Consider the following 57,410-nt stretch of genomic DNA (forward strand, 5'->3'; position numbering starts at 1 on the left):
AGTCCATAGAGAGAATTTGTTTTGCAGAATAATAGTATCAATCGCTCTTGACACACACACACACTCACATAGCACAACTAGAGTTGCGCAACATGATTGATGGAAGGATACTGGAAAGGCAAGCGGACAAAAGATGCATCGTCCTCACCCACTCTTGCAAGCTTATCTTTTTGTGTTCTAGAGGGGCAACTGCTTTTTATGTTCTGTAGACCCGTCAATCTGGGTTCGTCCTTGAAGACATGGACCCAAAAGACACGGACTCAAGTCTAAGCTGCACGTATTCCTGCTCAAACTTGACAAACATAAAGAAGCATTTATGGCTCATGTATGAAGCAAAACGCTGTTGGAATATCTCCACACTCCAGTTGAAATGAGACCCATCCGCTGAATGGTCACGTGGTGTTTCTTGTCTATCAGCCTTTTGTCACAGTCTCACAGGGGAATCATTGTATTGACAGATAAAGGATGACGACACGCTGTGATGAAGAAGAGACACCGCCTCTTGAAGCCGCATGTGACTTATGGTACATGTACACCTCAGGGACGATCCACTACAAACATATTAGGTTCCCTCAGTTATCAAGACATCAGTCCTCTGTGGTCTTCTCATTGAACTATCTTGTACAACCTGATGCAACTCGCACAGGGATTCTGAAACTATGCTCATCTTCATCTGCTTAATGAAAATTTCATCAGCGGGAATTTTTTTTTTTTCAGGGGAAGATGGGACAAGCCGGAACAGTGCAAGGGAAACTCATTGTGTCAACCAATTTTTAAACTGTAAGCGATGAATCCCATGGCGAGTAAAGGTTTGTAAATGTTGTGGAAATGTTACACGAGAATGCCGAATTATCCGAGAAATTAATATGTCTTAGTGATTTACGATTTGTGCCAATGCAGACGTAATTTCCCGACATCCAAAAACTCTCTTTGATCTTCCTCTATGCCTCCTATCAGGCAGCATCCTTCTACCAATAAATTCAACATCTCTCCTCTGGACATGTCCCAACCATCTCAGTCTGGCCTAAAGGACTTTATCTCCAAGGCTGCAAACATGGAATGTCCTTCTGATGTACTCCTTCCTGATCCTATCCATCCTGGTCATTCTCAGTGAGAATTTCAGCATTGTTATCTCTGTTACCTCCAGTTCTTCCAGTGCTTCCTGTCTCTAGACCAAACAACATTGCTGGTCTCACCACAGTTTTGTATTCCTTTCCTTTCATTTTAGCTGAAACTCTTCTATCACACGTCACGCCTCCTTTATACCCACTTTATATGTTCTGTACACACCATTCTGGGGTCTTCATCCACCGTCCTTGTCGATATCGAGTTCAGCAAATAACCAAATACAAAATATTTCCCAAAGAAGGAAGTAATAGCCATGGCAGTTACAACGCCGTTACCATTACCAACATTATTACTCACTGATATTTACATCAATGATCTGTATGCCGCTTCCATCGGCATTGTTTACTACTACGACTACACGGCAAGACAATAGTTAGCTCCCTGGCGTTTTGTTTTTCCAGCAATAATGACATTCCCTGGTCATTTCAATTTAGTTTGACCTAAACCGATGATAAACAACCAACGATGATACCCACTGACTCTTATTCGCCATCATCAGGTCATCAAAATCTACTTTTTGTTTCAACCCCTAAAGCTTTCTTCGCATTTCAATGCCCCTTCTAACAACATACATTTGAAGCCATCCTAACATGATCTCAGCCGTCCTCCTTCTCTCTAACTGTGCTGTTGAAATATAAATGCACCCTTCACTTGCCCTCTATTTGGCTTTCTCCCCTGTTTCTTCTTGGCCATCCACCGTAGCTGCTGCAAGATTTAGAGACAGGAAGTCATCAGTGTTGTAGATTGGCTTGTTAGACACACGCTGACCCTTCACTCAAGCTGCTCCGAGCTATAACAGATATGTTCTTTTTCAAAGATTTTTATCTTATTAGACGTGTTTTGCCTGTAGGGTGACGGGTCTGTTAACTGACTTCAGGGTATAAAAAGGCAGAAATTGTTCAAAGACAATTGATGTTATTGTAAGTCGGAGTTCCATGATATTTATTGTTAGCGGTATGTATTGCATAGCATTGCTGTAGGTTTCGGTTTGTTTTCCATCCAGCTGGAGCCTTTCTGCATAATCTATTGTGCAATATGGTGTATAGGAAGACACTTTTATTGGAGGGGCTATTAAATGGTGCATCAGGATTAAGGCTTAAGGCTCTTTTACTGTCGTTTACACAGAAACATTCCTTGGCTTTCAACGCATAACAGTGACTGCAGTACATAAATACTCACCATTATTGACTGGAGCTGCGGGTGTCCTTATCGGTGACCAGGAAGTATTGAGGGATTTAGGTACCAAAGTGTTTTTATTACGCTGTTCATCCTGGTCATATGTTACATAAATTGAATAAGAATTGTCAAATATTTTGTTTAAAATTCTTATAATACAATTGGGGAAATAATTATTTGATCAACTGCTGATTTTGTTCACCAAACCAAAAAATAACATAATAAATATTGATATTTGTCCATTGAACAGTATTATAAATTCATTTGAATCCAATCATTTTAAACATTTAACATTGCAACAGTATTTTTAACATTTTTAATGTAACATTTTTAACACAAGAGCATATTTCCAGAAAGCTGATAAGGCTGCAGTGAGCTCTCTTCTCGTCTTAGTAAGTGCACTTGCTGAGCCTACATGAGTGCACTGAATAGCGGAATGTTTGCATAAACATTTATTATACACCATGATTTTCTCCGGTCTTTAATGTAAGTTTGATGTCATTATTCTAGTCAGACAATGAAATACAGATATACACTTTATACACTGAGACACAGCAGTACTCCATCGTGTCCGTGAGCCGGAAGGACCTTGTCGCTGAAGTCCTTCCATAGAAGAAAGGTCAGTGGGTTTTGCTGCTCCAGCAATAGCTGCTGGAGATGCTCTACAAATTTGATACACCACATGCAAAGAAGACACAAGGGGCAGCTCAGTGAGGGGGCATCACACCCCTGATCACAGTTTTTGTGCCCCCCCTCACAGGCACAGCGAGAGAGTGACAGTGTCAGGAAGCAGATTTAGTATTTCCATATTTTATAGACGGTCCTTAAAGCCTTTGGTGTCTTAGCCGAGTCCTTGGTGAGCCGTTGCTGCCCTCATAATTACAGCAGCATACGACACGCCGGAGCGTATTCATGCTCCGTAACCTGTGCTCCTGCCGCATGGGTCTTTAAAACCAGGGAGGGGCTATTTCTATTATGACCATTAGTATGACATCGAGTATTACAGTATTTTTTTTCTGTTGACACAAATGCCTGTCATGCATCAGATTCCAATTGAGTGCATCCCATAATCAGTTCCCAGTTCCACATGTCCAAAAGGAGTAGGAAGAAGCAAAGCTTATTAAATCCTACCCCTCCATCTGGTACTTTTACAATCAGTAACCGTTACATTTGTTCACTTCCTGCTTTCATAATATAGTTTAAGTTGTTTTTTGTTTTTTTTTTAATTTTTGCTTGTCCTATTACTTCTACGCTGATGTATTACTGCAATTCCCTGACTTTGTGGATTATTTCCAGTTTTATTTAGATTCATTTAAATCATGATTCAGCATTAATTAGGCATTATGCATGAATTAAATGACATTTTTTTTTAATTACACACACAAATCTAATGGCAAATGGGTTTGACTTTTGGATTGTATTGGGTATTTGGATTATAAAAAAGTGGCAGTTATCATTAAGAACCTGCTAGTGTGCAATCGTAATAAATACATTCATTCATTCATTTTCTACCACTTATCTTCACGAGCGTCATGGGGGTGCTGGAGCCTATCCCATTAAATGACAATTTTTTTTTATTACACACACAAATCCAGTTGCATATGGGTTTGACATTTGGATTATATTGGGTATTTGGATTTTCTTTCCATAATAAAAATTGGCAGTTATCATTAAGAACCTGCTGGTGTGCAAGCGTAATAAATACATTCATTCATTCATTTTCTCCCGCTTATCCTCACAAGGGTCGCGAGGGTGCTGGAGCCTATCCCACCCTGGACTGGTGGCCAGCCAATCACAGGGCACATATAGACAAACAACCATTCACACTCATATAATAAATACATGTATGTCTATTTTCATAGACATTTGTTCTCCTTTTTCAATTTTTGCTATTAATTTTTTTTTCTAATTTGATTCTATTTTTTGTTCATTGTATTTCTGTTGTTCACTGGTAGGCCCCTCGACTGCACTTTGGACACCCCTGTATTGGATATTACAACCATATCAATCTTGGAGATGTTACATGAGGAATTAATGCGACGTTGAAGTAGTTATGGGAGTGCAAGTGAGAAGAGCAACCTTGACCCGATCATCTGACGGCATATGGCTCCTCCTCGCCTCCCCTCCTCTCTCTCTCTCTCTTGTTCCACGCGTGTCTGTGCACCAGAGGCGGCGGTTCTCCTCTTGTGATGAAACAACACCTCCATTGCTCCTCCGCGTCTGCTTTTTAAATCAATCAGTGATGCGAGGAGGTGAGCGGGAGGAGTAACGGAACGTTTTATTTCATTGTGTGTTTGGCTGTGATTTTTTTTTTTTTTTTTACGCGGTGGACCTGCTGTGCGCAAAAGTCTTTTTTTTTTTCCACGTTTCGGCATCATTTTTATCCACCCCACGATGAGTGGATCCTGAAAGCGAGAAGAAGCCAAGAGGTGCGCTGACATCCTCAACGAGGTAACTACTTTCTCCTCCGCACATTTCCTCTGCTGTCTGTGGAATAAAGCCCACCCGTGGGTCTCTCTGAAATGTTCGTGTACGTTCAAATCCCAGGGTATATTCTGTTCGTTTTACAAGTTTTTTTTTAATGAATACAGCCAATCACCCCTCCACCCGCTTTACAATTTACATTTAAATTCAAATGATAATAAGTATTGATCAAACTAATTAAAAAGCCACATCCAGTAAATAAGCTCTATAGGTAGTAGGTAGTTTAGTATGGAGGTAGTTTAGTATGGAGGTAGTTTAGTATGGAGGTAGTTTAGTATGGAGGTAGTTTAGTATGGAGGTAGTTTAGTATGGAGGTAGTTTAGTATGGAGGTAGTTTAGTATGGAGGTAGTTTAGTATGGAGGTAGTTTAGTATGGAGGTAGTTCAGGTAGTTATGTAGTGTAGTGTTTCACATTGCAGGCAAAGCAAAGCGCCATTGACCCAATGTTGTACATCCCTCAGCATCCGTCTGATGTTAGTCCTAACTTTTGAAATTGCCACAGCCACTTGTTAGTGTCACGGGAGTCAAATTGTCGTAATTCAGCTTTAATTGTAATTTATAGGAGCAGGTGAGAAATTGTGCAGCTAACGGAGAAGTTGGACAATTTCTCAAAAGCATCAAAGAAGCTGTTTAACTGGCGCGGTTGTCTGGTGTCATTTCATGGAAGTATATATTTTTAAATTTGAGTTGATTTTAATGTCATGTGTAGTCCGAGGCAGCTTTAACGTTCCTGAAGGTGGAACGTGTTCCGGCAGTAATTTTGCAAGATGATCCGGCTTTCCCTTGAATAGCTGAAATGTCTGATTGAATGTCTAATGAAACATAACTCGCGGAACCTGTAAGGTGAAACCCAATATCTTCTAGGATACCGGTCAACCTCAGATTTAATCGGAAGAGAAATAGAATGTTCCAGAGTCAAACTATCAGCAAGCAGTTTTAATTAAAGGACTTTAATATTTAATGGAAAACAATGAAGATGTGATATGCGTCACATTGCAGCTGTACCTAACACATCTTTTTATATTTATATTGTCTATGAAATGTAAAACCAATGGTGGTTTTAGCTATATTGGCTACATGGGCAATTACCCAGGGGTACATTCTCATGGGGGTAAGAAAAAAAAATCATGTATATGGGCGCCCTCTACAGGCGGTAGCATGAATTAGTCAATGGGAACGAGGTGCTGCCTAGCATGGTTCCATCCAGGGCGTCAATCAAACCAGAGCCACCACTGTGTAAAACATGAAAACAACAACTGCAGTGTGTCCATGCTGTGTTTTTGTTGCGCTATCGCTAAACGACCTCCACTATAAGCAAAGGCTGGATACAGGCTTCCACAGTGGTGCACACAAACCAGGTTGAGGGTGTGAGCTGCGGCGGGAAGCCTCTTGTGAGGATTAGACAGTAAATGCATGACGAAAGAAACACGTCATTGCTTTCTCTTTCAAAGCGCGCTGCGTGGGAATTCGGAGCGAAGTCACCATGCATAAAAATGAAAAAAAAGGCTTTATAGCTAAATAGGCTACATGGGAAATTACCCAGGGGGACATTCTAATGGGGACGCTTTGAGGCGTAAGAAAAAAAATAATCATATATATGGTCAGCGCTTACTTCCAATGTGTGTCTGATGGGCGCCCTCTACAGACGGTAGTATGAATTAGTCCATGGGAACGAAGTGTTGCCTAGCATGGTTCCATCCAGGGCGTCAATCAAACCAGAGCCACCACTGTGTAAAACATGAAAACAACAATTGCAGTGTGTCCATGCTGTGTTTTTGTTGCGCTATCGCTAAACGACCTCCACTATAAGCAAAGGCTGGATACAGGCTTCCACAGTGGTGCACACAAACCAGGTTGAGGGTGTGAGCTGCGGCGCGAAGCCTCTTGTGACGATTACACAGTAGATGTAGTAAATGAAACAAACACGTCATTGCGTTCTCTTTCAAAGCATGCTGCGTAGGAATTCGGAGCGGCGTCACCATGCATACAAATGAAAAAAAAAAGGCTTTTTAGCGCATGAGTTGGATAGTACGTCACAGAGAGAACTAGTTAGCTACAAGTGCATCTTGTGTAGCTGAGACATCACTTCGTATGGTCTTATTTCTGCAAAGTGAACACGAATGAAAGCGTTGAAAAACGTACTCACACCTTAAATGCTTCACTGTACAGCCCTTACACACAAACACACTATAGATCGGTGATGCCTGGGCGCTGCAGTCAGTTAGTCTGTTTAGAAAACAGAAAACAGAACCACGGGTCCTGCGGTTTATTGTCCCATGCAGGGCGAATCGAACCGTGTAACGTAACATTACATCCCTTTATCTGCACGCTTGTCCTCACGACATAACCCAGCAAGAACCAAAAGTTGGAGCGAGCACACCGTAATCAGTTAATGAGTCATTAGCACAGTCATTCACAGCGAGAAAGGAATGAAGAAACAACAAAACGTGTCTTGTCTCCAACAAAGCCTGTCATAAACGCACACATACCGAGTAGGACGACCCGCAAAACACTGGATGACGTCTATCGCCGTCCTTTGTTTACCGTCTCACTGTCATGCTGGAATGATGTCCCCTTATTCATGTCACTGACATCGCAATCGCTTCCTTCGCCTACGCGTCCCACAGCAGCGAGTCAAGCCACTTCTTCCTAAAATCGTATCATGCAAACTGAACTCAACTGTATACTGTGTGACAGAAACCCGGATTAAGTATTTATGAGCTGTTTTTTAAAGACGGCAGCGGTCTGGTTAGATGCCTGGATTAAGATTGAAGACTTGGGTGGATGAAGGCTACATATACTCCACAACGTGAGACCTGAGTTGTATGCGTGGTAAGAATGGAGAGAAGTGATGTGATGGGAGAATCTGTCTCCCATGAGTGATTTCCTGTATTATTTGATGGACTTGATCCAGTTGGCTCCACTTCAGCAAAGATTGGGCCAAGAGGGAGAAAGAAAACAAAACAACATTTTCTCTTCTAATCAAGAGCAATTGAAAATAACAAGAGGGTGGAATTAATATTTGATGAAGCTTTGTTTGTTCAATCACAGAATGAACACTATTAGCTGAGGCATACATGCTTAATGCAAATTAATTCTTCAGGTTTTCCCACTTTGTGTTTTGTTGGTTATTCATGGAAAAGGAAAAGGATTTAGGATAAAAATCTTCTGTATGATTCAATTTCAAGCCTTTTACAATTCAGATTTTTTGCTCCTACGTGGCCTGTATTTGATTTTTTTTCAGTACAATGTTGATTTTGAAAATGTGACCAAGGCCTGGATATTCTGTAAATCTGATATTTTTGGGGATGCTGCTACAGATTGCATATATCCAACCTTCCACCAGATGTAGGCCAAAGTTGGGGGGGAATCGAACCTCGGCTGTGTAATGCGCGCTAACAACTCGGCCACACAAATGCATTATGGAGAAGAAATTAAAATGTTTTTTTTAAATTTTAAACTCATATTGGTACTTGTACTTATTTCTTGGGTGTTAAGTTGCTGCATGCTGATTTCAGTGTTCTTTGGAAGATAACACAGAAGTCAGATTGTTGTATTGAGTAATGACAGGCGCTGACAAGCTTGTCAGTTTTCTCATAGGTCCTGGTTGACTCTTGTCAAATAAAGAGCTGCCTGGTCCTCACCGACTTGTGTATGCCGCAATATGTCTATACGTAGGAGTCTATATGATGACTCATGAATTTTCCAAATGTTTTTTTTAATAGCTTCTAACTAGGGGTGGGTGATATTTTTTATGTACCAAAATATCGATATAGTTTCTTCCCATGTTGGCTTAAGGTTTGTAGCTTTTTCTATAAGACTCTAAATTGTAATTATATATTGTTTTATATCGTAATATTGTGATACATCCCAAAAATATAGTGATATATGCTAAGGTCCATATTGCCCAACCCTACTTCTAACATATATAATTTCCTCACAATATTTCGACGTTATTCTTGTAAAAAGTATTACAATATTTTAATTCTCTGAATATTACAACTTTATTCCTGTGATATGTTGACAGTGTTCTCCTAAAATTGCTGCTCTTTTCTTGTATTTTTGTTGTTCTGATTTGATTTTCTTTTTAGTTTAATTGTAGTTTTTATAATATGCTGAAGACCATTAAAAAAACAACTATAAGCCCAAATTGCGCCCGGGACACACTTTGGACACCCCTTACTTATTGTTTATATTTAATGTAATAAAGTTATAGATGGTTGAGTTTTAGTAGTATGATCCTTTGCCATCACCACAACTGGGTCAAAGAACAGAAAAGGGGGAAAAAAAACAACATAATAATGTGGGTCAAATGCACAAATGTGTGAGTGTGTGTGTGTGTGGGGGGGGGGTGGCACGAGCATTAAAATAGAATGGTAAATAAATTGTATGAACAAAGAGATGGGGGATGAATAATGTTTGTACAAAAATTTGTACCTAATCTTTTAGTTCTGAAGAAAGTCCGTGCTTTTTATTCATGAACGTTATTTTGAGTCCACATTATTTGAGTCCTGTTTTCTCATGTTTTTTTATTGCAACTTGTCTGCCAGTTTGTGATGTGCAAGGCAGTTCTAGGGCCCCGGGCTCATACAGCAATGTGCATATTTTTGTACAATAACCTGGTGAGATCATGTTGGTCTGAAAACCCAATCAGTTTATTGCACTTGTTCATATGTGACACATGTCAGATATGATGAACTGTACAAGTGTGATTATGCAATGTTCCTTCGTGTAGCTTGTGACCATGACCACACAGACTCAAGATTGATGCAGTTTGACTCAAGATTGATCCATTGTTAGTATTACTGACACCAACATAGTATCACTGTGATGTTCTTTTAGTAGGACCAAAAATGATTTATACTCAGGTATACCTTGAAAAAACACAACAAATGTCATTTATTGGACTTCCACAAATCATAGTTGCGATCTTACCAAGCATATTTTTGTCTGTTTTACAGTATATTCTTGTGTTAGAAGCAGATTTGTGATTTTGAGGCTTTATATTTTGGTGACCTGCCTCACAAGGACAAGGTACCCATACTCCCCTGGCTGCTTGTTAAACACAAGACGTTTGCTGTCATGCGCCGGATGATTGACTTTGATCAGAGCTAATTATAGCTCTGTTTGTCTCAAAGCTGCAGGATTTATTTCATTAGGCTTTCAGCCTACAGCTGGATGTGCATACGATTGAGACACTGAGCTGCAGCTGTAGATTAAGGATATTTCCAACTACATTCAAGTACAATCAGCCGTTTTCATGATACCGTGCTGCGGGAAGATTTTGGTGTGTTTCGTGTACGTTGTTTTCCCATCTTTCCCTCACCCAACTGATGGCTGATCTCATTGAATGTCAGCCTTGTGGGGGGAAATTAGAGGATTAGCAACAACTGCACACTTACTCCCTCTGTATCTTCCAGACTCCCAAATCCAGTGCAAGCCATTGTTATTTTAAGTAGCTTGGCAATTGGCTGTGGAGGCTGGCTTCGATTGTTCCTCAGAGTGGAAGAAAGCTTGCGTTTTGGAAGTACCGCTCCTCCTATTTATGCTTGATCATGATGTGAAACTGCAGCTGAGGAAAGCCAACTGCCAGGACCTGTCTCTCCAATACTTCATACATAATAAATAAGTCACTGTAAGTTACAGTACAGCAGTATAACTAGGCTAATGCCCAGATTTGCATATTTGTGCAGAATTCCATAATTCATGAGAGTGCAGCAGGCAGGAATCGGTGCTAAGACCTTGGTCCATATGCTGCGCATCAGTTCCATCTACTATGTGCACCGACAGGACCGCGTAAAGAACGGTATTGAGACTGTCAAAGAATCTTCCAAGTTCGACATTCACATTTCACATTCAGCTTTTTTCTGGCTTGGTTTATTACCTTTATGAAACTAGAAAAGCACTTTCCACTCCACTTCCACACCTGTCGATGCCACTCCGTCCATCTGCTGATCGAGGTTGGTCAGTACCCAACTTGGCCCCAATGAATGCGAACAGGAGCAACTAAATGTGAAAATAACTTTTTCTATCACCTGCTGTTATGATCCGTTATACAGAGTGAGGCGGCGTGTGTTTTTAATTGAGCTCCCGCAGAGCGAAATGGCAAAACATAAACACAAACTACAATATAACTCAGGAAGAAAGGTGCTATCGGTGAGGCTAACAAATAAACTCACCACGGGAGGTGGGAACAAGAAAGTGAACAACTGAAACCACAAAACAGGAGCAGATTAATTACATGCAACGGGGTGCCGTGACAAACAGGTAAAAAAAAACAAAGTAAACATGGGACACCGTGTTGTCGCCACACATGAGTTGCGCCAAAACACAGGAAGAAAAGAAAGTAAGATTTTTGAAGAAATACATCCATTTTTTTCAAAAACATATTAAGTAATAAGTTCTGTTGTTCTGTGGCTGAGTAGCACCTATGATTAGTCAGAAATATTACATTTAAGAAAACTTTAAGAAAACAAAATTAATCATTTTCAAGCATAACAAGCTAAATAGCTAAATGACCTAAAATACAAACATAAGCCATTCGGACAACTCATTCAAAGATGCTGAGGTGACATGTGGTACCCTATACTGTAGTACAAAACAGTAATAGTAGTAATACTTCATGAAAATACATTAGCACCAGACTTGATTGACTAAGGAAAGGCTTTCATCGCAGGTTGTTATGATCTCAAAACACAATAATCCCAAATAAAACATGAGCTACTGTTGCGGTCGTCACCCATGGCAAGCTGAAGCTCGACTAGGAACACCTAACGTCACTTCCTGTCCGCCACTTACTCAGAACGTTTCCTATATTGATAATGTGAGTGTAAAAATGGGCGTTATTTTGCGTAAATTCACAAGAACGTGATGATGCAAGGAGATGACCTTCTAATAAATATATTTCATGGACCAGTTTTCCATTAATATGGTTAAAAAATGATCGTTTATTCATTGATATCGTTACCCACCTCCCTGAAGCTGCTTTTTATTCGTCCCAGTCATGTCATATTTGGCAGATTAACGGTGGCCGTCTCTCGAGGGGGGGATCATGACCCCGTCACAAGGAGAGAGATTTGTTTTGATTCAGATGCTCCTGCTTGGTCAGGCTGTGTTCTAGTTCAGACTCTGTGGGCGTATACAGTTTTGTGGAGTCAAGGAAAGCACATGATATGATGTTTGCAGAGATATAAGTTGGTGAGATGATTTTTCTTGTGGTGCCATGAGGAGTGTTGAACTAAAGGATTTTGCTTGGACTCTGTACTGAAATGGTTTTAAGAATATTCTGGATTGATGGTCTAATTTTGTATACGGGTAGCTTTAGGATGGACGGCATATGGAGAGGCGTTCCTCATTGAATAAAGATCAATAGTTTGTCTGCCTCTTCAAGAATAACCCAGAGATTACAGAAACAGGTTCACCTGATAGAACCTGTGATGGAGTGAAGCTGCAAAATGTGAAGCGCAAAGTGGTGAGGGATTACTGCATATACGTATATACAGTATATACTTTGGCTACTTTGATTTCAACACAAGGTGAAAGTGTTGAGTGTGAACCTTGATAACCTATGATATTATCTCCAAAGGCAGAATATTGGCAATCTGTACCAGAATTTAGTAGTACATAGTAGAGCAAATAGCAAGTACTTCGAAAACTCTCATCAACTCTGAAATGTGTGAAGGAGATGTATGGAGGAGTCTCCAGCTTGAAGTAGCCAAGCTGTGTTCATGACGTAGCATTAGCAGTCTCCAGAGGAGACAATGCAAGGAGCTCTCCCTGGTGCTGAAAGTCATTCTTTGTATTGGTGGAGGTTTTGGCCTAGTAGTGCAACACCACCCACTTCAAATTTGCACTTTTCTACTACCAAAATCCAATAGAACACATGAATAGATAATAGAACACATGAATAGAATAATAGAACACATGAATAGAATAATAGAACACACAAATAGAATAATAGAACACATGAAGCATATGTCTGTGCTTAGTCTTATATCTGGTAACAATCTGATGCAGGGGTAATGTTCCACAAAAACACCGTTCTCTTCAATGTCTGAGTATTGCAAGAGACTACTCCGGAACAAATGGGGCAGCTACTATGAAAAAAATATTTTTTAACTACAACTATTCTGTAGGAAAGTATTAATAATTCAATGGATTTCATCAATAAATAAATATAAGAAGCCATTCTGATTAATACATGATGAAACATTGTTGCTTGTTTATCAGTTTATTTCTTTCAAGGCAATTTAAAAGCATATTAAAGTATGTTATAAAGCATATTGTGATATTGTATAGCCATTGATGGTCATTGGTCCGATTCCAATTAGACCATCTGTCACACAGGAAAAAGAACCAATGTTTTTGTGCATTATTATGGAAGTGTACGGTAATATAATTAGCACAGACAGTTGGTACATTGTTGGAGAAAAAAAAGGGGGAAGCTAATGTTTTATCCATTTCTCTTTTTAGATTAGACGTTTTATTCTCTCTCTATTCAAAACTAATTTGCATACATACGCTAGTCTCTTAATCATATTGTTTAGTGGTTCTACAAATCCACAGTGTGCATGAAGCGGCTGTTCAACATGTTTATGCTTATCTTTATCATGTCCTGTCAGTTGTGATTATTATGAGCTCTGGTAATTTTTCAGAGAGATTATTTTTTGTAACTGTTTTGTTTTAAGGCCTGTTCATAATATCTTATTAATTATGGATTATCCATCATTTTCTATGCCACTTATCCTCAGTAGGTTCATGGGCGTATGCTGGAGTCTATCCCAACTGACTTGGGCGAGAGGCAGATGACATTGCAGGGCACATATAGACATTTATTTTTCATGTATTTTTTGTGTGCATTCAATCCATAAAAGTACGAGCACAGCAAATGCACAGCAGCATTATTGGCACAATTGGCACAACCGTGTGCAGCTTTTAGGCACCTTTGGAACAAATATGCTGTTAAGTGCCTTGCTGAAAGGTGGGATGACACGAGAGACAGTTGGACGCCCACTTTTACTGACGACTGACTCGAAGGAACCCTTTTACAAGACACATTTGACTCCAAAGTACAGTATAAACGCATTGTGTGGAGTTTGCATGTTCTCCCCGTGCATGCATGGGTTTTCTCCGGGTACTCCGGTTTCCTCCCACATTCCAAAAACTATGCTAGCTTCATTGGCTAGTCCAAATTTTCCATAGGTATGAATGTGGGTGGGAATGGTTGTTTGTCTATATGTGCCCTGGGATTGGCTCCAGCACCCCCGCGACCCTCGTGAGGATATTCGGAAGAAAATAAATGAATGAATGAATGTTGCCATCTTTTCACAGCGATGTATTTACTGTCGAGGGCGGAGAGTGGCGACTGTGGCAAACATTATCTTTGACATGTGGCCACATATGCAATAAAAAGGCTATAAAAACCCTTTACGCTCATTAAGAAGCCGATTTAAAACAATAAAGGAAAAGCAACTCCGGAGTAATTTACACATAACATTCTGTGTCATGTCTTAAAGCTCAAGTCCATGAACTGCAATTTTTCTATTTCATCTCTAAATGTTTATTCATCCTGACACATCGCTCAAATCTTTGCGATAATCACTGTAAACATTCTCGTTTGTTTACCTGAGCGTTATTACCCCAATGATGTCACTTCCTGGGAGAGTTAGTTAGTCACGGCAGGTACTATGAAGTATGATTTTGTAGTTTTCCGTTCGCTTTCAAAAATCAAACAACCTAGTACATAATTACAAATGCACTATGAGGTTAGATTTGTAGCAACTGTCCAGTGTGGGATTTATATCTAAATATATACGTAAAAACAGGTCAAAAAGAGGCAGATCATTAATGCACATAATGGGACACACCTATTCTGCCTACAAAGCCTGCATTAAAAACACCCCCAATAATGTTTTATGGTTTTATGTCCATGCTGTAACCACGCTAATGTTACCTAGCATGACATTGATAATTTTTTTTTAAGTGTCTAGCAATGTTAACATGCTAATATTAACACGCTAATACCAAGTATGATAGTGGTTTATATATATATAATATAATATATGTGTGTGTGTCTACCCATGAGAATAGCTAAAAATGCTAGTATGCTAATGTTAGCATGCTGGCAATGTTAACATGCTAACATTAGCATGTAGCATCTAGTATGATAGCGAGATAAATGTCCTGAAAAAGTTTTGGATTTGGACTTTAGTAGTTAGAACTATTCAGAACAAAAGCATTTTGCATTACCCCGATGATGTCACTTCCTGGGAGAGTTAGTTCGTCACGGCAGGTGCTATGAAGTATGATTTTGTAGTTTCCCGTTCGCTTTCAAAAATAAAACAACCTAGTACATAATTACAAATGCACTATGAGGTTAGATTTGTAGCAACTGTCCAGTGTGGGATTTATATCTAAATATATAAAAACAGGTCAAAAAGAGGCAGATCATTAATGCACATAATGGGACACACCTATTCCGCCTACAAAGCCTGCATTAAAAACACCCCCAATAATGTTTTATGGTTTTATGTCCATGCTGTAACCACGCTAATGTTACCTAGCATGACATTGATAATTTTTTTTTTAAGTGTCTAGCAATGTTAACATGCTAATATTAACACGCTAATACCAAGTATGATAGTGGTTTATATATATATAATATAATATATGTGTGTGTGTCTACCCATGAGAATAGCTAAAAATGCTAGTATGCTAATGTTAGCATGCTGGCAATGTTAACATGCTGACATTAGCATGTAGCATCTAGTATGATAGTGGGATAAATGTCCTAAAAAAGTTTTGGATTTGGACTTTAGTAGTTAGAACTATTCAGAACAAAAGCATTTTGCATTACACCGATGATGTCACTTCCTGGGAGAGTTAGTTCGTCACGGCAGGTGCTATGAAGTATGATTTTGTGGATATACCGTTCGCTTTCAAAAATCAAACAATCTGGTACATAATTACAAACAATATGTAGCATGTTAACAATCAAAGAAGTAAAATAAGACAACTGACAGAACAGAAATGGCCACACCGTCACTGAATGTAAACATGGCAAAACAAGTGTGTTCTTTTAAAAATATGAAGAACAGCAAAAGATCTGAGATGCTACATTTTCTTTCCATATCCATTTTTCAACATTACACTTGGTGTCCGGCCAAAAATCCCAATCCCAGGATTAGGCCAATCTCGTCTCGTTTGTACATACTTACATATATACTATATATAAGAAGGTGACATCATGCCTCAAGATACAGTATGTTTATGTGAACTGTCAGATGGCACTTATACAGGTCTGTGATTTAATTCAGGACACACATTTTCTTCCCAGTTGGAGTTAAATTACTTATTAAATGTCTGATTGCTCCTTAATAAACCAATCCAAACAATGACAAGCACTAATTTCCACAAGTAATTTGAGCCATCACGCTGCCGCTGACATTTTTTGCAGGGACAGAACAGAAAATAAATAATCGGTTGAGAGTCATTATGAGATGATTTTTTCGCCTTTTTTTTTTTTTTTCCTTCATTATCCAGCCACGCGCCAGATGGAAAACACTGTCCCATTTGCTTTCTGAGCCGCAGTCTTCGCTGAGCTTCATAATGTGTTTCTCCTTTGTGTGGCAAAGACAAGCAAGCAATTTTCAATATACATGCAGGATTATAAAGGTTAATCATCAATTTAAAGCTCATCTTTATCAAATACTGATGGAGCCCTGATGGTTGCTGGAGAAGGATCAAATTAAGCACAGCCAAAAACAAGCCTCGCTATAAGGATTATCTTTTGGACTTCTTGGGAAGTGTTGTACAATTACGTACATTTAGTGTAGATTCTGCCAGTCTCTACTGAGATTAGGGTCGGACTAACATTCCGATTACACCATTTTGATGCTTAATCCACCGATCTGAACCGGGCATCCAGGCAATACTTCCAGGCTGCTGGAGGCTCAGTTTTCCACTGAACTTCCCCGCCTCCCTTGGAGCTTCTCTAGGCATGCACAAAGCGGAACATCTCATCATGATGTCTGGGCTCCACACACCATTTCCGGGCTGCATGAAGACCAATCTCACATTAGATGAGGCAGAACCAGGAAGAACATCTTGCTGCTCCAGCCGGGCTCCACGCACCATTCCTGGGCTCTTCCCACTTCCCACAAGGAGCCTCACTGGGCGTGCTCCAGGCGGAACACCTTGCCCTTCTTGCTGGGCTCCAGGCACCATTTCCAGGCTGCATGAAGCACAGTTCCTTGCTCGACATCCCCACCTCCCACGGAGCCTTGCTGGGCGTGCTCCAGATGGAACGCCTTGCTGCTCTGGCCAGCCGCCAGGCACCATTCCCAAGCTGCCGGAGGCTCCTTTTTTTCCCTCCCACCCTCCACCCGTCCCCACCATCCATGGAGCTTCTCTGGAGCCCAAATCTGTCTGTCTGTATATCTATATCTACCAGCCAAGCAATTCCCTGGTAGCAGTCCATTCTAGTTCCCTATTAGACCCCTGATGCTTGCTTCACAAACTTCACTAATTAAGAATTCTTTTCAGCAAATTCGCCTGTAAAACGCCTCGAGCTGCAAGAACGTTGGGGTGATAAAGGGAGTTATTGGACCCGCGACCTCCTGTGCCTCTTATATGTCATAAAGACTTTGCTTGGTTTTACAACCACAGAGACAGCAGAATGAGCAGCAAGACAAAGCGGAATCGTGGAGGACTGATGAACAGCGTTATTCCGAGAAGTCTTTATACTTTTAAGTTGGGTTGAAAGGAGCAATAGCTGGAATTGGCTCCAGGAAATGGATGGATGGATGTCATGGTGACACAAAATAAGCAACTAAACAGGATGGGTAAAAGGATACTGCACCCTTGTTATCCTTGTAGGGGATGTAATAATAGCTTATGGGTTTAGCACCAGGCCTGCACGTATGATTCTCTGTTATGAACCCTAGTGAAATGACACAATGTTTTATTCCCTCTGTCTCCTCAACCTGATTCTGTCACACAGCGAGGATGGCAGATGTTCAGATATTGTCATTACATTGGTTTTTTTTTCCCCACCAGACATTGGAAGTGGATGGTGGGATTACTTTGAGACCTGCCAGAGGTATGCTTGCCAGAAAAAACAAGATAAAGTAACACAGTGCCAATACAGGTGGGTTGTTTTCCTCAAAAGAGATTTACTGTTTAGTAAAACTCCTCCCCAGGCAGGGAGGGAAAGATTCGGGTGAGCTGTTATTTATCTCGGCCCAAAATGTTGGACTTTTCCTTGCACAACATCAGAAGCAAGAACGTGTGCACAGAATGTGGAGACACTGTTGGTGCATTTTACAACTGGGGAACAAAAGCCCTTTTCCATTGGCCGCACCCTGATGCTAGCCACCATCGACAAAATGTACTATGAGGTTAGATTTGTAGCAGCTGGCCAGTGTGGGATTTATATATAAAGATATAAAAACAGGTAAAAAAAAAACGAGGCAGATGATTAATGCACATAATTGGACACACCTATTCCGTCTACAAAGCCCGCATTAAAAACACCTCCAATAATGTTTTATGGTTTTTTGTCCGTGCTGTAACTATGCTAATGTTACGTAGCATCACATTGATACATTTTTATAAATGTGTCTAATGCTAATATTAACACGCTAATACCAAGTATGATAGTGGTTTATATATATATATAAAATATGTGTGTGTGTCTACCCATGAGAATAGCTAAAAATGCTAGTATGCTAATGTTAGCATGCTGGCAATGTTAACATGCTAACCTAATCTAGTATGATAGCGGGATAAATGTCTTGAAAAAGTTGTGAATTTTCACTTTGGAATGGCTTAAATCCGTTTGAGAAATGTGGAAGTAGTTAGAACTATTCAGAACAAAAGCATTTTGCATTCCAAAAAATGGGAATGAAAGAAAAGTGGGAATTTTTGGTATGTGGAAAATGTCATGCATGTCCTTAATTAGTTAAATGCTTTGATGCTATAACGGTCTAAATTGTTTGTGAAATGTGGCAGTAGCTTGAACTCATTTAATGTTCTGGAAGAAAACATGTGTGAATTTTTGTGCTATGGCTATTAGCATGAATGCACTTGGCGGAGATAACAGTGTCAGTGTAGTTCGGTTATTATGCAGGTCATATTATGTAAATGATGGATTGTCAGCAGTTTTGAGAATTTGTTTTCAGAAAAGGCGTGTCCCATTATGTGTTTTCTTCAGTGCCTCATTTTACCTGTTTTTATATCTTTAGAATGCACAGAAAAGAGACTTATGTGTTCCCTAAGGATCGTGGATGGTTGGCAATTTTTTTTTTAAATGTAATTTTCCATCAAGATTGCCAAACCAGGTGACATAAACCACTACTGGTCGCTCACTGATTGAGCAGATATGTCTTCAACGTTTTGAAACCTACTTACCACATTTCATTTAACCACAGACGTTAACTTGCCCACCAAATGTTGGTAGGAGACTTTATCTTTCAATTTATCAGATACTATAGGTCTTTGTAACGCTTAAGGAAATTGGTTGTAAAGCTATTCCATTAAATCGTAATCTATATTCACACTAACATGCAATCTCATTTATAAATGACAAACTTTTTTTAGGTTTTACTTAACGAGTGTCATCACATATAAATGGCGCCATTTCTTGCAAAGTCTCACACTGCACGGCATGGCACCCGACTTTTTGTCATCACTCTCAGTTCGCCAGAAAGCCTCGTTTGCCATTGAAGACGGCCACATCCCAAACGTGCATGTTTGTGACATTTTTTCTTCAATATTTGAAGGTCAGTTAAGATGACTAAAATCATCTCTATTCGCTAAATGTTGCAATACAAGAGATATTTTAAAGTGGTTTATGACTTTCTTCAAAGTCAAAGATTTATGTGTTTTTGCAGAGAGTATGTAAACCTCTGGTTTCAACTGTATGTGTTTTATAGTCTTGTTTATGCAAGCATATTTTTGGTAAAAGCGGAATGCCACAGTTCCGGTGTGGCTGTGCACCGCAGCCTTCCTCCCAACAGTAAACACTTACTGAGGCTTTTGATCGCAGAGTAAATATTAAACGAAATGGGACAAAATGGTGCGTAGCATTGCTGGGAGTACTTACTGTTTCTTGGTGTACAGTTTTTGCACATGTTTAGAGCTCACATAGTAGTCTGTTAATGTTCTGTATTATACATAGGTAGTGTATCGTCTATTTTTATCCATCTATTGTGTGTAGTTCTTTTGACAACAGGAGTAGGAATTTTGATTGCTAATATGGAATACCTCACACGGGAACGCTACAGGGGCCTTTTGTGTCGGTTGTGCTGTACATGCTTAACTAAAATTGAATTGAAACTCAAGAAAAGGATGAATAACAACATACTAGGTGCTCTAATTTACTGAATTTACTGCTCTGATAATGGACATGGCACTTGTGAAGAATTCCTCGGCACAGAGGATGGGGCTCTAAGAAATGGAGATACAGATTGTTATCATAGATAAACACTTTCCGAAGATCTTATTTGCGCTGCCAGGAGGAAATTGCAAGTTACTCAAAGTCAAGCATGAAGATAAGTGATTTCTTTTCCCCTTATGGAGCCTAAATGCTTTTAAATTCTCCCATTTACGTACTTTATCTAAGCATCATTTGTGTTGCTGCTTTAAGGCCAAATGCTGTATGTTGGCCTGCTTCCCCTTTTTCCCTATTAATAACCAGCATAATCAGCATGCTAACAACATGCTACTAGGCTAAGCTCATAGTTTGGTTGGGACCAAGTTATGTTCAGGCTTTCAGATAAAAATGGGCGATGAAAGTGACAATGTTTTGCTGTTGAACTACTTCGGAAATGGAGTTACCCTTTATTGAGAAGCTACAAGGTTTCAAAACATTTGAAATTTGATAATATTATGATGGATTTTCAGCCACTAGATATGCTCCCTTTTTGAGGCAGTAATCACAAAAAAATGCAATATGAAATATTAGTAATTAGTCCATGTTAGGCCAATGTCACAAGAGTCTGCGTGAGTACTCTCTCTAATTGTCTTCTTATATTATAATACATAATATTTGCTGGAGGAATAAACACACAAGGGCATCAATCAACTGCAATCAACTGCTTTATTATGAAAAGGAAGCAATGAAAAAAGTTGACACAAAACAAGTTTCTCACACATGCATTTAAAAATACATAAATATGAAAATATAGCATTGTGACAAATATAAGTTGTTGCTGCAATGTATTTATTTTGTAAATGGATTGTTAATATGTCAAAGTTGTGCAATGGTGAGCGTTAGAGTGAAAATAAATACATGATAAATGGATAGTATAATAATTGGTTTTAAATTGTGTGATTCACTGGCATGCCAGTCATAATCTTTTGGAAACTCCTCATATCGTCCATAATAATTACATACCCTTTTTTTGTAAAATACACCAACCAGGATTTTTGAATGGAAGTCGAATAATATGCCCTCAAACACCCGCTTTCACATGAACACATAAAGCCGAAAACCGGACTTGACAAAGTAAGTTCATAACCAAAGTACTGTTTAATTTTGTTTATGAAATATAACTTTATTGAGTTTCATCTTGAGCGCAAATCCTGGCTTGGTTGAGCCAGATTCCCAGAATTCCTCCCCACACACACAGCGTGTTCCATCTTGTTTATTTACCAAACCCTGATACCCTGCTGCTGCAACCGACTTCGAACTGACTGTATGGTACTTTTACGCCGATGGATGCGCAGGCAGAGAAGGAGTTCGAACTTGAACACACCATTATGTGGTTACTCGCAGCGCACTGTTGGATCGCATCGGCGCCTGGCAGCCCACAGCACATATTTGTGATGGCAGGAAAATACTGGCAGATCGCAGACGCGATCCTTCCAGTGGGATGTTTTTGTGCCAGAGCGAGAAAGGCTTTCCAAGTTGTGTAGAAATGAACACAACAGCTGTAGTTACAGAAAATAAACAAGATATCGAACTCGGCCTGTTCTGATGAGTGTCAATACAACGGTATCATTTGACAAAATGCTGCGTAGCATTGCTGGGATTACTTACTGTTTCCCAGAGTGCTTTGCTGTTGTAAATGTTGCACATTGTTAGAGCTCACATAGTAGTCTGTTAATGTTCTGTATTATACATATGTAGTGTATTGTCTATTTTTATCCATATATTGTGTGTTGTTCTTTTGACAACAGGAGTAGGAATTGTGTTTGACGTGCCGACGCTCATGTAGCTAATATGGAATAGCTCACACGGGAACGCTACACTTGACTACTGGGGCCTTTTGTGTCGATTCTGCTGTACATACGTAACTAAAATTGAATTGAAACTACTCTGATAATGGACCCCAATTTGACCCCCGCGTCCCCTTCACTCCTCGGACTCCAACCTCCTGGCACCTCCCTGTAAGACCGAGCTCCGAACCTGGGGAGACAGAGCCTTCTCCATCGCTGCCCCCACCCTCTGGAATTTTTTGCCCCATTCACTCCGTGTTTGCCTAGACCAGGGGTCAGCAACCTGCGGCTCCAGAGCCGCATCTGGCTCTTCAGACTCTTTATTGTGGCTCCCTTTGCGATGCTTGAATATTTTTAACACCCGAGTGGGGAAAATGCACGTCTTTTGTAATGAGTTTTAAAAAATCCAACTTTGTCTGAGACCATGAATGCATCCTGAGTGAGTTCTGACTGCTATCCAGTTCAGTACATGAAGAAAAACAAGTAATACTTACCTACAAATCTAAAAAATAAATTCGAGATAATTTAAAAACAGCGGCATGGGAACTTGTTTTTACGTTTACAGTAGTTTACACATACATTTATGTAAGTTTATCTCCAAAACTAGCAAGAGTACTCCAACTCGTCTTTTCTTATCTGAACTACTTTGATACCCCCAAATTCCCTCCAATGTTGTTTTAAACATACTATATGTTTTGCGGCTCCAGGCTATTTTTCTTCAGTGGGCATTGGGTAAAATGGCTCTTTTCATAGTAAAGGTTGCCGACCCCTGGCCTAGACTTTCCCACCTTCGAAAAACGAGCCAAAACCCACCTGTCGTTTTTAATGTCTGGCTTTTTATACCTGACTGCTGTGCCCCGCTTTTAGCCTTGGTTTTAGCTCTGAATGAATGTATGGATGTTGTATTTTTTTAATAAAAAACATTTTTTTTTTTTACTCAACTCTATTTTTTTTCACTGTAAAGCATCTTTGAGTATTTTGAAAACCCCTATACAAATAAAATGTATTATTATTATTGTTATTATAATACATCCGGCCTTCTCAATGATAATTATCAGTGTTTCCCATTGGACAATAATCAATTTGTAGAGGTGGGTTCCGGGTGGCATGGGTGTCAAGATGAAGTCCACTCGGTCATCTCTGTGGGGAGTTTGCATGTTCTTTCCGGTTTTCTCCAGGTACTCCGATTTCCTCCCACATTCCAAAAACATGCTAGGTTAATTAGCCACTCCAAATTGTAGGTATGAATGTGAGTGTGAATGGTTGTTTGTCTATATGTGCCCTGCGATTGGCTGGCCACCAGTCCAGGGTGTACCCCACCTCTCGCACCTAGACAGCTGGGATAGACTCCAGCATGCCTGTGACCCTCATGAGGATAAGCGGTACAGAAAATTATTATTATTATTATTATTATATTACTGCAATGTGCAAATGGCCGACGGGCCACACTTTGGCAACCCATTGTTTACATGTTTCACCAGGAAGAGGAAGTGTTAGGAAACACGTCAACAGGTTTCTCCAAGCTCCGTCTCCTTAGATGACTCACACTTGCGTAGGTGTTCTACACGCTTCCACACTTCATCTTCCACAGCGGTGATAAGGGACTCTCCCCGGGCTGTTTTTCACTTTTAATGCATATTGCTTGGAAATTTGTAGCGGAGTTATAATACATACCACCAACAAGTTGTGCCAAAATGAATTTGTTAATGTATGGGAAACATTGATATTGATGATTGATATTTTAGTATGAATGTAACAATGTCTTTCACTGTGGACCTGTGAGTGGCCAAAAGAGTAAAGGACAAACAAAAATGAGTATTGTGTTGTTGTGCAATTGTATCTATGTCGTGACTAATGAGAGTACACCGCAGCGCTAGTTGTCTAAGTGAAATATGTATCGCGTGCTTTGCCCAGAGGTATAGTGTGCAGGCACGCCGCTCACATCTAAGATGAATCTGTGATGTTTATGACCTCATAGGTTGTTGTGTTTAATTAAATAAACAACATCTTTTCTATGTTTTGCACTTCACTCATCAGCATTTTAATATCTTTGTCAGACTCAGCAGGCCGCCATGCCGTTTTTCCCCCGTTAAACATGCATCGGCGTCAGCTTCATCAAAGATTGAGTACTCTTACAGTTCATTTCAAGATACCCTGTTTTTTATTTGATGAAGTAATTCATGCATAATGTATGTATATGCTGTGCAGTTTTCAGGATGCATGTGAGAACGGGGAACAACATTAGCTTTCCCAAGGCTTAGAGTCATGAATAGAGAATAACGTTAGCGCACATTTTATTTTGGCTAAGTCATTTCATTCAACAATGCAATTAAGTTCAAAAGCATTTTGCCATCAATAAAGGTGTCCTGGAAGGATTTTGATAAGAAACTGGTGGCATATTGGCTTAGTGGATTAGTGTGGCATCACCACAGCATTGTAAATATATATTGTGGCATCACTCGGTGCTATGGGGAATGGCAAACACAACTATGTTAATGATAAACATGTGACGAGCATCCATCCATCCATCCATTTTCTGTACCGCATGTCCTCCGCGGGCATGCTGGAGCCTATCCCAGCTGTCTTCAGGCGAGGTACACCCTGGACTGGTGGCCAGCCAATCACAGGGCACATATAGACAAGCATTCATACCTATGGACAATTTGGATACAGCATGTATCCGCACACTCCACACACAGATGAGGGGGGAATCGAACCCCGGCTGTGTGGAATGCACGCTAACCCCTCGGCCACACAAATGCATTATGGAGAAGAAAATAAAATGGTTGCTTTTTTTTATTTATTTTAAACTCATATTGGTACTTGTACTTATTTATTGGATGTTAAGTTGCTGCATGCTGATTTCAGTGTTCTTTGGAAGATAACACAGTGAGTCAGACTGTTGTATTGAGTAATGACAGGGTACACCCTGGACTGGTGGCCAGCCAATCACAGGGCACAAATAGACAAACAACCATTCACTATGGACAATTTGGTGTCACCTATTCCTATTATTGGGAGGAAACCAGAGTACAAAAAAAATGCTGCAAGGTATGCTGGGAAGCCAGAAGTACTTGCAGTGATTCTGCAATATATATTTACATTTTAGATTTTTTTTGTAAAATACTAGTCTCGATTATTTTTATTATAACAGAATTCTTTGTATAAAGTCCCGGGAAGAGGATTCTGTTCCAACCAGCATCACCGAATGAAGTGAAAATCATAGGCGCTTTATCAGAAGTGGCAAGCTGAATGAGGATCACCAGGCCACTCGCTGATTGAATACCTTCCCTGAGTGTTGTTGTTTCTGACCGACATTGGAACGCATCTCCGAGTGAGCCCGCGTCCCGGGAATTGCTTGCTTTCAGGGTTGATGAGCAAGTTAGCCTCTTTTATCAGCATAAATGCCTGTAGGGAATCCACACAATGTCAGATGATGCCTGAAGAACATCTCAGAGCGTTGAAAAAAGGCATGTTCAGGTAACATAGTAGTAACATGGACAAACGTGATGATGGGATGTTGTGGCTAGGTTGCTACGTCCTGTCGTTTGTGTCAACCATGAATAACTACCATCCAGGATAGTGTGTATCTGTTTAAGCGTGATATGTTTAAGAGCCACAGGCTTTTATGACTATAGTCTACAGGAAGTTCTCTTCGTGTACAGCTTACATTGTGCAAAGAGACCGGTAATTGGAAGTGACAGCATTCCAAGTGAAACCACTTTGCAGGGGAAACATAGAGCTGAAAAGGCTGCTATACTGCAAAGGTTCAATTCAGCATATAGAAGATCACAGATAAAACACTATTATTAGTGGCTGGGGCCTGTCTGTGTGTGTGGGTTTCACTCTGCAAATAAATGACTTAACATCTGCATCTCAAGATCGTAATGAAGGCCATATTGTCATAAACGTTTGCCCATTGCGAAAAAATGATATTCAGCTTTACCGTGGCAGTGTCATTTATTCTTTAAAAAAACAAAAATGTGTTTTCTCACTGTGACAACTTAAAAAGACTTCATAGAATCAACATTAGACAATTTTTTTTATTGTGGTATTGTTTTTCAATCAAGGTTGAAATTGCATACAAGAGTGGTTCTTCAAACATCTGGAGAAGATAAAAAATAAAAACAAAAAATCGCATACCCTCTCCTCCTACATCATTAAGGTACTCATGTTGACAAAACAAGTTGGAAAAAAAAAAAATAACAAATATAAAAATATAAAAAATATGAGTGAAATAAACATTAATTAATGATTAACAGCTATCATGTCATAAGTGACATGACATTAATGATTAACAAACGCCGCCCAGCAAATTTTGGCCGTTATGTTGAGGTTTTGTTTGCAGTAAAAATGAAAGATTCACAATAATAATCATCCATCCATCCATTTTTGTCTGGTGCTTATGTGTCCTTACAGTAACATTACTGACATCTAGTGACCAATGTGGAACACTACATAACATCACAACATTTGAATGTGTCTTCTGAATGTCTTATATTTGTATTTTAGTTCATTTAACCATTTTAATGCTTGAAAATGTTTAATTAGGTGAAAAATACTTGCAATTTGCTGAAATTTGCATATATTTTGGCTAGTAGGAGGCCATATTCGATTCATCCTTTTGACGTCCAGTCACACAAACCGTCTTGATGCACTGTGCTAAACACGGTCTGACTGATTCTGTTTAATAAAGTGAATTGGACAACAGAAAAGATGTGCTTTGTGGGATTTTCCTCACTAGCCTGGTGATTGAAAGTGGCAATTTGTTTCAATGTAAATGGACCACCAAGTGCCTTTAATAGCAGCAAATAGATGGGTAACACACACTTATTACTCCTTCACTGTATAGCGGCCATTGTGGCAAAGCTGTAATTGTGGAAAGAGCTCAAAGTGTTGCTTGAAAAGGTCGAACATTCTAATAGAAAATGCCCATTTGCGCTTTCCACACATGATTGCGTTAGCTGGGATTTTTGCATTTAAATAGGATACATGTGTATTTGACATTTTGTACATAAGGAATATGATTTTTAAAAAAGGGCAGACTTGATTATGTGACATATCTGCACACAGTCAAAGTTGTGCAAAAATGCATAATGAAGCAGGAATGTCACGTTGCACGTTTAAATGTACATCCTCTATGTCTCAATGAAAAGCCATGGCTTATGTGGGGGTGTCGTTCTGTGTGGGTGGGAAAATATGCTGCCTTTCGTTTAGAGTGCACTAAACATATCATTTAGGATTTGTTTTTCTAATGCGTGCAAACAAATGTGAAATATAACAGAGGCATACGGATGTGTACGTATTCCAAATATCTACACACAAAATGTAACAATAATCAATCATTTTAACTAGCCGTCATTTAAACATAACCAAATCCAGCACTTTCTAATCAAGCCTGATTGTTGTGATAATTATTTTGCGCTAACACTCCTAATGGGTGCACATTAAAGAAACAAGGCTGCGCTGTAAAATACCCGCTGTTTGCCACACTTCATGGCAGGAGGTCTAGTGGAATATCAATGAGGGTTTGTTCTGAAGATGTATAGAGGCGGCTGTTTGGGTTAATTAGAAGGAACCCGCTCCCCCGTGGCGCCGTAAACCTACAGAGCCTTCTTCTGAGTCTGCTGAGATATAATGAATAGTGCACATCTGAAGATTGCCCTTTTTAGTCAGCCTTTTTGCTCTGGTGACAACTTTTGGAAGCCTCGATAAAAGTGAGTAAGGAGAGCTCTGCTGAATTAGACTCATCAACCTGAGCGGCAGAGCGGAATTAGTTAGATTTGTGGGCCTGGTATTTGGAATTTCATTAACAAAAAAAACATAAAACAAAAGAAAAACGAGCATTTTTGAGAACTGCATTTCACTGATAAATACAGTAAAGTCTCGTTATATCGATATTCTCGGGAGTCGGAAAAAATACCGATATAACCGGACTATCCATATATCCGATCCTGCGCCGAACTGCATTAAAAGTGGGCGGATCTTTGATATGGCATGTAATTTTCTCCTTGAGTTCATGGATTGCGTATCTAGCATGCTTTTGTACTACAATACATTTTGTACTACAGTAAATAAAAATAAACTTACGCTGTAGCGATTACCGGTTACCGGGACATAATTCACCCCGGAACTATCGATAGGGAAGGTGTTGCCACCCGGAGGGGTAGGCGCGAGGGACGGGTGTTTTCCGCTGTGTGTGCTGCACTCTGGTGGTGGAAGTGTGAAAAATAAAGTTGACTGGAAGCAGCCGTTGGCCGTGTTCTTTTTTGGTATTGAAATCCTTAAGCAAAGATTGATTTAAGCTGCTTTTGTATCGATATAAGCAGACCAAATTGGCTGGCGGGAGATGAAAAGGGCATCGTAGTAACCGGATTATCATAATAACCGGGTATCGTACTAACGGAACTAATTATATCATAAAAGACTAGAAATTTGCCAGGAAATGAAAATAGTATCGTAATAAGTAGTAATTCATTATAACCGATATCGATATAACGAGACTTTACTGTATACTGTATTTGGTCAACAGTATACAGTTATCCTTCGCTATATTGTGGCTCAAAAATCAAGTTTTTTCCAAAATAACCAAATAATTATTTATATGTTGTTGTCTCCCAGTGAGGTATTCATATGTCTTTTATGGTAATGGTAATGGTAATGGTTTAATTTCATTTGAACATGCATCAGATTCCAATTGAATGCATCCCATAATCAGTTCCCAGTTCCACATGTCCAAAAGGAGTAGGAAGAAGCAAAGCTTATTAAATCCTACCCCTCCATCTGGTACTTTTACAATCACTAACTGTTACATTTGTTCACTTCCTGCTTTCCATAATACAGTTTAAGGTTGTTTTTTTTAAATTAATTAATTTTTTTAATAATGTACCTCGTACCGAAGTACGAGGTGATATGACCATACAATGACATTGTTGTGCATTGTTTGAGTTACTTACTCAATCCATTCCATAGTTTGATTCCACATACTGAAATGCTATGGCTAGCATAACGTAGTCCTAGCATAGAAGTGTTTCAAATGTACTTCTTCCCTGAGATCATATTTCTCCTCTCTTGTAGAGAAGTATTGGATGACATTTTTAGCTAATTGGTTATTTTTAGCCTTATGCATTATTTTAGCTGTTTGAAGATGAACTATATCAGCAAGTTGAAGTATTTGTGGTTTTAGAAATAAGGAGTTAGTATGTTCTCTGTAGGCGGCATTATGAATTATCCTTACTGGCCTTTTTTGCAGTACATTTAGCGAGTGAAGATTGCTTTTATAGTTATTAGCCCATATTTCCACACAATAAGTAAGATATGGTAGAACCAGAGAGCAATAAAGAGTGTGGAGTGATTTCTGATTGAGAACAAATTTTGCTTTGTTCAATACTGAAATATTTCTTATGTTGTATATTTGTTTATATTTTTATGTTGCTTATGCGCAAGAAGCAAAAAACTGCACACTAATAATAATATATATATGGCTCTTGGTGGAGGTCTGCTTCTCTAGTTTCTAATGCTGAGAACATTATATGCAATGAGCAAAAAATAGCTTTAAATTGCTTTACGCTAAAGCATAAAGGAAAACAATACAAATGATAAAAACAACAAAAGACATTATAGAAGTTTAATAATACAGCAGAAATAAAATGGAGTTATCCCGAAAGTAAAAGCCATGAAAAAGACAATAACACACATAAAAATGAGCAGTTAAAGTTACAGTGCAGACTCTGAGGTGATTTAATAAAAGGCAGTAGTAAACAGAAAAAGTGCATTTAGCAGCAGGAAATTGCAGCAGTTGTGCGGGTTCTCTGGTGGTTTATTCTCAGTGTGAGGGGCATAAAAACTGAAAACTGCATCTCAACAGTCCCAGGAGACTTGTGAAGTCTGGGATGTTCACAGAAGAAGATTACAGCTCTATTTTGGCCCTTTGGGCTCCAGAAACAACAGTAGTGTAGTAAATCAAGGCTGTCATTGGGAGTCGGGATGAAGATTGAGCTCAGAAGTGGCATCGTTTACTTTTCTGTGGTTAAGCTAAGGTTGCTTGGGTATTTTCCGCACATGCACCGCACACACACCGCCATGAAAGCTGGAGCTCCGGGCGTCTCGCAGTGACATAAAACGCTATAAATAAACTCGGTTCACGCCCTGCTGTGTCTCATAGTATGCTTTGCGGCGGGGGAAAGCATTGGTAGTTGGTGACCTGCTACGACAAAAAGCTTGAAAAGGGTCTGATGCCGACCTATACAGTGGAGCTCCTCACATTTGTGACTCAGCATCAAGACATTGTGATGATATGTAGTTGTTATTGATGCTATTTCATGTCTAGAGGGCTCGAATAATACTTGAAAAAAACGGTTTCTAGAAGGTCAGAAACAGAGTTTCTATGCTCTAACTACAAAAATGCTGAATTGATAAATAAAGTATCATACTTTGTTATAATTCAGTCCTTAACCACAATAGTGTGGAATACACCAATATTGATGAAATAGTTGTGAGTGTACCCGGAGAAAACCCACGCATGCACGGGGCGAACATGCAAACTGGCCAAGGGTGGGATTGAACTCTGGTCTCCTAGCTGTGAGGTCTGCGCGCTAACCACTCCACTGCCGTGCAGCCCCATTGTTTTTCATTTTAATGATTTTTTTTCATTTTTACCACCGATGACAATTGGCAACCTAGGTCTTACATATGTTTAATGATCATCTTACATTATCTCTCATTAATGGTGAGTACCTATACATTTTATCATTTCAAATAATAAATGCAAGCCATTTATCAAAAAAAAAAAAAACATTTTTATGGTTGCAGATTTTTGCCATCCGCAGGCAGTCCAAAATCGTAAACCCCCTGAAAGGCGGGGATTTGCTGTAATTTCAAAGGTCAAACTTTACCTCCATATTAGCCATCATTAATCGCAACCATTAGTTTCGCCACTTCTGTGCACACAACGCACATTTCCTGTGTGGGCATGCATTGTCACGCCACTTGTTTGCATCCATGAAGCAGTTGTGGCGTCGTTTGGTCAGGCATCACCGCCAGATTCATTCATTCTTCTCTATGCAATGCAATGCAATGTGTTTTTGTGCATTATTATCAGTTTTTTATGTAACAACCACAACTGTTTAGGGTCATGTTGCTATGACCAAGTCACATAAAGCTGGATCATTTTACTACAGTTGCTAGAGACACTCTTGGATTGTTTGCAAATAGGTTGTGTTCATGACTAGCTTATGCGTGCCAAAATGTTTTGTTCATTTCCAAATTTTGCATAGCTTCTAGATATTTTCTAGAAACTTTTATAAACATGTCTTTAATTTTTTGCAACAATTTGTTGTGGAGTTCCTGTATGTGCACAAATGCCGGAAATGGTCCTATCTCCCAATGTTAAAGGATCCTCTAAATGGGACCTATTATGCTCATTTTCCGGCCTGTTGTATTGATTGAGGACTCCTGTAGAGCAGCTACATACAATAACCAGCAGACACAGCGTTCTAGTTCTTCCAGAATGCGCACCTATTCATCTGTATTCCTTTGGACGGCATTGCTATTTGATAAGCAGTCAATGATTGCACAATTTTAAAAGGCTTTGAATTTTTTTTTTAAAGTAATATTTTCGGTGGCATTGCTGGACTTTTATTATCAATGAAGAAGATCGAGCAACAGAACCAAACAAAAGTACACAAAGTCTGTAGCAACTGTTGTGCCCCTCTAGAAAGTGAAAGTTATGCTTGTGTAAAAGTGAGTTAGGCTTGTGTGAGTAAGAATTACGACTTATTGTTAAGTCTTGTGCAACCTTAGTTGTGCTGTGTGAGTGTGTTTGTCAACAAGGCCTTGTGAAAAGCTACTAGAAAGTTGAGACCGAATCTCTTGGTGTATTAAGAATGTCTATGGGAATGTTTGTTAACTGAGTGATAGACAAACAAACACGATGCTCCACTTTTGTAACATAAGTCAGATAACCTTGGAAACATCTTCTCGGTCTTTCCAGGACCATCTGAATTTCACCATAGCTAAATTTCACCTTGCCAGTTTGCTGTGACTGCTGCTGCTCACACATGGGGGGATTAAAACGATGCACCTCGGGTGTGCCTGAAGGACACGCACACAAGCAAGTCATGGAAACGTGACCACAGCAATCAGTCAGTCCGCGCTATATTTCCTACTGCGCTGCACTTCTATGCGCAATGTCACCACACACATACGCTCTATCGCACTCTGGAGTATCTAAGTGGTTTGGTCCACCAGCTGTCCCACATGTGTTGAGCAGTAACAGACTTTGTTCAGCGATCTGCTGGATAGCATGGCTGTCATGCACAAAGTCGAAAGATGGGGAGATACTTTGTGCATCAAGTGCTGAATGAAGCAATAAGGAACGGTGAAACGCGGAACAATGGCTCCTTCCAGGTGCTGGTGTTCTGTGAGAGAAGTGAGGAGTGGGATTGGATGAGACGGGAAGCTCGTCAGGATGCCGAGCTGTTAACATCGGACTTGGCAGCTTTCTACCAGGCAATGGCTGACAGGCAGGAGCATCTGTCACAATACATAAGTGCCTTCCTGCGCAACCGTGGCTTCTGTTGGGAGGGTGGGAGGGGGTGGGAGGGGGTGGGAGGCCCTCCCGCGTCCATGTAGCTCAGGGACCCGGTCCCTCACTGAAACAATGGACGGTAGTGGGAAGTGGATGCATGTGTCCCAGCCGTTGTGGGGTTGAAACCCTCCCTTCGAATGGACAATGGCCACTGTTGCAGTACATAGTGCGCAGTAGGAACCTCCAAATTTGACTTTTCAAGCGGGGTGAATGATAGTGGATTTTTGTGATTAACGGTGGCGTGTTTCCGTTGGAAATAAGTACAATTTATATGTTGATATGTTGATACATATTTTTTCAGTTTCCACCAAAGTTTATAAATTAAATCTATTATTATTATTCAAAATTTTTGCCTTGCTTTATGTTTTATTGTATAATATGACATGTCATATATTGGTATGTATGATATATTATAAATATAGCATTTTGGGCTTGTTGGAACAGATTAATTGGATTTACATCAATTCTTGTGGGAGAAATTTGATGAGATTACATTTCAGTAATGATTTGTAATTATTTAATTTATTTATTTATTTATTTTTATTAAAAAAATAAAAAAATATTTTTTTTATATTTATTTAATGATGAGTAATTATTTATTGGGAGTAATGACATGAAAAATAACTTGGTTGCTGACAAAGGTATTGTTTTCCAGAAAGGAGTGAATTACTATTTCATGCTGCCACAAATGATGCAAAAAGAGTGTGAGTCGATTTACTGTAGTTTACATTCCGTTAATAGGATAGAATGACTATTTTTGCTTTGCATGCCAGAAGACAAAAGAATGATGAATAAAACAAGCATCCTTATCCTGTTATGGAGGAATTAGCACAGCACACAATCATTTATCAATTAACCACTAACAGGAAGGAATATTTAATAACGGATTTTCAATGTCGTGATATGGTTTGTTAACATTTAATTTTTATTTAAATTTCACTCCTTGGAAAATAAAATGATTTCCATTTTGTGATTATATACATAACATGGAACTCCAAAGGTTCTGGAAGTTTGTTCCCAGGCGGGTTCTATTTTTGTGCGTGCAAATGACATTACTGTGTTTGCAAAGCTCGGTCCTTTTGTTTTGACCAACATTTGTTTTCGCTGCATTGCTATTTGAGTACATACCTTTCTGTAAATGTTAAGCTTTGATATTTGTTTGCGTTTTCTCGTGTTTTTAGGTAAAGAGAAGGCGATGTTTGAGTGGTGCTGACTGACACAAGATATTAGATATTAAAATGCATTCCATTGTTTTATTTTCCCATGGCTCTGATGGGTTCTCATGCATTACAATTAATCTAATTTAATGCCTGGAATCCTTCCCCTTCTGTTTGCAGGATTCTGTTGCCCTCCTATTGATCTTTCTTGGCATTTATAGGAAATCAAAGTCACCCACAAGTGGGAACTCATCTGATTTCCTGCACTAAATTTGTCTTTATGTGCCTCAGAGCACTGATATGAAGGTTTTCTTTTTTTTTTTTTTTTTTTTTTTAGGGGAGGGGGGGGGTGTATTGATGGAAGTATGGATTCTGGACTGGTAAAAGAAGACAAACCACTCAGCAGATCTTGCATATCCCAGTCATGTGTTCTAATGAGCTGGATGGCCGGCGGTTTTCCAGCCAGAGAAATGACACAATCAATAGGAAGTGACTTTAGACATCGGGAATAGAATGCCGATTGGATGAAGGCTGATGAAAGAGGCTCCGAGGAAGATGAATAGATATCACGGCTGAGAAATGATACACTTATAGGAGACATGAATTGTATTTAGGACTGGATTGTGTTTTCAGGGGAGTAACGAAGGTGCCATTTCCATCTAATGCAGACATTCATCCCACAGCCTCAAATCTAAAAGCCGTTCTCTTTTTGTCTTTTTTTTTCCACCCAGATGTGCTGTGGACTGCCTGTGATTTGGTCTCCTGTTAAAATCCCGTGGCAGACAAAACCTGCACTTTCAACCGAGCCCAGAGAGACAGCTCTGGTTTACGGCTAAATCACAAGCTCCTGTTCTTGGCTCCATCATTATTCCTCAGCATCCTGTCAATCACCATGGCCTGCTTCCTGGCATCTGCCTTTCTTCTGGTCCTCCACACGTATGCTGGCGTTTCTTTGAACAGCATGGATCTCACCAACAGTGAACATGAGGCGTCTTCTCCTCCGCCCGGCACGAGCAAAAGATGCCCACATAGCATAATAATCGGCGTGCGCAAAGGCGGCACCAGAGCCCTCCTGGAAATGCTGGATATTCACCCCGAGGTTGCTGCTGCTGCAACCGAGGTGCATTTCTTTGACTGGGATGAGAACTACTCCAAAGGCTTGGAGTGGTACCGTGAGCTGATGCCCTACTCGTACCCTTACCAAATCACCGTGGAAAAAACCCCGGGGTATTTCACATCAGCGCTCGCACCAGAACGCATAAGCGCCATGAACTCCTCCATAAAGCTGCTGCTGATCTTACGCGACCCGGCCGAGCGGGTCATCTCCGACTACACCCAGGTGTACTTCAATCGACTGGAGAACCACAAGCCGGTGCAAGCCATCGAGAACCTTCTGGTGCGCAACGGAGCCCTAAATATCCGCTACAAGGCCATCCAGAGGAGCCTGTACGACGTTCACATTCGGAACTGGCTGCGTCACTTCCCCTTGGACCAGATTCATATCGTGGACGGGGACTTGCTCATCCACGATCCACTGCCGGAGCTTCAAAAAGTGGAGCGTTTCCTCAACTTGCCTCCCAGGATAGTTTCCTCCAACTTCTACTTCAACCACACCAAAGGCTTTTACTGTATTCGAAGCGACGGTCGAGAGCGATGTCTGCACGAGTCGAAGGGACGTCCCCATCCCGCGGTCAACGGCACTGTCCTCCAACAACTCCGTTCTTACCTCCAGGAGCATAACAGGACCTTCTTTAGGCTGGTGAAGCGTACCTTCAACTGGCAATAGGAGAGTCAAAGCGAGGAACAAAGCACTTTACGCAACTGACGTTTAAAGGGTCTGGCTGAAGGTTCTAGTCCAGGACTGATCCCGAACTGCGTTTACGCAATATGGCAGATACACATCTTCAAGTTGCTGGAAACACATAATATGTTTCATGAACTGGTGAACTGCTTTTTTTCCTTCTCCGTCTTGTTTGATATTCTTGTTCTTGATAATAAATTGTTCTTCTCAACGTGTCTGGTCGGCCAACGTGGCATCTTTCTCGCGCTCGCCGTTTCTTTGCAGCTGTCACCTGCCCCTTTGAGCGTTCTGGTTAAGCGTTTGAATAAGGCTTTGATTTGCAGTTGTGGAAAGTAGACATTAATGCAAGGAAATGGCTACCCTGGAGCGCAGCTTTAGCGCTACAGGAACCGCTAATGGTTTTGGACACTGAAGGTAGCCTGTGCCCACAGCTAAATCAGTCAAATCCACTTCAGATTTAAATCTCGAACGCTTAGCTTGCATTTTACTGCTGCTCAGCATTTTTACTCAGGTGTTGGAAATATGGAAAACGTCTCCTGCGTATTAGCACTTTCCAGGATCCTCCATTGAAGGCAGATTTCCCTGAAACATCTTATGATCCTAAACACAACACGGGTCATGTTGCTTTCATTGATTGGGTTAAAACAAAAGCCAGAACTGCAGCTCCGCTGGTATAAAATATCAGTCAACCTTTTGCGTCTCAGAGAATAAGCACTTTGGCTACGCTAAAGGCAAATGTGCATCGAGGCTCACTATTTGGCAAGGGGAGTTGTACAGTAACCACCTGCAAATTATCGTTTTGAATTTAACAGCTACATTCCATCATTGATTTTTAAAAATTGATTAACCAATAAATCAACGTCATAACATTATTATTTTTTAATGTAAATATTTTTTCAGAAATTAAAAATTTTCAAGCATAAAAAAATGGGTAAAGGAACTATGAACTAAAATATCTTCAAAGTTACTTTTACCTTACCTTCCATTTTCTGTGCCGCTTATCCTCACTACGGTCGCAAGGGTATGCTGGAGCCTATCCCAGCTGAGAGCTTAATTTCGTCGTTGATATTTTTAAATTGATTAACCAATAAATCGCACTGTTTGTGGTTGAATATGGCCTTTTTTTAAAATGTACATATGTTTTTTCAGAAATTTAAAATTTTCCAGCATAAAAAATGGGTAAAGGAACTATGAAGTAAAAAAGTTCAAAGTTACTTTTACCTTCACTGAAGACGTGACCACACAGACAGCATCTTCCTGTTTTCATATGATGTCAGAATCAGAATCAGAATGCCCTTTATTGTCATTTTACATATAGTAGAATGAAATTGCAGCAGCTCCATTTTTAGTGCAAGACAGTATGACAGCACAAAATATAGAAATTAGAAGAATAAATTAAGAATAAATAGAAGAATTAGAAGAATAAATAATAAATAACGAGGGTAGAGGACGATTGGTTGCCTTGATTAAATGGTTACATCTTGTTGAGGGAGATGAAGGCTCGAGGAACGAAACTGCTTTTTAGTCTGTTTGTCCGTGCCCTGATACATCTGTATCGCCTCCCAGAAGGTAGTCGCTGGAGCCTATCCCAGCTGACTTCAGGTGAGAGGCGGGGTCCACCCTGGAATGGTCGCCAGCCAACCACGGGCAAACAAACATCCACGCTCACATTCATAGCTATGGACAATGTGGAGAAGCTATTGAACCTAACATAAAATGCATGATTTGGGAATGTGGGACGAAACCGTACCATGAGAAGACCCACGTGTTTCTCGCACAGGGGAGAACATGCAAACTTTACAAAGAGATGGCGATTAGAACCCATGTCTTCCCGATCTCTCCAACCTCCTTTCTCACCTTCTTTATCTGCAACTTTCTTTGACTCCATCATGGGTTATACGGCGGTGATGAAAAGTAAAGCACAGACTTGAGATCAGCATTTGTAATGAATTCTGCTTCAGGCTTAATGTGGCCTGGGGCGGCCCTGTGGCCGTGTGTCTTCCTGCTAAAATAGTGTCCATGCACTGTAACTTATATCAAGAGAAGATGGGAGCAAACACAAATAGCCACGAGCTCTATTGAAATATATTGAATAAATACAAAAATATTGTAGTTGGCATAATTAGGCTGGACCCTGGCTTGCTTAGGGAATTCTACAGTTTTCTCACCAGGGGGCACTTGGACACCACAATAACTCACCAGGGACCAGTCAGAGGAATTGTCCTTTTGTTTAGGCATAGTGGGAGCGTATGCGGTGACACCAGCTGATACCTGTCAGTCCGCTCGGGTATGTATCACATTTTAAAAACACAATCATCATGCAAGTTGAACTTGTATTCGCCTGTGAGTGTCACACTGGCACAACAAAGCATTCCCATTAAGGATGTACAAAAGACCAAAAGTGCAGCCTTTTCTTACAATAACAAAGCACACGGTGATTTAGATCCCAATTGTAGCATCCATTTATTTGTGCCAAGCAACTGCGCTTACTGCCGGAAAGAGAACCGCATGGTGCCTCTGTAGCGTCTGGCTCATACTGCAGTCTTAGGAACTTTTAATGATCGTACTCCTAAATATGTACTGAAGTGCAACAAACCTGAGCTTTCTTTGTCATTGTTTAAATGTTTCAGATCATCAAATGTAAGTATTTATTGATGACAACTGAACACGAAATGCAGTTTTTAAATGAAACTTATCATTAAAAGACAAAAAAATCCAAACGACGTGACACCCCCCCCCCCCCCCCCCCCCGTTAAGACATAACTGAGATTAATTGAGATCTATCAGTCAGGGAAAAGTTATAAAGCCATTTCTGAAGCTATGGGACTCCAGCAAACCACAACGAGAGCCATTATCAACAAATGGCGACAACATGAAACAGTGGTGAACCTTTCCGGAAGTGGCTGGTCAAACAAAATGACCAAAGAGCATAGCGACAACTCATCCAAGAGGTCACAAAAGACCCCGCAACAACATTGAAAGAACACCAGGCCTCACTTGCCTCAGTTAAGAATGTATTTATTTATTAGGACTGTCAATCTTTTAAAATATTTAATCAGGATTAATCTCATTTGTCCATGTTTAATTAATCGCAGATAAAAATCTTAATAATGGGGATGTAAACCTCTTTGATATGCAACTACGATAACTACATCAAATTTTACATAAAGGGCCAAAAGTTTGGAAATATCGGCCATTATTTGATTCAGAAAATAATATCCATTTAGAAATCTTCCACTTTGTACTCTTTAATGCAAGTGGTGCTTTGTCTTATTTTGTTAGATGGTCCTTGAACGTGTCATATAACAAGCTCATATAACTGCTGAAACTAAGTGGGAATGCATAATAAGATTTGATGACCTTATTGAGTACTAATGTGTATATTTGTTCGGTACACAGCCACCCTGAAAAACAATAACATTAAAAGTCGAGGTTGGTACTGGTGGACGATGAGTCCGTATTCATTTTGTGCTTTTAATTTGAAGTTGTTCCTGTGTTAGTGTCACACAATACGTAATAAGTAAGATCAATTACATTGCTATAATGTATGCATGTTTTAGTGATAATCTTTCCCCTGGACTAGCTAGTCAATGCTAATGCTAGCATTGCTAGCTCTTCAGTCATGGTAGCCCCTACACGTCAAAGCCCCAACATAGCTGTCCTCCATTATGCCTGCCGATAACTAGCAGTTCAAAGAAGGAAAAATCAGTGGAGAGACGGCTGGCATCTCTTGTATGCCAAGATACTTCATAAATGTCAATAAATGGCTTCACCACCTTCTTGCAGCTCAGTTCTCTCTGGCAGGCAGGACCTGGTCTGTGACAGTCCAAGTCACAGCAACAGCAGATCCAAATAACTTTGGTCTTGTTGAGAGAGCCATCTGCCGGAGCTTTTGAAGTATATACTCAGTATAATACTCAAGTATGTCTTCCTGATGGAGTGATTCACCGATTGTGGATGAACATTTGCAATAAAAGTTCAACACATCAATTGGTTCCAGTTCCAGTAGCCCGTTCCCTTTCGCTTTAGTAGCCACTGTTCATTAGCCACCGAGGAAGCTATGGTTTCTCACCGACTTTACTCTCCAGAAAACACTTCCCTTAGCACTTTGGAGCTGTATGAGGAGCTATAAGCGGTTCCGGAGCTGCAGGATGAAGACCCCAACTGGACTGGTCCAGGATGTTCACCTCTTCGGTTCACTTCCTCCAGTTGACTTGTGACCCTGAAGAGGATACTGTAAGTAATGGACAATGAGTGAATGAATAGATAATTACAAGTCATTTGTCATTTAGCTAAACCTGCTCAACACAACCACAAAAACCAAAGACTGCTTAGGTCAGAAACACTGAACTTCAAGATAAGTCATTTAGAGCCCCCCCACAACAGGATTGATGGAGTCACTTGTCACTGCATGTCTCTGATAACTGCCAGTCTGAGGTGTAATTAAAGTTTAAAGGGGTGGTAATCTGTAAAGTAATCTGCAGTAGATGTTTTGTGCTGGTCTTGTCATTCTCCCGGCCTCTAATGATCTGTCCAGGATTGTGATTGATGAAGTACTTAGCGTGGAATGAAAGCAACAGACAACACTCTCTGCTTGCTAAACTGTTTGTAAGAAAACCATCACTTCATGTACATGAACTGTGTCCATTACTGACTTGTACTTGATCTGAATAAGCAACATACTAGGATATCATCTTCTGAAAGTGGAGAACCGCGCTCATTATGCAGCTTTTGTAACATGTTGCACACTGATTCCTGTTACGATAATCATGCAGTCGAGTCCAAGATTGTTTTGTCTTCCTTTGCGGATCCCAAATAATTCATTTGTTGTTGCAATGTTTCATTGCTTCAGGTGCAGATGGTGTATGTTTGATGAGATCCCATGGCAATCAAACAGAGGAAGCCTGCTGCAGCATCCGCATCAAAGTCAGGAAAATAACAGTGTCTGCTTCAGGGGTGTCAAACTCAACCGCACCGGTGGCCAAAACCAAAAACTGCGGAAATACAACCATTTGGCGTGGTTAGAAATGCTAATGGTAATGGTTTTATTTCATTTGAACATGCATCAGATTACAATTAAATGCATCCCATAATAAGTTCCCAGTTCCACATGTCCAAAAGGAGTAGGAAGAAGCAAAGCTTATTAAATCCTACCCCTCCATCTGGTACTTTTACAATCACTAACTGTTACATTTGTTCACTTCCTGCTTTCCATAATACAGTTTAAGGTTTTTTTTGTTGTTTTTTTTAAATAATGTACCTCATACCAAAGTAGGAGGTGATATGAGCATCCAATGCCATAATGGGTACCATAGTAAGTGTCAATATAGTGATATATATAGCACATCATGACTGGTTCAAGACTCTTCATCCTTGTATTTAGCAAACATCAACTGCTTGTATTGTTTCTTGAATTGGCTCATCGTTGTGCATTGTTTGTTTCCCTTACTCAATCCATTCCATAGTTTGATTCCACATACTGAAATGCTATGGTATAAGTTGATTGTTGATTGACCACCTACGTATATTGTCATCCTCTCAACGTCCAGGCAAAAGCTACAATGTTTCAGTTTCACTTCCTAGCATGCTTTGTTGCAGTTAAAATGATCATTTATTATTAGTTATTTGGTATAGACGGGTTGACTCTACCAGGGGCATATAACATATAACAACATGGCTCCTCGGATCACGCAGTCAAACCCCTCCACCACGGAGGACATTGTCACGTTCCGGGTTGAAAGCTTTATGGTTCGACCCCAGGATGCGGGGATGAGGACCAAATTGCAGGTAAAAATTGATTTATGTAGCTGCCAAGTCCCAAGTCCCAAAAGAAAACAACAATGACCCAACAAAGAAAGGAGCGTGCACCTGAACTAAATAGGCATCACAAATAATGAGAAACAGGTGCGGGAGATCATGGAACCCAACTGAAAACAGAACAGAGCAAGACAGGAAGTAAATACAAAATAAGGACATGAACCAGGAACTGAGGAAAAGAGGAAAACTAAGAGCTGTCACAAGGGAGTGAAGCCCAAAAGTGATCATTTAAACCATATCCGGTGCAAACTGGTCCGGATTACTGGTTACACATTGGATTGGGATGTTTTTGTTTTGGTGTTGATATAAAATACTGTAGCTTTTGCCCGGACATTGAAAGAATAATGAAGAGGCGGTCGATCAACAATCACTTAATAAAACCAACAACCTAGCCAAAACAACCATAGTCATATATTCGCAAACGTCGAAATTTCTTTTTTTTTTTTGTTTTTTTTTTTTTTTAGTTTTATATTTGTTTTAATTAGGAAAAAGTCAAAAGAAACAAACTAACATACAATAAATGGCATTGATTTTAAATAAATTTACACGATGAAATAAATGGAAAATAAAATGATAAACTAGGAGTTCAGAAGGTTTTTTTTTTTGTTTGTTTGTTTTTTTTTTCAAACGTCGAAATTTCAAGCAGGGATGAACAGAATATTTAATGTATGCCCACGTAGAGGTACATTCCACCTGAAAATGCACCCACAGTGGTGTATTATATTGGTTTGTTCCAATCCTGGGAACCGGGATAAAAGATGTGCTAACAACTATTTACGTATTTAGCAGACTTGGGCTCTTTCTGCTATGACTCTATTTTGTGTGCTTAAAAGGCCCCATTGAATCGTCCAAGGCTGCAAAGAGTTTTATTAGAGGAAGTTCCCGTGCACACGTCGTCTGGCCATGCGCTGATACAACATACAGAGACATGGCGTCTGTTCTCAAGGCCTCAGTCACTTCACTTGCTCAGCTTCCTTTATCCCTCCATCCTCCCCAACAGCTCTTGTCTATTCAAATCAAACGCTGGTGAAAGTGTGACAGAAAGCATTTCGCTGTGGAATATGAAAGCTTTGTTCCTTTGGGTGTACAGTAAAGCCCCGAGTCCCCGCTCTGGTTCCTCCACAGCCAAACAACAACAAAAATGAGTGCACAGCGATGGCAGAGAAAAGCCATTTATAGCAGGCCTGGCCCACTGGAGCCAAGTGTCACATTTTGCTATTTCCAGACCTTGCACAGAGGGGCAAGAGGAGCTCACAAAAGCAAGAATGTCACTTTTGTCTGCCGGGTGGGATTTGGGCTTCCGTTGGATGTGGCTTGGTACCTCTTTTCTTCATTCATCTTCTTCATCTTCTTACCATGGCTGCTCCTATTTGATAATGTCTTCGATTATCACTTCCCGGAGTTCATTGTTCCCACTTCCATGAATGTCTTGAATATGAATATGAATCATTTATTTCACTTTTTAAGATTGAGTAAGGAAATCAAACAATGCACAACGATGAGCCAATTCAAGAAACAATACAAGCAGTTGATGTTTGCTAAATACAAGGATGAAGAGTCTTGAACCAGTCATGATGTGCTATATATATCACTATATTGACACACTATGGTACCCATTATGGCATTGGATGCTCATATCACCCAGTACTTCGGTAGGAGGTACATTATTAAAAAATATATAAAAATATATAAATATATAAAAATAATATATTTAAAAAATAATAAATAAATAATGTCATTGTATGGTCATATCACCTCATACTTCGGTATGGGACAAAAAATTACAAAATTTTAACATTAAAAAAACAACAACAAAAAAAACTGTATTATGGAAAGCAGGAAGTGAACAAATGTAACAGTTAGTGATTGTAAAAGTACCAGATGGAGGGGTAGGATTTAATAAGCTTTGCTTCTTCCTACTCCTTTTGGACATGTGGAACTGGGAACTGATTATGGGATGCACTCAATTGTAATCTGATGCATGTTCAAATGAAATAAAACCATTACCATTACCATTACCATTACCATTACCATTACCATTCCCATTACCATTACCATTACCATTACCATTACCATTACCATTACCATTACCATTACCATTACCATTACCATTACCATTCCCATTACCATTACCATTACATGAAGCAATATCATATTTTTCAACAAGCAATGTATAGCTAGTACACGCCTGTGTGTTTGTTGTGTGTACAAACAGATCTGGTAGCGTTGAAAAGGGACTTCTAAGGAAATGATAACATCAGCTCGTTCTCCCTGAAGTCTTTACAACAACAAGCAGCCCTTCAGGGCATGCTAATGCAGACGCTCCAAAAGGTAAAGAGGCCAAATTTGCAAAAAGAAACAACATTTTCTAGCTAAGTTTATGAAAGCTGCATTATGAAACGAAATGTTGGCATCTGGCTAGGATAATATTTATGGTTCTTACATATTTATAGCAGATAGATCGACACAGGATTATTACTGTGCTGAAGACAGAAGAAAGACTTTTCGAGTAATACGCATCAAATTGAATAGTGTCATCAATGAAAAGAGTCGAGGTGTGTTATTAAAGTGACGCCTAGTGAAAGGAGAAATGGAACGGAAACCCCAATTTAGGATCCCAATTATTCATATTCAGTTTGTCTAAATTGCCTCTTTATGAAAGCTGCGAGATTCATACTGTACTTCTTTCTTTATCGCAAAATGCAGCTGCAAAACAAGCGCGACTAAATATCCTTCGTGTGGGTGCCGCACTTTAATGTCATTTGCCGTCTCGTTTCGCAGGTTGTTGGCCGATGCGACGCACACTGAGAAAATGAAATACTGTTTCTCATCCAAAAAGTATTGGAGCGTAAACACTCTACAGCCACAACAGGTACTAATCAGCAGTGCTGGGCAAATTACTTTAAAAGTAGTTGGAAAAAGTTAGACGAGATAAGTACAATAAAAACATTTTTAACCAAAATATATTACAATATATTGCAATCTACTAATTGAATTTCTGCTATTTTAGGCTCTGTGTGTATGCTAACAGCCCTGCCTCCACCAACAAAGACAAAGCGAGTGTAAAATGACAAAAGGGCTCACTCCATTCATGCCATTGTTCTATGGAATAAACGGCACAAGGTGCTGAAACCAATGCAATGAATCCTCCCACCTTTATTTCACTTTTTAAATAACCTACACCTACGTAAAATAATTCATATTTAGCTCTGTAGCGGTGTGTATGAACGTTCATTTGTTTCATTATCAAAGCTTTCTTTTTTTTACACTGAATTTATGTAACTGATTTATTTGTTTGTTTCTTTACGTTTTTTGCATCAAATTTAATGAAACTTTAATTGAATAAAAATTTGTATGCTAAATGCATGTGTTTTGAAATTTAGCTTATTGAAAAATACTGTCTTTAAAAATTCAGTTTGATAGCATAAAGTGTTTTAAAACGCTTTATACAGTAAACCCTCGTTTATTTTAGTTAATTGGTTTCCAGGAAGTTGGATTTCTTGTTTTCCTATGGAAAAATTTTGTATTTAGAGCACAGTAAATCTGTTTATGACCATTTAAAAACGTTTTTTTAACATTATTAGAGCTCTCTAGACATGAAATAACACCCCTATAGTCAACTTTACACTCATATTACCCAATATAGTCAACACAACATCAGAAAATAAGCTGTTTTAGACATTACTAAGACTTTAGATAAGACTGTAAATGTGTTCCGGTGCTGAGTGGGTGTCGGACAGGACATGACAATGACGGTAATGTGTTGAGTGGAAGCCTATGTGGATGTTTTGACGCATTAAATATATTTGCACTGAATATTTTATACACTGAATTTTTGTGAACTACATTTTGATGATCTGAAGTGAAGTCTTACTGACTAGCTGTTTAGCTTCCTGCGTGGTATTAGTGAATATCATGTCCTTCATCAGGCAAAGTGTGCGTAGTGTAAGGAAAGGGCATAGCCGGGCAACTTGAGCACAGTTTTACTAAAACTTCAATTAAAGAGAAATGCGTAGTTCCTACTGGGAATGCTTTCTCCTTGTAGCTGTTTTCATTTGCAAAAAGGCCGCACTGACCGCTTCAAGGCATGCAATGCAGATTTGGACTGTCTGCTTCTGAATGCAACATCGAATCCATTTGCTGCTTTTTAAACATTCACACATACTTTAACATCTGAAGCCATTCAAAATGGCTCATTCAGTTTTAAAATTGCATAAGTACATTTTACACCACAACATTACATAATGTTTCCTTGTACAGTGTACACGATACCCTGTGAATTCGACCAGAAAATACTGCTAAAATATTCTCCTTGATCAAAATAGTATATTAAAAATTACATCTCAGGAGGGGATTCCCATGGATGAATACTGTAGAGTTTCATCACAGACCACACGTTTTACGGTAATCCCTCGTTTATTGCAATTTATTGGTTTCAGACCGGACCGTGACGAGTTAATTTCCGCAAAGTAGGGTTTTTATTTTCAAATAAGAATCAGTCCACTTTATTTATATATTGACTTTAAGGCACATCCATCCATCCACAAGCACCAGGCTTGATTGCCAGAACAACAGGCTTTTATTGCCTTTTTTAATGATCTCACAACTGTTGGGGCTTCCCGTCCACCTGCTCAATTCGCTCCACTGCAACTGTAACACATTCATAACACAAGTATGAAGGTGTCCATCCATCCATTTTCTTCCGCTTATCCAGGTCTGGGTCGCGGGGGGCAGCAGTCTCAGTAGGGAAGCCCAGACTTCCCGGTCCCCGGCCACCTCCTCCAGCTCCACCGGGAGGACACCAAGTCGTTCCCAGGCCAGCTGTGAGACATAATCCCTCCAGCTTGTCCTCGGTCTGCCCGGAACACCTCTCAACACCTTTAAGGCACATAAAAAACTACAAATAGTGACAACTCCATTGTACTAGTACAGTACGTTCTGAGCTGCTGTTCAGGATGCGGGCTGTAGAGGGCAGTAATGTTGTGCCTGCATGTTTTTTAGGAAATAAACCCAAAGATGAGAACTAGGACGTGTAGACAGCTGGTCATGCGGTGTTTAGCATCTGCCTGAGAGATTGAATGTCTTGTGTCTGATTGCAAATTGAAGGCTGACTGATTGACATCCATCTTGCCATCGGCTGTCTTATTCAGCCATCATTACAATGATGAACAATAGAATTATTTATTAGGTGTACTCCAAATTACTTTCATCCAGAAGGATTAAGCAGGGCATGATGCTTTTTCTCACCAAACTAACAATATGTTAGATGTTCAGAAAAACCACGTCCCCGGCGAAAATCTCCTCTCTGCTGTCCTTTCATCCTGCCAACATTCCCTCGCTTGTTCTTTGATCGCCGGTCCTCTTAGACCCAAAAACACTGACATGCTGATTCTGGAGAAAGCGAGAAGCAGCTGGATTAGCTGGGCATGTGTACTGGAGGGAATTTGCATCTTCTTTTTATAGGCGTACAGACGGATAGGAAAAACTTGTGTGGATAAAACAAATATTAATCATTAATAATTGGGAAATTCACGCAAAGTCTTTTCACATTTTCTACAGAGTAATATGATTTGATGGTCAAGAGACAAGGACAAGTAGACGGGAGAGAGACAAGCCTGCAGTTATTAGGACAGTGTTGGACAAGTGGGTAGAGCAACTTCCACTATTCCACATTCAGATTCATTTGGGTTGACCATTTCGGCAAACCGCGTGTGATGCAACACCAGCTATGCATTAAACATCCAGATTTAAGCTGGAAGGCCGGTAGAGAGAAGAACCAGGCCACAATTGCGGTGCTGGACATGGCGCAGGCTCTCGGGGGCACAACATGACCTGGGACAATTTTTTCATAATGAAACTGTGAGAACCTTTGAGAGATAAGGAACTTTTTCCACAACCTAATTTTAATAAAATTACACCTTTTTTAGTGTTTCAGTGTTTGTTTCTCATAATATTACACATTTCTTAATATTGCAATTTTATGCTACTAAAATTACATTATTCATGTCAAATTATGACATTTTAGAGTACAACTACAGTATATACATATACAGTATATATAGGAAAATTCCTGCAGATTTTTCTATTTTTGCTTTGGTTTAGTTAAATAATATTTTTACAATATGCCGTGGGCAAATTGTATTAAACATACATATAAATACATGTATGTTTTTCCATAAAAAATACCAAAAGGGCAAATTCTTCACCTGTCCTGTTATCTATTTTTTTTTATATTTTATATTTTATATTTTTAAAACTTCCAATGCACATGCTTAAAAAACGTACTTAAAAAAATCAAACACCACTGTAAAGACACCCCCCCCAAGAATTGCTCACCATGGTTGTGAATGAAAAGCAATTATGTTATGGTAATTGCATATTCATATTTATACCTTATATTTAATTACATTGAAGTTAAATAGGTTGAAAATATTCATAAAAAATATATAACATTGGAAATGGAAAAGGTTTCAAAGAGTATGCATATTTTAATTAAAACACTAATAATAGTACCTCTCTGCAAAACAGAGAAAAAGGCATAGCCTCCTCTAGTGGACGTGTTGTGTACTACCCCAAAGGTTGTGTGTGTGTGTGTGTGTGTGTGTGTGTGTGTGTCCCAGAAACACCTGGCTTCCTCAGCAGGAAATGTGTGTATCTAATAATGAAGGACACACAAAGTGAACCCAGGCAGACTCCCTACTTGCGTCGCTTCTTTACCATCCTCCCCCCTGAGTTGGGGGGGGCATAATCACATCTCCTGTCACACTCCATGGGTGAGTGCAACTGTAACAAAAAAAGAACAATGCACATGTGTCTGGGTTGGGGGTTTTTTTTCCTGCAGGGCGTCATCAGTTATTACGACTCAACCTTCACTGGAGTTATAACTCTGTCCTCCTTTCTTTGATTGACAGCTCATTATCCAAGCATTAGCAGGGACAACAACCGAGGGAAACAAAAGGTAGTAACTGTCAAAAAAGACCACAATACTACACTCCATCACGATTTTTTAAAAAAAATCTATATTTTAATTAATAAATAATTTGTTTTGTGGTTGAATACGCCCTATTATTAGTATAAACAAATAATTTTTTCAACCAAAATTAAGCCTCTTCAAGCATAAAATGGCTAATTGAACTAAAACACAAATATAAGGCATTCAGAAAATATATTCCAAGTTGATTAGATATGTAATATACTACACTGGTCACCAGGCATCAGTAATGTTACTGTGATATTGGGTGAGACACACAAGCACCAGGCTTGATTGCCAGAACAACAGGCTTTTATTGCTTTTTTTAATGATCTCACAACTGCTGGGGCTTCCTCCAACTGTAACACATTTATAACACAAGTATGAAATTGTGTATAGGGGTGTTATATAATAATAATAATAATAATAATAATAATAATAATAATAATAATAATAATAATAATAATAATAATAATAATAATAATAATAATAATAATAATAATAATAATGATAATGATAATGATAATGATAATAATAATAATAATAATAATAATAATAATAATACATTTTATTTTTATAGCGCTTTTCAGAGTACTCAAAGACGCTTTACAGTAGAGAAAAAGAAGTTGTGTAAAAACAGAGTAAAAGATGTATTAAAATCCAATATCCAAACATTCATCCAGAGCTAAAACAAGGCTAAAAGCGGGGCGGGGCACATCGCCCTATCGACCTATCATGTCTAGAGGGCTCTAATAATGTTAAAAATAATCTTTTAATACTTTAAATTCTGATTATTTATTCTAAATTATTTGTACAAATGACTTTTTACGCTGTACATTGTTCATATTTGATGTCATATATTTATTCTCCACATTATTATTTATTATTTATTATTATACAGGAGCCAGGCAACAACATTTCATTGGCAATTTCACTGCTGTGTTATTGTGCAATGACAATAAAGAAAGTCTATCTATCTAAAAACTGTATTAAGGGGGCCATAAGCAGGTTTTCTCTGTTCTTAACTATATGAAAATATTCCATTTATGAATTAAGGACTCATACGTTGCAGAAATTCACGTTTCACAGTCAGGCCAGGTCTTTTCACTATTCACTGAGAGCCTATAGAAAGGCTTGTTTATGACTTCAGCCTTCAAGACAAGCATGTACCTTAAAGAAAAATATTTTCTACAGCATTTGAAGTCAGTGAGTCAGGCCAAGGCAGACTAAAGTGGGTCACATCCGATCATCAGGTATTATTTTGCCCACACACCATCCACAAGTATGCTGAATATGGGGCATTTGTTGACTATTCACATTTTTTATTCATACACCTGAAATGCACATCTGGATTCAAACCATACAGCAATGCTGCATGAGAAAAACGCCCCATTCAGAAGCGCACACAAAATAAGCAACCTTCATTCCCCTCTGTGACACAGTATCAGTGCAGTCGGAGTACTCCCTGTTCTCTGGAGGACACCCAGCAGCCATCCTACCACCCGGCTTATCTCTCGGTTCCCAGCACTGGCAGAAAGGGAGGTCTTTAATTTGACTCTTATCACGGTGGAGAAGGATGTGTGATGAAATAAAGGCTATGTGTGTTTGCTGTAGGAGGTCAGAGCCCCCGCTGTGCGATGCCACATGTCTGCAGCGCCACGTTCCCAGGCCTATTTGAACATTAGCACACAGAGAGAGAAAGCGAGGGAAATCTAGCCTCCATGGTCTATGGATGTTGAAAAATAGACATTTTTTAAACTAAAAAAATAAGAGTAAGCGTACACATAATGATAATATAAATGTATTTAAATAGCGAGGCAGATCTTTCCCATCAGCAGTTCCATTGTACTCATAATTGTGCATATTTGGAGTGCCTTCAGATGCTGCTACTGGCTTGCTTTAGCGCCGAAGTGCAATTAAAACAGGATTTGAATTAATGAGGATTTAGAGACACCCGAGGAGTCGACCTTGCTGTTGTTTAATAAGCTACACGTTTTGAAGTTGTCATGTGTAGGCACAAGTAAATAGTAATTTTACTACGGTATATGGCCGACAACATTTACGGGGGGATTTTCAGCAAGACTCTTTGTGAGGTCAGAGGTCATGTTGGGCCTGCTGGCTCTTTAAAGCCTATTTTCCACCACAAGTACTTTATGAAGAACTTCCCTATTCGGTAAAGGTAATGGTAATGGTAATGGTAGTGGTTTTATTTCATTTGAACATGCATCAGATTCCAATTGAGTGCATCCCATAATCAGTTCCCAGTTCCACATGTCCAAAAGGAGTAGGAAGAAGCAAAGCTTATTAAATCCTACCCCTCCATCTGGTACTTTTACAATCAGTAACTGTTACATTTGTTCACTTCCTGCTTTCTATAATACAGTTTAAGGTTTTTTTGTTGTTTTTTTTTATAATGTACCTCGTTCCGAAGTACTCGGTGATATGAGCATCCAATGCCATAATGGGTACCATAGTAAGTGTCAATATAGTGATATATATAGCACATCATGACTGGTTTATTATAATTTTTTTAGTTTATTTTTATTTTATTCAAATTGTATTATTTTTTAAAATTTTTAAATTTTTAAATTTTTAAATTTTTAAATTTTTAAATTTTTAAATTTTTTAAATTTTTTAAATGTTTTAATTTTTTAATTTAAATTTTTTTTACATTTTTAAATTTAAAAAAAAAATGTAATTTTTTTTTATTTTTTTAATTTTTTGTCCCATACCAAAGTAGGAGGTGATGTGAGCATCCAATGCCATAATATAATGGGTACCATAGTAATATAATATAGTGATATATATAGCACATCACGACTCTTCATCCATATCTATATGGTATTTTCATACCATATTTACCCTGGTAGTTTGAAATACCAAACTCCTACCTGGGTACCTGTTGAAGTTCATCCCCAAGATGTTTGCTAGGGTGTTTAAATTCCAATAAATATTGGAATACTTTGGAATTTTGCTTATTATCAACAATCTTTATGTGAGACTTGAACACGCGTTTATGTTTTCTGTGCGTTGTAAAGATCCATCAACAAACAGCTAAGAATGCACGGAATGGGAAGCAGTTATTCTGCCTTCTGAAGCCTTCTGAAAACATCTACATTTACATAATGGAATCTGTATATTGACTATTATTGAGTTTGGGGAAGTCAAGGTGACGTGTAGGCGTTCTTTTCTAAGTTGTTTTGTGAAATCAATGCAGCCAGGAAGGAAATTCTGGGAATGCGTAAAACCATCAAAGGACGGTAAAATACTGTAGGTTGTCGTCAATCTACTTTTTACTACAAAGTCACAGCAAAACCTTGTTTTATGTTTTGTTTTGGGGTTTTTTCCCCAGAGATAGAAATCAGAGATCTCTACAAACTATAACAAACACGTTTTTATTACGGGTGTTGACTGCCTCTTTTATTTACACTCCTGATTTCTTGTTGATTCTTGAAAAGAGGAAATTGTAACTACCAAAGTATTTCTAATGCTAATATATTCAGATGTAATATATGCATCTCACCATAATTATACTGTTACCCTGCACCTGTAGATTAAGGATGCGTTGTAATTATTCACTTTTGTTTTTAGTATTGGGGACAAGCATCCTCACCGGGACCTCACGCCTCATCTGCATTGCCGACAAGGCATGGAACGGTAGCGCTGGAGACCAAACATGGCAGGCCCACCCTGCTGGGGGGACCTGTAGACTCGCTGCCTTTTTGAAGTGGTAATTTGCCAGTACCCAGAGGAGAGACGGCAAATTGAAATGTCTTTTTCATAATGACGGTCAGAGTGTCTGACAAACAACGGATGCTAACAAGGACTGAAAAGAATCATCACATGACTGTTTCTGAACTTGTGGTGCAAATTAGAGACATTAGACCTGGACTATGCTCGTATTCTGTATGGTGTGTGTGGACTTTACATCCACCGACATCAAGTAGATACATATAAAAAGCCATCTCAATAGGCCGGCCATCTTTGTTTTGCACCAGTGTTGGATCATATATGCATGAAAATCAAATAACCAGCTCATGTTCAGCCATTACTTTAAAACGCTGATACAAATTCTTTGTCTGAACGTTTCTGAACTGCTGTTTGAGATTGTAACTTCCTGCCAAGACCTCATCAAGAACACCTTCAAAATGCAATTATGTGGACTACTAGCATCGAACTGCTACATTTGCAACAATGAATGGAGTGGACAGTAGACTTCTTGATAAGGCGCATGTCCGCCGATGTCAACAGCTCTAAATTAATATGAACGCACACATTCCAATGTCCAATGAATATTCTCTCATAGTCATTGTAGTGTTTATTATTTTAACCGATATAATTGGTCAACAAAGCACGCGTATACACATCATACGTGCACACACATCGATGCAACATGACAGGACACGCCCGGTTAATCCAGGCTCAAAAAATAGTATGGTTGACTTTTGGGGAAATGTCTCTTTAGCATAGACAAATAGAAAAGTAAGCAGCCTACACACCTTTTATCTCGGTATACCTTTTATTCCCGGGAATGGAACATACCTGTCACGTCCTGTGTTGGTTCCCAAGTTTGTCTACATGTTCCCTCTCTGGGCTTTAGTTTCCGTTTTAGATGCTCTTGTTTTGTAGTTGACTTCCTGTTTTGCTTTAGTTGTGCTTATCACCCACACTTGTCCCTAATTTGTCCCGTCTATTTAGTTCAGGTGTGTGCTTCTCCCGATGTGGGATCATTATCACTTGTCTGTCTGCTTCCTGGGTTGCTTTAGCCTGCTGCTGCAATTATTATTATTATTATTATTATTATAATTAAATTCAACGTTTTACCTGCATTTGGGGTCGAACCATAAAGCTCTCAAGCCCGACCGTGACATTACCAGTATAATGCACCCCTGTGGTTTTGTATTTCGGTCTGAATCTGGCAAGCTTATTAAGAATGGTTGGGATTTTTGTACTGTATGCAATATTGTTTCCATTTTTTTTATTAAAATGGCAGAGGAGTAGTTTAGGAATCGCTTAATTATGCAGATTTTTTGATAAGGTCATGAGGTCCATGAGGTCGGACAATTCAATATTATTTTCCAAACCCTGACATTGACCCATTGGATGTACGCTATCAGTATGTATAACTTAGTACAGTATATCTTCAAGAGGTGGCCCTCGACCTCTCCGTCAAAGCTTGTGGTTTGGCCGCCAAATGAAGTTTCGGGGCACTCAGGATGTTGTTTCCGTGTGGGTGAAAGACTTCACCGACAATCTTCTTCACATTGAACGAAGGAACAATAGTAAACAAGAGGAAGGGTGGGCGATGCGTTGTCAGCAGGTGAAAAAAAGCTTCCAACAAAATATGGTGGACAGCATTTTTGAAACTATGCACCTTTTCATGATGTAGTTGGGTTAGCCTGATTTGCAGGTTGCAATTGAATAAATGAACAGCCAAACTCTTGTCAGTGTGTCAGTTCTTAGTCTGTTTTATTCAAAACAAAGCTTGCCTGAGTGAACTTGCTCCTGCTCTGTGATGAACAAGCAGCTTTTATGACCTTCTTCTGCTGCGTGAGACGTTTTTGCTTGTTTTGCTTAACTCTGCAAATTCAATGAAAAAAAGAAAGGAATACAAAGAAAAAGCTGTGTGTGAAGTGTACCCAATTAAAAACAGCCGTCCCTCCTCTCCAGAAGTGAAAATGGGTCCAATATTAATGTTTATAGGACACTGCTGCAATGGTTACATATTTTGTATTGTAACATGTTAATGATTCAGGTCATCTTCTGACTGTATTCTCATATTATATCACATATCAACACAAAACAGAAGCACACTGCTACTCATCAGACCTTGGAAAGAGCACAAAGCATAACGGCACTCTCAGTGTAGATATTTAATCCCAAGCTACTTCTCAGTAATATCTTGTACGTATATTACCCACTTTCCGCATATGCAAGTACACTTATATAATGAGTTGATATCAACATGCAGGTCAGATGCTGTATGTGCAAATTAGCATTGGAAGCTTCCGCTACAAAGTGCTGCCTTGGAGAAATGTAAAAGTTTAAGAAGTTTTAAAAAGTTAAGTTCCTGCCTGACGACCAGGCTCAAGGCTAGACTGTGAACATGATTCATATTTCTTTTGGAAATTTGTAAAATTGTATTTACGCGGTGCACGAGTGGTTAACATGTTGGTCATACAGTCGGAAGATCTGGACAATCTGGTTTCGAACGGTTCAGATCATCAAATACTTGTAAATATTAATCAATGACAACACAACTGAACAGAAAATGCAGTTTTTGAATGATTTTTTTTTTTATTATGAAGGGAGCCCCTTAAACCGAATAACTGGTGGTCCACCCTTAGCAGCAACAACTGCAATCAAGCGTTTGTGGTAACTTGCAGTGAGTCTCTTCCAGCGCTGTGGAGGAATTTTGGCCCACCCATCTTTGCAGAATTGTTGTCATTTGTTGTCAGTTGTTGTGAAAAAGTGATTGCCCCTGGTTGGGCCACCCTTAGCAGGAACAACTGCAATCAAGTGTTACTTGCAGTGAGTACTGTGGAGGAATTTTGGCCCACCCATCTTTGCAGGATTGTTGTCATTTGTTGTCAATTGTTGTGAAAAAGTGATTGCTCCTGGTTGGGCCACCCTTAGCAGGAACAACTGCAATCAAGTGTTACTTGCAGTGAGTACTGTGGAGGAATTTTGGCCCACCCATGTTTGCAGGATTGTTGTCATTTGTTGTCAATTGTTGTGAAAAAGTGATTGCTCCTGGTTGGGCCACCCTTAGCAGGAACAACTGCAATCAAGTGTTACTTGCAGTGAGTACTGTGGAGGAATTTTGGCCCACCCATCTTTGCAGAATTGTTGTCATTTGTTGTCAATTGTTGTGAAAAAGTGATTGCCCCTGGTTGGGCCACCCTTAGCAGGAACAACTGCAATCAAGTGTTACTTGCAGTGAGTACTGTGGAGGGATTTTGGCCCACCCATCTCTGCAGAATTGTTGTCATTTGTTGTCAATTGTTGTGAAAAAGTGATTGCCCCTGGTTGGGCCACCCTTAGCAGGAACAACTGCAATCAAGTGTTACTTGCAGTGAGTACTGTGGAGGAATTTTGGCCCACCCATCTTTGCAGAATTGTTGTCATTTGTTGTCAATTGTTGTGAAAAAGTGATTGCCCCTGGTTGGGCCACCCTTAGCAGGAACAACTGCAATCAAGTGTTACTTGCAGTGAGTACTGTGGAGGAATTTTGGCCCACCCATCTTTGCAGGATTGTTGTCATTTGTTGTCAATTGTCGTGAAAAAGTGATTGCCCCTGGTTGGGCCACCCTTAGCAGGAACAACTGCAATCAAGTGTTACTTGCAGTGAGTACTGTGGAGGAATTTTGGCCCACCCATCTTTGCAGAATTGTTGTCATTTGTTGTCAATTGTCGTGAAAAAGTGATTGCCCCTGGTTGGGCCACCCTTAGCAGGAACAACTGCAATCAAGTGTTACTTGCAGTGAGTACTGTGGAGGAATTTTGGCCCACCCATCTTTGCAGAATTGTTGTCATTTGTTGTCAATTGTTGTGAAAAAGTGATTGCCCCTGGTTGGGCCACCCTTAGCAGGAACAACTGCAATCAAGTGTTACTTGCAGTGAGTACTGTGGAGGAATTTTGGCCCACCCATCTTTGCAGAATTGTTGTCATTTGTTGTCAATTGTTGTGAAAAAGTGATTGCCCCTGGTTGGGCCACCCTTAGCAGGAACAACTGCAATCAAGTGTTACTTGCAGTGAGTACTGTGGAGGAATTTTGGCCCACCCATCTTTGCAGAATTGTTGTCATTTGTTGTCAATTGTCATGAAAAAGTGATTGCCCCTGGTTGGGCCACCCTTAGCAGGAACAACTGCAATCAAGTGTTACTTGCAGTGAGTACTGTGGAGGAATTTTGGCCCACCCATCTTTGCAGAATTGTTGTCATTTGTTGTCAATTGTTGTGAAAAAGTGATTGCCCCTGGTTGGGCCACCCTTAGCAGGAACAACTGCAATCAAGTGTTACTTGCAGTGAGTACTGTGGAGGAATTTTGGCCCACCCATCTTTGCAGAATTGTTGTCATTTGTCATTTGGTCACGCCTCAGCATCTCAATAGGATTTAAGTCAGAACTTGGACTAGGCCACTCCAAAGTCTTTGTTTTGTTTTTCTTCAGTCTTTCAGAGGTGGACTTGCTGGTGTGTTTTGGATCGTTGTCCTGCTGCAGAACCCAAGTTAGTTCCAGTTTAAGGTCACCAACAGATGGACGGATATTCTCCTTCAGGATTTTTTTTGGTAGACAGTAGAATTCATGGCTCCGTTTATCCCAGCAAGTCTTCCAGGTCCTGGAACAGCAAAATAGCCCCAGACCACCACACTACCACCACCATATTTTACTGGTATGATGTTTTTTTTCTGAAATGCAGCATTACTTTTACGCCATATGTAATGGGACGGTCAACCAAAGAGTATTTTATCTGAAACATTTAAGTTTCACACGCTGGCAAAAAATAAGAAATCAGAAAGGGGGTAACCGCTATTTCACACCACTCTATGTGTGCCCCAGAGCCCAGGGTGTACAAGACAGCCAGAACAGGAACCAAGCATACGGAAACCACACAAATCCTAATGAGTAAATCAATGAATCATAGAAAATCAATGATTTTCTTTTATTGCAAATGTTGGGAACGTAAACATTAAGCTACTGTAGCATGAGGGTTTGAATCCAAAATACATCGGGCTGTAATTCCAGCAAATATTAAGGGCCGTATTGCAGTTATGGGGCCGCTTGTAACTGTCAATATACTCTGTGAATACCATTGAAAATGAACATAACCTTATGATATTATTACACAATATTTTTGTATTTTTGGATTTCTGGATAAATTTCCATGAAGTGAGAAGTGAAGAGAGAATGTCAAGGTGACTATCCCAAGGTGACATTCCAGTATTTATTTCCGACAATAAAAAAATACTTGGAATATCTTGTTGCATGATCAGATAATATGAAGGTTGAGAAGAACTGCATACAGTATAGTATTTCTGTCAAAGTGGAAGTATAAATACACTACATG

General features: G+C 39.5%; 1 protein-coding gene across 3 annotated transcripts; it reads left to right on the forward strand.

Annotated features, from left to right (window-relative positions):
- The first annotated feature begins 4,482 nt into the window (after positions 1–4,482).
- hs3st1l1 (heparan sulfate (glucosamine) 3-O-sulfotransferase 1-like1) lies at positions 4,483–35,765 on the forward strand. 3 transcript variants are annotated; one of them, XM_058064777.2, is made up of 3 exons: positions 4,483–4,755; positions 17,845–17,935; positions 34,485–35,765. In XM_058064777.2, the coding sequence occupies exon 3, from the start codon at positions 34,646–34,648 to the stop codon at positions 35,537–35,539; it is 894 nt and encodes a 297-aa protein (XP_057920760.2). In that variant the 5' UTR covers positions 4,483–4,755; positions 17,845–17,935; positions 34,485–34,645; the 3' UTR covers positions 35,540–35,765. The 3 variants fall into 3 exon arrangements, with proteins under 3 accessions (XP_057920760.2, XP_057920761.2, XP_078650497.1); XM_058064778.2 differs by lacking the exon at positions 17,845–17,935; XM_078794371.1 differs by lacking the exon at positions 4,483–4,755 and having other exon boundaries at positions 17,682–17,935.
- The last annotated feature ends 21,645 nt before the right edge of the window (positions 35,766–57,410 follow it).

The sequence above is a fragment of the Doryrhamphus excisus genome, linkage group LG10 (assembly GCF_037039965.1).
Source record: "Doryrhamphus excisus strain RoL-2023G ecotype Guam linkage group LG10, RoL_Dexc_Guam_v1.1, whole genome shotgun sequence".
Taxonomy (NCBI): domain Eukaryota; kingdom Metazoa; phylum Chordata; class Actinopteri; order Syngnathiformes; family Syngnathidae; genus Doryrhamphus; species Doryrhamphus excisus.

Bases quoted from the DNA above. Each gene is read 5' to 3' on its own strand.
- hs3st1l1 (XM_058064777.2), top strand. From the start codon at position 34,646: ATGGCCTGCTTCCTGGCATCTGCCTTTCTTCTGGTCCTCCACACGTAT.